Here is a 72,089-nt window from a genome sequence, read left to right on the forward strand (position 1 = left end):
TAAATGGAATTTGAAGAGTTAAGCATTGCCCATCTTTCCTAATAGTTAGAATAGTGCTTGAGATAATAGTAAAGATAAAATATGTCTACTGTACTCTCAGTTCTCACAATAGCCTCTTTTGAAAAACATCACAATGTTTTGGCTAAAGGCAAGGAGCTTCTATTTTATCTATTGATTCATAGAAACTTGAAATCATCTATCAGTCATAGCCCTATATACTGATTACACCTAACATTGAGACATTTTAATTTTTAAAAATTAAAAAAAAATCACATGGCACATTTAAATACTTATGAGAAGGGGGTCCATATGAAAACACACACAAACATACACACATACTCTAACAGATTCCTAGATTTACCTCTTAAATATTAAGGAAAAAAATTATGCTATTCGTACATTTTTAGCATTTTTTCTATTTATGTGTTGTATAAATTCATTTAGTCACAGAATCAGCATGGATGTGTGCACACACAAACATTAGTTATTCTATTACTTTATGTAACAAATATTTATAGGCCTTACTATGGAATTAAAAGAATGGATTTGCCAGGGGTGGGGGGCACAATGGGAAAATTATTTAAGCTCATTGAGCCTCATTTTTCTGGAATAAACAATATGTAGGGGATTGTGAAGCACTAAGATTCTGCTTAAACAAATTAACATGCCCATAGAATTTTAAAGAATAAACAAAGTGTTCACCACTGCCATTTTACCTCTTTGCTTCTCATAATTTCTTGAGGTGGAGACCTTTATTTTCACTTTATAATAGATAAAATAGGGATCCCTGGGTGGCGCAGCGGTTTGGCGCCTGCCTTTGGCCCAGGGTGCAATCCTGGAGACCCAGGATCGAATCCCACATCGGGCTCCCGGTGCATGGAGCCTGCTTCTCCCTCTGCCTGTGTCTCTGCCTCTCTCTCTCTCTCTCTCTCTCTCTCTGTGTGTGACTATCATAAATAAAAAAAAATAAAAAAAATAGATAAAATAAAGCTTGTATAGCAACAAGAAGATGAAATTAGAATTTAAACTTAGATCTTCATCCTTTTTTTATACTATACATCTACCAAACACTAAAATGTTTCCTTATCCTGTCATCTGGATCCTGACAGAAGGTCATGGAGGGTTAAAATAGAGATAGGTAAATGGAAGTATGCTTAAATGGTGCTTAATGAATTGACTATTTGAGGTATACAGTGTGGTTAAGGGAGACCACAGGAATGATGAAGCACCCAGAAGCTTGAAAGAGCAAGAAAGACAACCATTAGATCTGAAGGGACAAAGGAGGAAAGCAGTCACAGGGACTCAGCAAAAACCTTTAGCTATAAAGAGGACCATCCTACATCACTTGAGGCCCTCAATAAGAGAATGACCACCACCAATTGGTGTTTTCGTCCCATTAAAGAGTTCTTGCTTGTGGATCCCATTGACCAAACCCAATTGAGGCCAGAAAGCAAAGAAACTTGGCTTATTCTGTCTATTGAGGTCATGGACTAAGGGTGGAGAAGGACAGGAAGAGTTGACCTGAAAAGTCAAACAGAGACCATCTAGCCAATCACTTCTACAGATGGAGAAGCTACTTGGACACATCTGTATTGGAAAGAAATTTATAATACTGAAAGGAAGCCTTGAGGTGTAATTAAAAATGGAGTTGAGTCAGTGATAAACCATTTCCTAGGCAAAGGGTTTTCCCATATTGTTCAGAGACAGCTGGATGCCAAATAGAACACTTCTGAATGTGAGCAGGTGTGTGATCTTGGTGAGGATAAGGATATGAGTCAAGAAAAACAACTAAATAAAAGAAAATGATGAAGGAGGAGAGCTAAGGGATTGAAGCAGAGTTTGGAAGCATGATGTGGAAAAGACTGATGAGTGGTTACTGCCATCATGATAGAATGACTGCTGAAAGGAAGACCTAGTCAATAATCAATGCCAACAAGTTTTCTTTCATTGCTATTCACAGCTTTGTGGAAAAATAAGTCTGTATCTGTTAACCATAATGGGGCATCTGGCTTTTAAAACAGTAATGAATTCTGAGTGGATGAACTGAATGATAGAGGTGGGCAAAAATTCTATATTACTCACGTTGGCTTTTCTCTTTTACTCTAATACAGCCTAAATTCCACTTTCATGAGGATATGATGAGATCAAAGATCTTGTTTTAAAAAGCAGAGGGGCGCCTGGATGGTTCAGTTGGTTAAGTGTCTATCTTTGGCTCAGGTCATGATCCTGGGGTCCTGGAATAGGTGTTGGCCTCCCTGCTTCTCCTTTTCCCTCTGCCCCTCTTCACCCACTCATTCTCTCTCTATCTCAAATAAATAAATAAAAACTTTTTTTTTTAAAGCAGAAACAAACTCATAAATTCAGAGAACAGACTGTTGGTTGCCAGAGGGGAAGGGGATAGAAGGATAGGCAAAATGAGTGAAGAGGAGTGGGAAGTACAAGTTCCCAGTTATGGAAGGATTAAGTCACAGAGATGCAAGGTACAGCATAGGGAATATAGTCAGTAGTATTGTAACAGTCTTGTATGGTGACAGATGGTAGCTGCCCGTGTGGCAAGCATAACATAAGGTATATACTTGTCAAGTCACTGTGTTGTACACCTAAAACCAGTGTAGCATTATGTGTCAACTATTCTTCAATTAGAAAAAAAAAAAAAACAGTGAGGGCAAAATGTCATTTCCTTTCCTCCTAGCAAAAAATTCTTGTTAGTGAAAGACAGAGAAAAAGAAAGAAAGAGAAACTGAAAGAGATGGAGAGGATCCTTTAGCTAAACTCTGGGGATTATAAAGATGAGGACAAGCTTTGACTCAGTTGCACACCACCAGACTACAAGCTGAAAATCTGACAGCAGTTACATGATCAAACACTTAAGCACTTTCAGAACAGAATCAATTGAAACTAAGCCAGTATTTTAATTCAGGCTGGGGCTAGTTCTGAGTCCTTCGGCCTTTGTCTTTAAAAACTAACCACCTTCTTATACCTCTTTCTTACATCAAAAAAAAGTCTTCCTATATTCTTGCAAGTTGCTCTGTGTTAGTTCAAATGTTATTCAAAACATTTACCTGTTAAAATGACGGTAATTTTGTCAGCGATTGCAAATCCCTCAAATTAACTAACACACATCATACCTTCTCAGGAACACTGATGGGCATCCTCCCAGTAAGTGATCCTGGTGGCTTTACTTGTGGTTGCAATCCTCTTCTTCCTCCTCCTTCCCCTGTTTGTTTTCTTTTCTTGAGGTAAAACTCTCAGAAGGTAAAATTTCAAGAGTTTAGTTTGACCAAAGAACTTTACTTCTAGTGTCGATGTCTTCAGCCATCTTCTGAAAAGAGGAAAGTGTTTTGAATCATGGTGTACTGAGAAGAACTATGGATGGAAGAGTTAGAAAGGAAATGCTGAAAACAAACCCCATTTCCCACTTTGGTTAGTGGTTTGTTGAATGATCTTAGCCTCTGCAAGGCAGACTTTAGGATCCATAAGTAAGATTCAGCCTTTAGGCACATTTGCTTAATATAATAGTGTTTTAAAAGAATTTCAACTAACTCAGTTACTCTAAATCTTGGGCAGCTTCATATCAAACCTTCATTTCCAGCTTTTCTTGATAGGTTGGCTGAATTGGCAAAAGTGGGCCAGCATTCCTGATATGGAAACCCTGGAAGAGATTTAGGTTAATGCTGTACTTTCTAAATGAGGTGCATATACTCTCTGTTATTATAGTCCCAACTCTTCCATATTACTGGTTTTATTCTTCTCAGGTTCAATTATATTTACTGCCTGATACCTGATGGCAATTGATTTTATCAAGAGTGATTAATCTGTTACAATGTGTGGTGCGTGGTGTATCATAATCACATACTTATATTATGGACATACTCATACTTCTAGGGAATCCATATAGGGTTCAGCATAGAGAATCCACAGGAGAATTCTTTAAAATTTCATTAAGACCCAAGTAAACGGGGGGGGCGGGGCAAGATGGCGGAAGAGCAGGGTCCTCACATCACCTGTCCCCACCAAATTACCTAGATAACCTTCAAACCATCCTGAAAATTTACGAATTCGGCCTGAGATCTAAAGAGAGACCAGCTGGAACGCTACAGTGAGAAGAGTCCGCGCTTCTATCCAGGTAGGAAGACGGGGAAAAAGAAATAAAGGAACAAAAGGCCTCCGAGGGGGAGGGGCCCCGCGAGGAGCCGGGCTGAGGCCGGGGCGAGTGTCCCCAGGACAGGAGAGCCCCGTCCCGGAGGAGCAGGAGCTGCACCAACCTTCCCGGGCGGGCGGAAAGGGGCTCGCAGGGAGTTGGAGCAGGACCCAGGAGGGCGGGGATGCCCTCGGGCTCCCGGGGACACTAACAGACACCTGCGCCCCGGGAGAGTGCTCCGAGCTCCCTAAGGGCTGCAGCGCGCACGGCGGGACCGCCGGAGCAGCTCGGAGGGGCTCGGGCGGCGGCTCCGCGGAGGGGGCTGCGGGGCGGGAGCGCGAATCCACCAGCGCAGGCCCCGGAGCACAGGGCGCCGGGACACAGCCCAGGATCCGGCCTCCCCGGGACAGGCAGAGGCCGGGAGGGCCCGAGACAGCGAGGACGCTCCTGCCCCGAGCTGAGCAGATCAGCGGCCCCGCCCCGGAGCCTCCAGGCCCTGCAGACGGAGAACCGAGAGCCCCGAGCCCGTAGTTCCTGTGGAGGCTGAATCCAGGCTTCCAGAGTTGCCTTAACAACTGCAACTGTTCCTCCTGAGACCTCACGGGGTAAACAACCCCCGCTGAGCCCTGCAGCAGGCAGGGGCAGAGCAGCTCCCCCAAGTGCTAACACCTGAAAATCAGCACAGCAGGCCCCTCCCCCAGAAGACCAGCTGGACGGACCAGTGATACTCCCCCGTGTTCCAATACAACTTGTTTTTGGCCACTCTGCACTGAGCAAAATGACTAGAAGGAAAACCTCACCTCAAAAGAAAGAATCAGAAACAGCCCTCGCTCCCACAGAGTTACAAAATCTGGATTACACTTCAATGTCAGAAAGCCAATTCAGAAGCACTATTCTACAGCTACTGGTGGCTCTAGAAAAAAGCATTAAGGACTCACGAGACTTCATGACTGCAGAATTTAGATCCAATCAGGCAGAAATTAAAAATCAATTGAATGAGATGCAATCCAAACTAGAAGTCCTAACGACGAGGGTTAACGAGGTGGAAGAACGAGTGAGTGACATAGAAGACAAGTTAATGGCAAAGAGGGAAACTGAGGAAAAAAGAGACAATCAATTAAGGGACCATGAAGACAGATTAAGGCAAATAAATGACAATTTGAGGAAGAAAAACCTACGTTTAATTGGGGTTCCCGAGGGCGCCGAAAGGGACAGAGGGCCAGAATATGTATTTGAACAAATCCTAGCTGAAAACTTTCCCAATCTGGGAAGGGAAACAGGCATTCAGATCCAGGAAATAGAGAGATCGCCCCCTAAAATCAATAAAAACCGTTCAACACCTCGACATCTAATAGTGAAGCTTGCAAATTCCAAAGATAAAGAGAAGATCCTTAAAGCAGCAAGAGACAAGAAGTCCCTGACTTTCATGGGGAGGAATATTAGGGTAACAGCAGACCTCTCCACAGAGACGTGGCAGGCCAGAAAGGGCTGGCAGGATATATTCAGGGTCCTAAATGAGAAGAACATGCAACCAAGAATACTCTATCCAGCAAGGCTCTCATTCAAAATGGAAGGAGAGATAAAGAGCTTCCAAGACAGGCAGGAACTGAAAGAATATGTGACCTCCAAACCAGCTCTGCAAGAAATTTTAAGGGGGACTCTTAAAACTCCCCTTTAAGAAGAAGTTCAGTGGAACAATCCACAAAAACAAGGACTAAATAGATATCATGATGACACTAAACTCATATCTGTCAATAGTAACTCTGAACGTGAATGGGCTTAATGACCCCATCAAAAGGCGCAGAGTTTCAGACTGGATAAAAAAACAGGACCCATCTATTTGCTGTCTACAAGAGACTCATTTTAGACAGAAGGACACCTACAACCTGAAAATAAAAGGTTGGAGAACCATTTACCATTCAAATGGTTCTCAAAATATACCCTAAAAACTACAGAACACTTCTGAAAGAAATTGAGGAAGACACAAAGAGATGGAAAAATATTCCATGCTCATGGATTGGCAGAATTAATATTGTGAAAATGTCAATGTTACCCAGGGCAATTTACACGTATAATGCAATCCCTATCAAAATACCATGGACTTTCTTCAGAGACTTAGAACAAATTATTTTAAGATTTGTGTGGAATCAGAAAAGACCCCAAACAGCCAGGGGAATTTTAAAAAAAAGAAAACCATATCTGGGGGCATCACAATGCCAGATTTCAGGTTATACCTCAAAGCTGTGTTCATCAAGACAGTGTGGTACTGGCACAAAAACAGACATATAGATCAATGGAACAGAACAGAGAACCCAGAAGTGGACCCTGAACTTTAAGCTCAACTAATATACGATAAAGGAGGAAAGACGATCCACTGGAAGAAAGACACTCTCTTCAATAAATGGTGCTGGGAAAATTGGACATCCACATGCAGAAGAATGAAACTGGACCACTCTCTTGCACCATACACAAAGATAAACTCAAAATAGATGAAAGATCTAAATGTGAGACAAGATTCCATCAAAATCCCAGAGGAGAACTCAGGCAACACCCTTTTTGAATTTAGCCACAGTAACCGGAGAAGGACAAACAGTGTATGTTCTCATTCATTTGGGGAATATGAATAATAGTGAAAGGGAATATAAGGGAAGGGAGAAGAAATGTGTGAGAAATATCAGAAAGGGAGACAGAACATAAAGACTTCTAACTCTGGGAAATGAACTAGGGGTGGTGGAGGGGGAGGAGGGTGGGGGGTGGGGGTGAATGGGTGACGGGCACTGAGGGGTACACTTGACGGGATGAGCACTGGGTGTTATTCTGTATGTTGGTAAATTGAACACCAATAAAAATTAATTTATAAAAAAAAAAAAAAAAAAAAAAAGACCCAAGTAAACAAATTGTAGTGTTGCCCAACAATCTAAATGACCTACGCAGGAAAATGCAGACATAGTGACCTAAATTATTGTTGTTGTTTTTTAATTTTAATTTTTACTCACACTTGTTTGGTTCAATATAACACTGAAGTCATCTGAACATGGCGTTCCCTTTGAAATCAATGGATGATCCAAAGACAGATGAATTTATGGTGAAGCAGGTCAGTTTTTCCCTGTGTAAGCAGTATTACCAAATATTGCTTTCTGTTCCCAAATAATTGCTACCCAATTAAGCATCAGGCTGACAATAGCCATTTGGCTGTCATTTGCTTTCCAGAATCATCTGGCACTGTGTTTGTTCATTGTGTCTGGGTGTTCCTGTCACCCTGACATCAAGACCAGCCCTAAAGTTGCACAATGCAAATTGAGGAAGTAAAAGAACCTCTACTTAAATTAATCCATTCAGATTTCTCCTTAACAATTCTGGTTATTTGTCAGGATTTTCCATGGCCAGGATCTCTTTGCTTTGACTTTACCACTGGCCAGGATTGTATGACTGCCCTGTAAAAGAAATTTAGTTTTTCTATCAATATCTGCCTTATAGGCTGTCAAGAGTTTTTAATTTTTTTTTTATTCCATGGGCCCACGCCATTGGTTAAAGTCTATATAACTATCTCAGAATAATTTTTTTAAATGAGTAAAATAAAGTACACAGAGTTACAAAGGAAACAATTTTATTGAAATATAGTCATCAAGATATTAAAATGTGATATATATGCTTATTTATGAATTCATTGAATATAAGCATTTTAAATATATTATCATTGTCATCATAGTTTCACAGTCTGGGTGAACTTAAATGATATTCAAAGATATTTGCAACAACCTTCCTATAGTATAACAGAATCAAGGGTCCTCTTGATATGCACTTTGCTGCCTATGTTAATAGTTGAAGAATATGCTTAAATTTCAGTTAGACTCTAGTGAAAATAAAGTTGCAATTTTTTTCTATTCAGGTTCATAGAACCCTTGAATTCTTTTCACAGACCTTTGGAGGTCCACAGAACCTAGGTTAAGAATAGTCGAGTCTAGGCTAATGCTATAGGAATTAAACACCTCTGCTATACCAGTTCACTTTGTTGGTAATAGAAGATGGCTGGGGGATAATTTTGGAAAACAGCTCAATCTACCAAGCCATTCAAGGGATTAAACTTATATTAGGTATATTAAACTATATTACTAAACTATAATGCAGAGCATCATGTTATCTATTTAAGCAAAGACAAAGAACTACTTAAAACTTACCATTTCCCAGTTAGTTGATGGATCTTCCTTCCACTGAGCTAGCTAGTGTCTTAGTCTCAAAGAAATAGCCAGAAGCCTGCTTTTCTAAATAGGACTCCCTAATGGACTTAAGGAATAAGTGTAGACCTAGGGACAGAATGAACAAGGTTCCATCTGTCCAGCAATCAGTCCGCACGTATTCACAAATGGATGACACATTGTTGTGGTATTGATGTGCATCAGTGCTCTTTGCCTGATTTGGGAAACAAGTAATTCCAGAAAGGAACTGTAGTTGGTCATTCGCTCTAGCATTGGTTCCCTAACAGAGAGCCGCCATATGTGAGCTTTCTCATGCCTGATCTACTACTTGACAAATCATGACAGACATGGGATGAGGTGAAGAGACAGACAGAACCCTGGTAGGAGAGCAGTAATTTTTATTATGCTTATGCCCATACAAATAAATTGTACACTATTTAAGAGCCCATGGAAGAATTAGAAACTTACCCTTTATGGAAAAGAGGAAACCTAAATAGATGTTTTTGAATAAGATCCTCTTAAACAACATTTTTAGAACAGTTATTCACCATATCGCAGCATTCAATAAATGTTTATTTTTTTTTCAGTAATAACAACAACTTGTTAAAATGCTGTCCAACCAATCTGAAAGCTGAGCAGAGGAGGAAGGGGATGCTTGTCATTGCCTTCTCTCCTTTCCAGCCACCACAAATATTATGCTCTTGCTATTTTGTTTAACTTGGGCCTAATTCACTTCATAGAGTAACAGGGAGGGAGAGTTGGGTCCATTAAGAATAAACTTCAAAAACCCTCTGGCTTTGGGGCTTTCTTGTGTTATTCTACCCCAAACCCAGAGGATATGAAAGATGGGAAGATTAGCAAGGGTTTTGCCCTGGCTGTTCTTTTACTGAATGGCTTCAGAAATGCCAATTGAAATAATTATCAAGCCATTATGATGATTTGCATTAAAAATGGTAACTTAAGCAAGCAGTCCGGGTGCTTGGAAGAGGGCAGTTGGGGGGTAGCATATAATGTTATAAAAGGCCCATTGAAGCCATACTAGCTTTCTGGCTTTAGGAGGATTACTGCACAGTAGTTCACAAAAAGGTTATTCTTCAAGCTCTATTTATACTCACAGTACTTACAGTGCATGCTACCAGCGCACCCGTTCCTGGTATTGATTTGTGCCTGTGCCCAAATTATCATCTGGCACAGACAAGGCAACGGCTTCTGGAGATGATGATGCAATGCTTGGAACAGGGCAGAACAAAGAAAGGGTCTCTTATCAACACTTCCTTTTGCTGCTTAAGTGAAAATACCAGAGTATTGGTACCATTTCCCACTCCCTGCCCGCCCCCCCCCCCCCAACTGTCTCATTAAAGCCAATGGCTTACCCTTCAGAGTCTACTTAAAAGTACAAGTCAGGATATTATGGGGTCTAATTCTCATCAAACTCACCACTTTTCTCAGTGAGGGAAGTGGTTACCCTAATAAAAAATGTCATCTTCGTTTTGTAAATATCACAGACTCTAAAGGGTCTGGTGGGGGAGGGGGGACATAGAGTCTTATAACTGCCAACATGTAGACGGCAGTTCTGAAAGTTAGAGGGGGAGGGTGTACAGTCCATATTCAGGACCGTGTAGCCCCCGAAGCCATCTCACAGGTGATAGGGTTCAAAACTGGCTACGGTAAAATACTATACCTTGGAATATTGAGTATTTTAAGTTGAAGGAATCTGAGAGATGGCATGGGCAGAAACGACTTTCTGACCTTCCCTGAAGCAGGTCCTAAAACCCTCATGTAAGAAGTACCCTCCCTCTACCCAGAGAAAAGAGGCTTCCTTATCTCTGAAGAATAAGGGACACAGAGAGGAATCAGAATGAACAGGCCTTGCTAAGCTTCCCTGTTTACTACACTTAACTCACACTCTTTGCCCTGTACTATCTCTTCCAGCTTTCCACTCTTCTTCAAACCTACCGTAAAAGCATAGGTTTAATCATTTCCTCGTGTCTTCATTTCCTCATGAAGCCTCCCGTGTCATGTAAAACCTATATTAAATAAATTTGTGTGTTTTTGTCAGTTTAATTCTCAGACTGAGCCAGATATCCTACAAAGGTCAAGAACTTTCTCCTTCCCTACACAGGCCATGCTTTAAACATTTGCTGAAGGTGATCAAAGTTACACCATAGGGCAGTTTTACCAAATCATTACCACGGAGTTCTCAAGCTTCAGGTGCCCCAATTTGCCCAAGGAGGTGGATAACTATCCGGACTTGTGCACTCCATCCCCACATAATCTGATTCAACACATCTGTTCAGGACCCAGGAATCTGTACTTTTATTAAAGCATCAGAGTGCTTGTGGTACAGGTGGAAGAATGAATACCACCTTAAGAGTTAGCTGGAAGACAATAATTTTTTAATCTTTCATGACAAACCAACAGAAAAATGTACAAATTGTAAAAGTACAGCTTAGTGAATTCTCACAAAACAAACAAACTCATCTGCCATCTAGCAACCTTACAAAGAAGGAGAATGTTAAGAGCACCTCAGAAGTCCACTTCATGCTCCTTTCTAGCCACTGCCCCCACCAAGGGTATCCTGACTTCTAATACCATAGACTCCTTTGACCTGTTTCAGAAATTTACATAAGTGGAGCCATAAAAGACTTTTTAACATCTTCTTTTGTTCAACATCACATTTGTGAGGTTTATCCATAAGTTGAGTGTAGTTATAATTTATCACTTCTTGTCTTAAAAAAAAAAAAGATATTTTCTTAACATTTGCTTTTTGGTAGGCTGGTCTCATAGGTGCGAGCACTTCAGAGCTTTTTAAATTATTACTTTTAAATTTTTTGATATTGTTATTTTTTCTTCTAGTGAAGTCATTTAGTAGACCCCAGGTGCTGAACATTTATTGGACTCCCTTGATATATCTCAAGTTGAATTTCTAGGCATTTATTGTTTGCTTTATTAAGTCTTCTGCTGAAACAAATACTTAAAACATGAAGTAGGGTAGAATAGACTTAAGGAAATAGGTGAGCATGAAGGAAATGTCGGTGTCTAAATGGTTGTTTTTGTTGGGCCGAGGGGACTGGGGAGTCCGAGGGAAACCTCTAAAATGGCTGATGGAAGGCCAACATTCAGTACACCTACCCACCCCCTTCTCCTTTCAAGCAAAGTAATAATCCCGAAACTTAGCAGGTTTAGGAAACCTGTGACCCTTGTTGCCCTAGCCAACCGGAAAAAACAAGACTCGGAAGAAGACTGAAACCTGAAAACACCACCAAATAAGGAAACCTCACCCCATATGTCCTTACCAACCCTCCCGCCAAAAACTCCTTATAAACCTCCTATAACCTGCCCGGGCGCGCCTCCCCACCCTCCCTGCCCCCCGCGACTTCCCCACTGTCTCCCTCCCCTGTGGGCCCCGGAACCTCGCCAAGAGCGTGTCCCATTAAAAACCTGTTTCGCCCAACTTTTGCCTGGCTCTCTCTATTTCATTTCACTACCGATCGGATTAAACCTGACAGTTTTTTAAGTTCATACATGAGATTGCTCTATGGAAAGTGTCTCTTCATGGAGATTAAATTCTGAGTGGCTTTGGATAGCAGTTCTCAAAAGATAGGGACTGCTCCTGGGCCCTAGAGCACCGTGTGTGTGCTCTTCCATATGACCTAGACTTATGAGTTTCATTCCCTGAAAACAAGATGATCCAGGGATGATCTGCTATATAAGCCCCAGCTTACCATTTTATATGACAATTTCTCCTCTAATACAGAACGCTTTTCTAGCAAGTTAGGTGTATTTGATAATCATACCAATGCTTGAGGTGCCAGTTGTGCTGAGCAGCTTCTCCAAGTGCCCATAGGGCCTCTGAACTGTAGTACATGCTGTGGCACATCCTGATTCTGGGTGCAATGTTCTTTAGGTTGATTTTCCTATGAAATTTCTGAGCATGGACTGGGAGTTCCCATTAATCAAGTGCTTGGTTCTCCTCATCACTGTTCTTTGTTTGAAAGTATATTATAAACCAGATCCCCCTATCTAATATTTTATAATTAGTTTTGGTATTAAGGCCTTCCAGGGTAGTACACACAGGTTGAAAGAGAGGAAGATGAAAAGGTCTAATGATCAAAATCGTAATTCCAAGATCATACATACTAGAATACATGGTAAGTGGATCATTTTATATTATTATGAAATTTATGTTCAGTTAGAAATATGTTATATACCAGATAGACCTTAAGTTTCTTAGACATTTTTCAGCCCTTTTCTGGATGGTGATGTCTAATATCCATTCAGTAATTGCACCAAAACACTGAAGATGAGCCAGTGTGCCTTGTGAATACATGCACATGTTGGGTGCCAAGGACAGATCCCCTTGTCAGACTCAAATGATATTTTTCTTCAGTGGTTTGGGCTTTCATGACGATCCTCTGTCATAGTCCACATTCTCCCAGGAACAGTCTTGAGCCAAATGATTTATTTAATGAAGAGCTTCCAGGGGAAACCAGTAAGGGTTTAAGGGGAAAAGCACAGGGAAGGAGAAGAAGCCAAACAACTGCTTGATATTTCAGACACAGCCTAAGACTCCAGGGAACTCTGGAGAGTAAACAACATCTCAAGTACTTCTGTTTTCTGATCCAGTGAGGCAATCCCATTGCCCATGGGTAGTCACTTGATCAAGCAGCAAAAGCTGGGAGATAGATTTATAGAACTGGTCAAAGAAATGCAAGTGAATTTGAACAGGCTACCAAATTATCTACTACATAATTTTATCATGATCATAGTATCTCCATAATTTCACCAGGATACCAGAGAGTAGAAATTCATTTCAGAATTCATAGAAAACATGAATGAGTCCGCCATGTTGTAGTCAAATACATCAAAAGGAAAGCTAATATTACAGGGACTCTGCCATATACTGTAGCATGGCATGCCATGGCATTTCTTGGAATTAAATTACAATCAAAGGATCTGGATATTAGAAGAAGAACAAATCTATCAAAAAGAGGAAGGAAGAAAGATTTTAGCCAAATAGGGCAGATAAGAACTCTAGTGGTGAAGTTTCTCTTACTTCAGTGCTTTTGTTGGATCTTCAATTCTTGAAGAACTGAAAAACATATGACTGGGACTGAATGTACCCTGGTGCCATTCCTGTTTTCACCTCAGTTCTTCTCCATAACTCGTCAGTTGGTCTTACCTGGTGGTGCAGTTTGAGTTGCAAGTAGGAGCCTTGGATAAGCTACTTCTCCTTAACCTTGATATGTTCACCAATAGCAAGGAGATAATAGAACATAATTCCCAGGAATTATGTTATAATTAGATGAGTAAGAAAGTACATAGCAAAATATTTGTTTTATGATCAATATCAATAAGATATTGATTAGTAATATCTTTGACACATTAGTAAAAGTGTCAAAAACCTTAATTTATGTGGCCACTCCTCTAGTTACCATCCTAGATAATAAAGCACACCATCACTTAGTGATGGGAAATAATCCTTTTATTATGCTCATGGATTCTGTGGGTTAGGAGTTCAGACAGCACAGAAGGGATGGCTTTTCTCTGCTCTGTAGTATCAGAGACCTCAGCCAGGAACATGAGCTTGCTTGAAATGATTTAAGAACTGGGGTAGGAATCTTCTGGAGGCAACTTCACTCTCATCTATCTGGCAGTAGATGCCTCCTGTTACCTGAAATGTCAGTTAGAACAAATCACCTAATCTCTGCATGTGGTCTGGACTCCCTCAGAGCATGGGGAGTTCAGGGCAGTCAGACTTCCTACAGGGCAATGCAGGCCTCCAAAGGAGCATATCCAGGCTAAGTAGGCTTAAGGGGGCTCACCTTTGTGATGAAGCCTGTCAAGTCATATGTAGTCACATATAGCTCACTGTTACTAGTAAGCCACAGACTCACCTAGATTAAATGGAAGGGGACATACACCCTACCTCTCAAAAGAAGATATGTCAAATTATATAAAGCTATTATTTTTTAACCACCAGAGCCATGATAAACTAAAAGATATTCATAGATCTCTATCGTTGTTGCCTCTACGAAGAATGCTTATTGTATAATTTTAGGCTATACCTCAATGTTTTCTAACAATCCAAGGCCATCAAAGGAATTCAATGAATGGCATACAGACTCAGTATCCTGGCAGACAATTTGACTCCTATATAGTTCTTGGGATTCAAATATAAACTTGGCTACAGGGCACTTTATTCCTTAATAGTATCTTGCCTAACCTATAGAATTTTAGCTTTTTCCACTAATTTATGGCAGGAAAAGGTCTATACCACATGGAAGTGCTAAGTAAAAAATGTGCTTTAAAAATCCTATTTCCCTGGACATTTAAAAAAAGATTTTATTTATTCATTTATTTGAGAACAGGGGAAAGAGTAGAGAGAGAGAGAGACAAGCAGACTCTGCACTGAGCATGGAGGCCAACTCGGGTAGGATTTGATCCCAGGACCAGAGATCACAACCTGAGCTTACACCAAGAGTCCAACACTTAACTGACTGAGCCACCCAGGTGCCCTTCCCTGAACATTTTTATGAAAAAGAATAAAAACTACATTTTTAGCATTTTACACACTACATATCATGAAAATAATGGATGGAAAAAAATACTTTCTGATAACATTGCAATAGTTGCTCCTTGAAAAACCAATGCATGTCAAATAGATCTAAAAAGTTGTGAAACTAAATTAAACAAAGCTAAATTGGATTGTCCGTTGCAAGCCATTCACAATCTTTACTTTGGTAATGGCACTATGAAACTCTGAAGTGGCAGGTATAGTTGCCAGCTTGTTTCAAATTTACTTAAGAATATGCAGGGCTATTATCTACCAGAATACACTTTGTGAAGTAGGAGATGAGATAGTTGATATGGATCATAAAGGAGTTGACCAGACAAAGGAGAGAGAAGGGGAAGTAGCAAAGCTGTGTCATTAGCACCACCACAGCTAATGACAAGGCTACTAATTGTGTAGCAGGTTACCTGGTTGGTAAGGCTGACACAATGGGAAGCTTGCTGTGGTATTTTAAGTGCATTCGTGGTGTATGCTAGTGTATGCTTTCACACTTCTTACTGGCAAAGTCAATAGGACTTAAAAAATAAAGAGATGAAGTCCATTTTGCATCATTTAGCTCCCTGTTGGTTTTTACCCCTTGTGGTCTATTTTTATGTTTCCTGGGTTTCATCCTCTTTTCATTCCTTTTCTTTTCCATCATATTAATAAGAATGAGTAGCAAGGTAACTAAGATAGTACAACACTTAGGAACAGTTGGAAATTCAGCTACTAAACAATATTCATCATATTATAGATGACAAACAAGCACACTGGCTATTGAACACCAATCAAAACCAAATAAAACAGTGGATTCCTAGGAGAAAAACAAGTTCACATTCATAATTTGATAAGAATGCTTTACAATTAAACTGCAAAAACATAAAGGTTGAGAATAGTGCTCAGAAAAAAAAAATGGATGACTGTTCTGTTTTTTTTTTTTTTTTTTTTTCATTTCTATTTTACACAACTATGTCTTGGCCAATTTCTTGTGGGGTATGTATGTGTGTGTGTATAACTCACAGTGCAAATTAAAAGTAGAAAGCAAAATTATTTAATTAAATACTAGTCCAATCATAGCATTCCAGGACTTGGAAGAGATCTTGGTGTACAGCAAAAATGACCCAAGTCTTCACCCCTCCTTATAATCATGTTTTTATCATGGAACATTTTAGGCTCCTTCCAACTCAAATCTGGTGACTGCCATGTGACTTGATTTGACCACTGAGATGTTAACAAGTATGACATAAGCAGAGTCTGGAAAAACACTTGTTAAACTAGGATTACTTTCTCTCTCTCTCTCTCTCTCTCTTTTGCCTCTGTCATCACGCTGAGAACATGCCCAGGCTAGTCTGCTCAAGGATGAGAGACATGAGGGGCAGACCTGAGTAATCTCAGTCCTCTCAGCCAAAACCAGCCTAGACTAACCGACAGTCAGTGATTCCCAGGCCCAAGTGCCCCCAGACAAGATCAGCAGTGCTGCCTAACTGTCTTTCTGTGTGTTAATGCCACATACCACTGAGGCTTTGTGTGGTAACTTATTCCTCATTACTAATGTAATAGATAACTGATATATCAGAATATTTTTAAAAAATCTAACCACCTTATTTTACACAGACTTAGTAAATTAAGTAAATTTTCCTTGAAGATTGGAATCTACATTCCAGGTCTTTGTCTAAATACCTGTGCTGTTATCAACAAGTCACAAACTTTTCATGTTTTATTTTGTCGTCCTCTGCAAAACCAGGTACCTTCTTTATTTATCTTTGATTGGTCCTCTAAAGCATTGTTATGGTAAATTTTGAATAGCTAGAAAGCTTTGGTAAAAAGTTAGTTGTGAAAAGCCTGGGAATATTTGAGGGCAAAAAAATTATTGTTTGGTATATAACGTGTTCTTAGCAGCAAATAAATAAATGAACGACTGCTAGTCAAATTTTCCAGATCAATAGGTGACTTTAAGAGAGGCTGTTATTAGCATATAGATAGCTGAAGTTTTACCATATAAGAATAAAAGAAGAAAATAGACAGCCAAGCCACCTGGAAGATTATTTTATTGTAGAGAAATAGGGAAGAATATGGAAGGAACGGCAGCACATGTAAATATCACCTTCTTGAGAGAATTAACACTGATGGAAACACCTATAAAAGTGAGGGTTGGGTGGAATGCAAATTACAATAAACACTATTTTGTTATAATTTAAATAACAGATTTAAATAAAAGAATTCTTTTATAAGATGAAACAGTTACAATTTTAGCAGTACAGTTAAGGTGTCTGGCATGCACACTAAATTGTATCCTTCCACTGATACATTATGCCCAGTGACACCATATTGGTACAATCTTAATACTTAAAATATATAGATTTCATATATATATATATATATATATATATATATATATATTCCTATGAAACTTGCTTTTTAAACTTAAATTACAGCTTAGAGACATTTGCATCAGAATATATAAATCTACTTCATTCTTTTTAACTGTTGACCAGTATTTTGTAGTAAGAATCTACCATTCTTTCATTTGTTCATTACTAAGGAACATTTTATTAAACATCTGTTAGGTGCCACATATGGTTCTAGATGCTAGGAATACAAAAACAACTATTTCATCTCCAAGAGTTTATTTTGGGGGGGAATGGGAGACAGATAATAAGCAAATACTCAGTATAACTTCTGACAATGATAATTGTTAATGAAGCTATGAAAGCTGGGCCAGGAACCAACAGATACGTGAAAAGATGCAACATTACTAATCAACAGTGAATGTAATTCAAAACCACAATGAAGTATCACCTCACACTTGTTAGAATGACTGTTCTCTAAAATACAAGAAATAATAAGTGCTGGAAAGGATGTGGAGAAAAGAATCCGCACACATAGTTGGTAGGAATGTAAACTGCTATAGCCACTATAGAAAACAGTATGGAAGTTCCCCCCAAAAAGTAAAAATAGAAGTACAATATTATTTAGCAATTCTACTTCTGTGTATTTCTTGAAGAAAATGAAAACATGAATTGAAAAATATCTGTACTCCCATGCTCATTGCAGCTTTATTTTCAGTAGCCAAGATATAGAAACAACCTAAGTGTCCATTAACAGATGAATAAAGAAAATGCAATATATATGTATATTGTATATGCTATATATAGATACATATATATATATATGAATATTATCTAACCATAAAAAAGAATGAAATCTTGCCATTTGTGACAATGTGGTTGATGGACCTCAGGGGCATTACGCTAAGTAAAATAAGTTAGAGAAAAACAAATATCATGTGATCTCACTTATATGTGGAATCTTAAAAAACAACAGAAGCATGCTAATGGAAGCAGAGAACAGATGGGTAGTTGCCAGAGGTAGGGGGTGAAGGCATGCATGGGTAGAAAAAAAGCCAAAAGGTACAAGCTTCCAGCTATAAAAATCATGGGGATACAATGTACAGCATGGCAACTATAGTTAATAAAACTGTATTTACAAGTTACTGAGAGTCGATCTTAAAAGTTCTCGTCCAAGAAAAAAACTTTATGTATTGTGACAGAGGTTAACTAGACTTATTGTGGTCATCATTTTGCAACATTTACAAATATTGAGTCATGTTGTACACTTTAATACAATGTTGTATGTTGGTGATACTTCAAAAATAACAACAAAAGGGTGGGCCAGGGAATAGGAGTCTTACAGGGTTTGTGGGGATATTTGGAAAAGGGGCATAGGAGTGCCTCTATGAGGATGACATTTGAACAAGGATATGAATGATGTAGGTCCTTGGGTGGCTCAGTTGGTTGAATATCCAAATCTTAGTTTCAGCTCAGGTCACGATCTCAGGGTAAGTGGGATCAAGCCCCACATTAGGCTCCCTGTTCAGCATAGAGTCTGCTTGTCCCTCTCCCTCTGCTCCTCCCCCCTCCCCCTTCTCTCTTTCTCTCTAAATAAATAAATAAATAAATAAATAAATAAATAAATAAATCTTTTTTTAAAAAAAGGATTTGAATGATGTAATGGAGAGTGAGATGTAACCATCTCAGGGCAAGCATTGCTGACAGTGGGATGATCCTTCTGAGCTCCCCATGCACTAAGTGCTGTGTATTAGTTTCTGTTATCCTCACTATGTTCCCCCGGTGGAAGAGGTCCCACCCTTAGTCTCAGCATTGGGATCCTCTCTTTTCAAATGAGGAAACAGAAGCTTAGCCAGGTGGCCAGCTTGGCAAAGCATGTGAGTGGTTGAGCTGACATTGAAACCCAGCAGCCTCATCCCACTTCAGTGCTCTTAACCATCACTCTATACTGCCTGCAGCTCTAAGTGAGATCCAGCCTGGCTTGGTCCAGCCAGTGTGTCTGGACCACAGTTAGCAACAGGGACTCCCCCTAAGAAGGAAAATTCTTTTAATTTATAAAAATCACCTGAAACACTTACTTCCACTTGTACTTCACTCCCCTGTTCTTGACCTATAATGATTCCATGCTGACAGACTGGCCGCCCTCCTTGACAGAATTCAAAAGAGCTATTTTATTTTAAAGAAATTGACCTTTCCTCAGCATCCCAGGATCCCTGTCAGTGTATTAAATGTGGTGGGTAAGATTTAAACCACTGGGTGGTACGTTAGGTGGTAAGATGCTTATTGTTCTTCATCACCCAACTTCCTCTTCCCAGAAGAAGATCTATAAATGGATTGATTCTTGACTATATTTAAATCTTGTTGATAGGAAGATATTAGTAGAGCTTCAGTAGTCCTTGATCTCAAGCATTGCTGGTACATTTGCAAGTGGCCAATGCTGAAAATGCAAGCTTCCAAATCCCCAGATACTGTTAAGAAGCAGTGCCTCTCTCAGAAGATCCAACAAAGACTACAATACTTTTTATTATTCATTCCTCTGGGATGAGTCTGCACGAGGTTCAGGGGAGAAAAAAAAAGACATTTTGCTAGTGTGTGAGCCACTATCCAGGAGACAAGAACCATTCCATCACTAAGTCATTTAGGACCCGTGTTCAGAAGCAGGGCATCATAGGTTGGAATCATAACGTGCCAAATGACCTCACCAGGACCTCTGCAGGGAGTGGCATTCCTTCTTCTAATGTTAGTGCAGTTTCAAGCTTTTATAGGAAGAGAATTATTTTCCCTAAAAACATGATAAAAATCTCTTCTGATAGTCAGCATTTCCGTGACAAATTCCTTCCAGAATGCTCTGCCTTCCTCATTTTTTAGACCCCTACTGGTTTACTCTCTTAAATAATTTTGCTTCCACTCTCTTTAGGACAAGTATATTACAAAAATACCTCACTTCACTGTATTAAACAACGTTGCATCACATATTTTTGAAAGTCCTTTTTTGTATCAGTGAAAATGGTTCTCTAGGTTGGATTGCCAGAGAGAAATGGATGGGTCAACTGGTTTGCATATTATTTTAATAATGCCAAATTCCCTTCGATAAATACTTGACTGATTTGACTGACTTCTAGTCATTCTACCATTATATAATACTTATTTCCTCAGACAATGACTGAAAATATGCAAAAAAATATTGCTGAATATTAGTGCAGTTAAAAATTTTTCATAAGAATATTAACTATTTATAGTTCTCCTGTAAATTGCTTGTACATATTTTGCTGAGTTATTATTTAGAGTTTGATAGAACTCTTCCATGAAACCAGTTAGGCATTATACTTTTATTAGAAAATAATTGAATGTATTTTAATTTCTTATATCATTATTAATATACCAATATTTTCTATGTCTTCTGAAGACAACCTTATTTTTTATATTTTCCTAGAAAAATCTTTGATAATTGGACATTTATTTGGTATTATTCAACTAATAGGAATCCTGGGCGTAACACCTTAAATCAATAGGCTGTGCTAAAATTATAGCTTTAAGAATGTGCTGCTCTTTGTGAACAGGATCTGCTTAAACCCAACTGTTAAAATTTTTGGAGTCGGTCTCAATCTTTCTATGTTCCTAGATTTTTTTACTCTTACAAAAGAAACAAAGCAAAACAAAACACAAAACAAAGAACAATTTCCTGTTTCTAAATAAAAGGGGGGGGCTTTAAAAGACATTTGGACATCAAATAGCCTTTACAAAACATTTTGATGAGTTAAGTGTAAACGATTCTGAACCATATGGATTAAATTTCCCTAGGAATCACTTGGGTTTAAAAATTAAGAGAAAAACACTCAACAAAGCTAGGTTTGGTGTTTGCCAACTCTGAGGCATTTGGTAAATAGTTCAAGACAAATGACAAATCCCAAATTGGCCCTCCCTTAATCAGAGGATGTGTGCAAGCCCCTTTATAAGCTTTTCTCTACCTTATCTCCTCCTGTAGCAGAGGCAAGTGTCCCAGACTTCTCTAATTCTAGATGTTATGTCTAGAATTATGTCTGGTTCTGAAAGGTATTGTTTAACAACAATAAAGATTAATTAGATAAAATTTATAATAACAAGTCTTATTACTTTTTATAGAACAGTGTTCAGGGTCATCTTTTGCCACCAAACCCATCACTATATTTCTTAAGTATAATTAAATGCTCTGGGCTGAAATTTTACTAATGTCAGTGAAATACAAACTACATGCCATCTGATTTCTTGCAACAGTTCTAAAGTTGATTGAAAAGTTTTGAGAGTTTTTTTTGCCACCTAGATCTAAATTTCATTGACTTGAACGTATGTCCAGCTTCAGCCCTGGATCACTTATTTGGACACTTTTCATTATACTTTGTAGAGAAGTGAAAGGAGCATAAACAAAGCCTCTTCCATCTGCATAGACTCTTCCAGGCTCACGTGTTAGTATTAGAACTCAAGACATAAGATGTACACAAGACTTGGTATGTTCAGGATATTCTTGGAAAGTAATTTAGCATACAAGATGGGACTCTGTGAAATAAGGCGGGATTACACTTAATTAATTTTTATTTTAAGGGATGTAAGAGTGCGCCTATAACAGATCCAAAAGCAGATGTCTTCAGGTTAGTCAGTAGAGATCCCCAAGCAGAAATATTGGAGGGTGATTATTTGTATTAAAATAGTTTTTCTTCAGAAAGTAAACCAATTCACATGAGCATTTACTCCAAATATATTTTATAAATGATATATTTCATAAATATTTTAGAGAAACTGCTACTGGTTTTTATAGTATTTTTTCCTGCTTCAGATTCATCATGTCTAAAACAAAATCCCTTATATTTGCATCCAAATCAGTACCACTTCTTCCTTCTAAACCATTTTCGTCCTCCAAGGTTCATGGACAGTGGAAAGGACGCAGAATCAGAGCACTGGGTTTGTGTCCTGGCTTTGACCATTTTTGTTCTGCACCCTTGGACAAAGGATGACTTCTCTGATTCGCATTTTCTACTTCTGAAAAAAAAAAAAAAAACAGAAGCAATAAGTACAGCCTAAAAAGTGAAACACAGATGTTATCCTCATGCTTATGTTTATCCTCCAATTCTGATAATAACATTCCCATTCTCCAGTGGCCTAGACTTCAATCATTGTCTTTTTTTCTTTTTGAATTTGCATCCTTCCCCTTCTTCAGGCCATAGTAAGTTGCTATGGTTACCTCTTCTTAATTCATCCTGCATACCACTTCAATATATATATATATATATATGTATTATATGTATATATATATTATATATATTAAAGATTTTATTTATTTATTCATGAGAGACACAGAGAGAGAGGCACAGACACAGGCAGAAGCAGAAGCAGGCTCCATGCAGGGAGCCCGACATGGAACTTGATCCCAGGTCTCCAGGATCACACCCTGGGCCGAAGGTGGTGCTAAACCACTAAGCCACCCAGGCTGCCCGATCACCTCAAGAAATAGATATATCTTTCTGAAGCATAATCTTGGAGGAGGAAGACACCCACTTTTAAACCTTTCTTGATTGATTCCCTGTGATTTCAAATCCTATAGCCTGATAATCTTGATCAGAGATGGGATGAATAGATTTGTTTCTGGGATACCTAAAAATATTAAAGCTTCTAGATACTGAAATTTGAACAATATATTTACTAAGTTCATATTTATAAAATAAGAATAAGGTGTTCTTAAATGCCTTCCAAAGAATAAAGTAATAGAAATTTGGAGCAGTGGCAAATGTTTGAACTGCTTAAAAATCTTTATCAATTATCAGAACGTCATATGATATGTGTATTATTATTTTAAATTCTGGATATAAGTTACTGAGCATTGCTTCCACGGAGCTTACAGTGTAGAAAACTGAAAGACATTAATCCAACAAGCATGTGAGTAAATGCAAATTACAATTGAGATAGGTAACATCAGTATGTGAAAGATATTCACTGGGGAATTTGATGTAGTCAGGGAGATCAGACAAGTCTTAGAACAAGTAATGACTGAGGTAAGGAATATAACAATGGCAGAAACTAAACAATACACTGGGGTTGGGAATGAGAGGTGAGAGTAAAGCATCCCAGACAGAAGGAAAAGCAGGCACAAAGGCCCTGTGGTGATCAGAATGGGAAGTTGGAGGAACCATACAAAGTTAACTGTAGCTAGAGCACAGAGTGACATAAACTGTGTTTGAAAAAAAGGCTGGAGAAGTAATCTGGAGCTTATTTCAGTTAAGATTCAGTTCTAGGTAACAGAAGCTTAAAAAGAAGACACTTATAAAATGGACTTTAGTCAATTGCCAGAATTTCTGGAAGGCAGGTAGCCAAAACTGAATGCCACATAGTCAAGAGAGACTCAGTTATTCCCCAGGGGAAATTTCATAGAAGAAATCCCATGTCTTTCACCAATTGCTCAATATCCATCCAGCCAGCTGGATGGATAAAGCTGGTCCATCCCCTTGTGTAGCAGAAGAACTGCACAACCTTACAACATTGCTGTGTGTCTTCAAATACCACGAGGAAGGATGTGCTTGGCTGGAGCCAACTACAGATCCTATAAACCAATACATGAGGACACGGAGAATTGTTGGTTGGGAATTCTACCTACCTTAGGAAGGCAGGATTGACAAAAGGAAGAATAATTACAATGCAAAGAGAGATGTTCAAAAGGCTTAAGACATTAAAAAAATGACAGATGTCAGAGAGATGAGGTCTAGCTGGAGATATATATTTGTGAATCACTGATGTCATCATTATAATTAAAGCTGAGGAGGTGGATGATGATAGACGGTGAAGTCATAGATGGGAGATGGGAGAAAATCCGTCTGTAGACATTCAACAAGCACTGTCTTAGGTGCTGTGAGTAATTGGCTCATAGCCAAGCTTGAGATACCACTTCCAAGTAGGTAATTATGACCCAGTATAACAAAGCTACAATCAAGTCTTGTATAGAATACTGTCGAATAATGGAGGGCAATGGCTCAGGCATGGGGCACTCATGTAAGAAAGGAAACTCAAGAGAACCAAAATGTCTGTCCCTCCTTATTCATTTTTTCCCACTTCCATCTCAAGGTCAGCCATGGACTGTTGATTTGGCACTTCACTGTCCAAAATTATGCTTATTATTTGTTTGTTTGCTTGCTTCACATCTATTTGTTCCTTTTTCTGCACTCATCATCACTATCAGCTATCCAGGTCATTGTGCAAGTTGGAATCTGGAAGTCCCGCTTGGCATCCCTTTGTTACTCCTCACATCCAATCAATCAACAGGGATTTTATTTTTTTATTTTTTTTTTAAATATTTTTTTTTCTTTATTTATTTATGATAGTCACACAGGGAGAGAGAGAGGCAGAGACACAGGCAGAGGGAGAAGCAGGCTCCATGCACCAGGAGCCTGACGTGGGATTCGATCCCGGGTCTCCAGGATCACGCCCTGGGCCAAAGGCAGGCGCCAAACCACTGCGCCACCCAGGGATCCCTCAACAGGGATTTTAAATTCCATCACAGAAGTATTTCCTAAATTGAGCATCTCCCATAAGTAATCAAATCTCTCTTTCCTCTAATGCAAGGGTCCACCAACTTTTTTCTGTAAAGGGCCAAATAGTAAATATTTTCAGCTTTGTGAGGCATAGGTTCTTGCCATAAGTACTCAACTCTGTAGTTGTGTTGTGAAAGTAGGCACAACAACCTACTAAAAAAAGGGGGGGGGTATTTAATAAAGCTGTTTTTCAAGTTTGCTGACCCCTGCTGACTCTAAAAGAACACCAGAGTCATTGTCTTAAAAACAAATCAATTCACATGACTTGGTTGTTCCCCATTTCCTGCAAAAGAAAATCTACATGCCTTGCCTCTTGAGAAGAGCCTTATGATTTTTTCCTAAACTATTCTGCTTTCATCTCCTGCCTTCCCCTTACTGTATCCAGTTGTATCTATCATTTGTATGTTTCTGAGCCTTCATACATGCTGTTTCAGCCTTCCTCATGTTTTCTTGGCAAATCCTATTCCTTTTTCTACCTCAAATATGAGTGCTAGCTCTCTTGGTAGTGTTCCCTCTTATTCTCTTCCAGGATTCTATACTCTGCCCTACCATAGCTTTGTTATAATAGTTGTGGTTATATGTTTGGAAGCTGTTTCTCACACTTGACTGAGCTATTTACTCACAGCATTTAATGCAAAGCTTGTCAAATGTCTACCAAAGGAATAAATGATAAATACAAAACATTAAATGAAGGAATAAATATGAGAGAAGTCAGAAAGGGGAGAAAAGGTACTTATTTTAAAAATTGGGGTAGCATAAAATAAGTAGGAGAGAGAGATTTTATTCTCACAATCACTATATAAGATTAGCAATAGTAAGCAGTAAGCTATGTTTGTAAGCTCAGTTTCCAAGTTTATTTTTTTTTATTTTTTTTTAATTTATTTATGATAGTCACACAGAGAGAGAGAGAGAGGCAGAGACATAGGCAGAGGGAGAAGCAGGCTCCATGCACCGGGAGCCTGACGTGGGATTCGATCTCGGGTCTCCAGGATCGCGCCCTGGGCCAAAGGCAGGTGCCAAACCGCTGCGCCACCCAGGGATCCCAGTTTCCAAGTTTAAATAATGAAACAAACATGTAGAGAAATATGGAAATTTCTCTAATTTCAGGAATAGAGAATAGTGCTCAAATTTTGGAATCGTACAGTGCTTATTTTGCTCTGCCTACTTTGGTGCACAGCTATAATCCTGCCTAGGAGCTTCCTATTTTAAAAGAGTGCTATTGAGGTAACAAAGCCTGAAATCATAGAAAGAAATCTGGAGTGCTGGAAATTCTAGCACTATGGATAAGACAATTTGCAAAGAAGGGTCCATCTCAGACTTCCCTTGGAATCATCTCAAGCAGATAATTCTGAGTGAGCTGTGCTTAGTAGTGGTCTCTGAGAAGGATCATGTGAGGCTATCATTCATCCCTCCTCCTCTGGTAATAGCAAACCTTAACCTGCTCTAGGTGAGGGAGCACTGACAATGTAAGAGAATGCATGCTACAAGCCAGAACAATTTGATGTTCAATAGTGATGAGAAGACGTATTTGTGGGCCATCATACTCATCTCTGTAATCCTCGGGCACCTCCATGTCTCCTGGGTCTGACACCAGGTTAGGCCATCCCACAGTTGTCAGTACTGCCAAACTACTAGGAAAGAAGACAGAAAGAGAAATTGAGATTTAACAGTATATTATCAAATGGTAATGTATCTGCACAATTTAAATCAAATGCCTCTGGGCTTGAGCACCTAGGGCAAAGTTTCTTTCAAAGGATTTGTTTTAGGACTATCTTTTCTCTCATACGAAATTCAGTGAGTCATTGGACACTATGGATGGCCCATCCAGTATCCCCTCAGAGGGCTTGTGCTGTTCTTTTTTTTTTTTTTTTTTAAGATTTTATTTATTTATTCATGAGACACACACAGAGAGAAGACAGAGAGAGAAGCAGGCTCCCCGTGGGGAGCCTGATGCAGGACCAATTGCAGGACCCCAAGATCACACCCTGAGCCAAAGGCAAATGCTCAACCGCTGAGCCACCCAGGTGTCCTCTGTACCGTTCTTCTAGTGATTGTCCAAATCACCTGCTAAAGGCTCATAGTTTGCCTCTTTAGAGGATTGTCCTCAGCTGATCAGTAGCCACTTTGCAGGGGAGATTATATGCATGACTCCTCTGCCCCCTTACTTCAAGTGGGGCCAACTCCAAGTGTCAGTTGACACTCCAGAGCTCCCTGTGGGATGAAGCTGAAGCCGAGACTTCATGTTAGATTCTTTGCTCAGTTCCCTTCCCTCCCTTTCCCCTCAGGATGCTTCTTCTTCTTCTTTTATTTTTTTAAATATTTTATTTATTTGTTCATGACAGACACAGAGTGAGAGAGAGGCAGAGACACAGGCAGAGGGAGAAGCAGACTCCAGGCAGGGAGCCCGCCATGGGACTCGATCCCAGGTTTCCAGGATCAGGCCCTGGGCTGAAGGTGGCACTAAACCATTGGGCCACTGGGCTGCCCTGAGGATGCTTCTTTAATGAATCAGATGCACCTGAATTTCAGTCTTAGGCTCCTCCACGTCTAGAAGTCCAGACCTAGGAAAGTTGTGGGTAAAGTGGGGAATCCTATGAGAGAAAATGAAAGATCATAAGGAGAACCTAGTCAATAGAAAAATTTATGAGGAACTGCAGGTATCACATAAAGAAATGAAATCATTTATGTCTTTAAGCACATTTATCAATATTAAATGTTATTAAGTGCTAATTATTTGGACCTTAAAATAAAACATTGGATTTCTAAAATTACTATATCAAAATGCAGCACGCACACACACAGCTAAAGGAATCGTGATGATTTAGAATATTCTGGAACTCTCTCTCCTTCCCTTTTTTTCCTCTTATTTTAAAACTTTCAAGAGCAGAGCACTGGCTACTCCCAAAAGAGGCAGAATCTCCTTGACTCAATTTTATCCTCCTAGGAATTTTAAAGTACTCAAGCTATCTGGCTTCTTATTAATTATAAAATCTTGCAGTCATGAAATAATTCTTAAAGGACCCGGTTTATCTTTTTGCATGGAAAGAGTCCCTGTAAGTAAAAAGAAACCATTTCTGTCAAAACTTTGAGTCTACTCAGGACTAATGGAGTTTCTTTGTTTCTCTACAAAATCTTTCACCCTCAGACCAGCTGCTAAAGTTGAACGCCACAAATGACTCTTTCAAAGTGATTCTGAAAAGCGATTCTGATTCCATATGTTGGAATCCAAATTTCTCCCACTTTACACACAAGATCAGAGCTCCACATCTTAATAGCCATACAACTCCATAAAGAATTATCCTTGATTTCTCTGATAGATCATCACAACAGAAGGAACTAAGAAAGGCTCCATGAAAGCATTCCACCTGTATTGCTGGCAGATGACTTATAAATGTCACACAGACACGGGCCTACTACTGGCTCATAGAAGAAGCATTAAATAAACGGCCGAACATCTGCTGGTAAATACACAGCAAACAAAAAATGCAATCCAGTGCCAAACATGTGCACAGTGTGGGCCTCATCTCTGCTCATAAACCAAGCAATGTGTTCTGCTAATCATTAGCAGAGTTATTGATTTTAGATGTGTATCACACAGCTATAATTTTGTCAGAGAGTAGACCACATAAGTTGTTCTTTTTCTGGTTGTTTCATTTTGTCTTATTCCAAGAGTCCGTAAATTGACGACCGGGACAAAAATTATAATTGACATCATCTGTGGGAAATATTTCATAAAACAACAGGCCCAGATGTAGGATTAAAGCCATGTGGTAGTAAAATACCCCACTGAAAAAGGGCCAGGTTCCATGATTTCTTACGAAAACAGATGTGCTTGTACTCCCCTCTGCTTGTTTTTCAATGATTTTTTTTTTTTTTTTAGTCCAAATAATTCCTCCCCCCGAACTTTTTTTCCCCTCTCTCTTTGCGATTGCACTGGAGAGAGTTCATAAATGGATTACAGATGCAGGCTTGTACTTCAAGATCCTAACTGTCACACTCTCTGAAATAAAAGAAATGAAACATTTGGGGAAATCATATTGAACTATGGTAAAGGTAATGAAGATTATACAAACATGTCTGCTTGTCATTTATCTAGCATCCTTGGGCATGAACATGTGATCTCTTAGACAATGCAAACTGCCAACTAGGGAGTAAGATATATGTCCAAGATGCATCTAGAGAGGTGACTGGGAAGTTTCCACCTTTGGGGTTTAGATGAGCTGGTTGAAGGCCACACATATACTTTCTCTCTTCCTTGAAGTGAGAATTCTGGATAAAGAGAGGGTATAGAAAAATAAGAATCCATCATACCTGAGCCTCTACTGGTTTCAGGTTCCTTTAACTACGTTATTGCTCTATAGTTTCCCCTTTGGAAACGTCAGGAACCACAGGAGTGGGATCCTGTGGCACAAACATGGGCTATATTGTTTAAAGACTAATCTATAAGTGCTGTAAAGAGCTGCACAAACCAAGTTTCTGCCAAAGAACTCAATGTCATATGGAATCCATTATAGTATCACTGATTATAATTAATTAACTCAGCATTTATACTGCATCTCAGCCTTGACCTCTAGTAATGTGCCAAGATGGCGTAGTGTTAGGAGGCCATAACACAGTACAGAGGAAACTAAATTTTCATCATTACTGCTCAGATTTCAACAGAATATCTTCACTTTCTAGCTCTCCCTTTTCAGCCTTTCAAATACCAAAGCAAACAAAAAGTACATAAAGTTGTTTAGAGCCAAGAGAGACTGAGTCCAATTTTCCTGTATTATTTCTTTAGTCCATCTCCTTGGGGTTGAATGAAGACTAGAACTCAAAGTACTAGTTGGACTCCAGAAGACCAAAGCTAAATAATAACTCAGCATCATTTTTAGCATCTTCTCTTCTGTCACTTCCTCACACACCCAGCTCACTACCACAGTAGCATTTGGGTTCTAAGTTTTTTGGGTGAAATGCTGCTGGACACCTCTGAGTTTGTGCTGAAAGCAAATTTTTTAATTCCTTGATTTTTTTGTGAGACAATATGTATAATATTTAAAAGCTATTTATATGTCAGTCTAAGCATTTTAAAGTAGGCAATTCAGTGGCATTAATTAAATATATTCACAATGTTGTACAAGTCCATCACCACTATCTAAAATTTGCCACCATCTCGAACAGAAACTCTCTACCTATTAAAGCCATAACTCCCCGTTTCCCACTCTTTTCATCTTCTAGTAACCTGTAGTCTACTTTCTGTCTCTATGAATTTGCCTATTTTAGATGCTTCACGTAAATGATTTTTTTTCTGGTTTATTTCACTTAGCATAGCTCATCCAAGTTGCAGCATGGATCAAAGTTCAGTTCTTCTTATATCTGAATAATATTCTATTATAGTTATACACATATTTTTAATTCATTTAACTACTGATGAACACTTGAACCATTTTTTGGTTATCTTGAATAATGCTACAATAAACATTGACACACAGGTAACTGTTTCAGTTCCTGTTTTCTTTTTCTTTTTTAAGATTTTATATATTTATTTGACAGAGAGAGAGCACAAACAGGGGGGGCAGCAGGCAGAAGGAGAGGGAAAGCAGGCTCCCCACTGAGCAGGGAGCCCAATGCAAGGCTAGATCCCAGGATTCCCTGGGATCATAACGTAAGCTGACAGTAGATACTTAACCAACTGATCCACCCAGGTGCCCCATCAGTTCCTGTTTTCAATTCTTGTAGATAGATATACTTAGGAGTGAAATTATTAGGTGATATGTAATTCTATATTTAACTTTTGGAAGAAATGCCACACTGTTTCCACAGCAGCTGCGCCATTTTATGTTTCCACCATCAGTATATGAGGTTCCCAATTTCTCCACATCTTTGCCAATATTTGTTATTTCCCCCCAATTTTTATAGCCTTCCTACTATGTGTGAAGTAGTGTCTTATTGTAGTTTTTATTTGTGTTTCCCTAATGAGCAATGATGTCGAGCATACTTGTTGAGTATTTGTACATCTTCTTTGGAGACATATATATTCAAGCCCTTTGTTCATATTTTAATTGAGTTGCCTTTTTGTTGCGTTTTCAGAGTTATTCATTTATTATAGATATGAAACCCTTTTCAAGTGTATACTTTGCAAACATTTTCTCTCATTCTTTAGATTCTGTTTTCACTTTCTTAATGCAATTCTTTTTTTTTAATTTTTTTTTAAATCTTATTTATAATAGTCACAGAGAGAGAGAGAGAGGCAGAGACACAGGCAGAGAGAGAAGCAGGCTCCATGCACCGGGAGCCTGACGTGGGATTCGATCCCGGGTCTCCAGGATCGCGCCCTGGGCCAAAGGCAGGCGCCAAACCGCTGCGCCACCCAGGGATCCCTCACTTTCTTGATAATATCCTTTGATGTATAGAATTTTTAAATTTTTTTTAGAATTTTTTGATTTTGATGAAGTCTAATATATTTATTTTTCTTTTGGGGATCATCTGTAAGAATTCATTACCAAATTCAAGGTCATGAAGACTTACTGGTGTTCTCCTTAAGAGTTTTATTACTTTGGCTCTTATTTATAGGTTGCTGATCTTTTTTAAAAAAGATTTTATTTATTTATTCATGAGAGACACACAGAGAGAGGCAGAGACATAGGCAGAGGGAGAAGTAGGCTTCCCACAGAGAGCCTGATGTGGGACTCCATCCCAGGACTACAGGATCACGACGTGAGCCAAAAGCAGATGCTCAACCATTGAGCCACCCAGGTGCCCCTATAGGTTGTTGATCTATTTTAAGTTAGTTTTTTGTATGTAGTGTAAGGTTCCACGTTCTTTTTCTTTTTTCTTTTTGGAGGTGAATATCCAGGTATATACTGATAGTATATTTTGATTCAGTTCTCAGATCAGGCTCTGGAGATCAAATTTATGGTATCAAGGATTAAAGTTGTATGTCTCTAGAGAATTCTTTATTCACCAACTGGGCTGAATTGACAGACCAATATTTGATGCAAAATTGTTTAATTCAACACTTATTCTATTCAAGCATGCAGTTTTACTTATTTTCTCTCAAAAGATTACTGGAGAACTTTGTAATTATTAAACTACATCCGCAAAGTGTTTCTGTAGTCACAAATGGTTGATTATTGGGGAGTCAGAAAATGAGAAAAACATTTGTAAGGAAGAGAGAAAATAGCCTATTAGTGACTATACAGGGACATGGTCCTCTTTGGGGTCACTGCCTGGGACCTCTGTAGGAGAGCAGGAGATACTGGGAAAAAGTTCTAGCAGAGAAAGCCCTCCCATGTGTCAATAGGCTCCAGTTCTTATTTCATAAGAAGAGTATATAAAATTGGGCCTGACTTGGGCTGCTGAAAAATTGGCCTGTTCAGTAGGGAAGGACAGCTGAAGTGAACAGATAGCTGAGCACATAAACCACTGAGTCCCTACTAATGAGTGATTAGGAGGAAATTTATGGCCTTGAGTAGAGGATGGAGACAGGAATCTCACTTGGCCTGAGAGAAAGATGAAGAGAAAGGCCACATCTCAGTGAAACCATTCATACCACCTTTGTATCTCTCATGGAGCACTGAAGCATCGAATCAAGAAACTGAGGCAAGAACCACATAGATTAGAAAAATAATATTCAGGGATCATTCCAGTAATATGGGCTATGAAATCTTGAATGGCATAATTCACCCAAACCACATCTGATGTTGGAATTGGGCCTTCCCTGCAATTGGCTCAAAATCACAAGCGTTTGAGCCTGAACATGAAGGAAGGCAGGTCTGACACGAAAGGCACACAAAAGAGGGTTCAGCCCGGATAGAAAGAAAGCCAGAAACACTTTGATCCCAACAGCCATAGTGACTCCTTACCCCATGTCTCTATAGAAAGGGAAATCTGGTAAGAGCTTTTATTCATAAAGTAGCCTGACATTACATTTATAATTCTGTTTTCCTAGAGTTGGGGACTTCAGAAACATGTAACAAGAGGGTAAAAACAGGACCAAGAAAAATGTCACAGAAAGAAAATTTTCAGATTCTGTGGTCTCCCCTTCAACATCCATGGCAAACTATTATATCAGTCTTATAGCAAAAAATTTGAAGCAACAAAGAATAAAGGAATCAATCTCATGATGTGACTCCCTTAGACAAAGAAAACGAGAATACATCCTGAAATGTATTCTTCCAATCCACTCTGTATTGGAACTCAGGCAGTAGTTCTGGGAAAAATTCTGGGAAAATCTGGGAAAAATTAAAAGTGTTCTGGGAAAAATGAAAAGTGTTAGGAATTCAAAGAAGAGTTGATAGAGAGTTGTCAGAAAGATTTTCAGGACAAGAAGTGGCTAAACTAGAATCTTTGCATCAGACCTTAATGTTCCATTTACTTAGATTGGACCCTTCTAGAAGTTTCTTGGTCAGCTTCAAATTTTCACTTAGGGATTAGTAGATAGAGATATAGAAGAAAAAAGTTATCACTTCTGAAAGCTGAGAGTGTTATTTATGTTTGTCATAAGCTTTTAAATGTAAGTAAAAGTATATTTTTATTTGCAATGCTTTGGGAGCTACATTTTATGAGGCAATCAGACAAAATACATTCATATTTCATTTCACATCTACAGGAACAAATGATCTTAAATTCTTCTCATTTAAAAACCAAGTGGCAAATTAAAAAAAAAATGTGAAACAAGCAGCGTTCCTTTTATGTTTGCTCTTTCAAAATGTTATGGGAAGTGACCTCAGAGCAAACATTTTTATTTTCTCTTCACCAGTGGCAAAGATGATAAATATGGTTATAAGAATTCTCGAGCCCTGAGTCATAGCTTCTTTGTCCCAGGCTCTCCTTGTTCACACACCCAACAGAACTTCTTCATGAGATTTACTTTCTTTAAATGTTGTTTTCATCTTATTATGTCCCAACTCAAAACTCTTAATTACCTCCTTACTGGTCACTGGAGAATGGCATTGAATACATTTTCCAGTCCTAAAAGAGAACTTAAATTATACCTAATACAGTGTCTGTTCAGAAAAAAAAAAAAAGGAGAAATCAATGCCCTGAGAGATTAAGTGAAGTACTATAGGCCACACTGTTAGTTGCTGAAGGATCTGTGCCCCCAACTGGCTCTGGCTTCCATTCCCATGCTTTTTGTGGAATAGGATCACTGCACAGCCCAAAAATAGCTGCTTAATTTGAGGAGCTATCTCGTCTAAATTGCCCTTCTCACAACTCTTCAAATGCCCCCACAGGCTTGGGATATGTCCTTTTTGTTTTTTTCTCTCTATTTAAGATAGGCTACATTTTTTAAGGAATTATTCCTGAACAACAGCAGTCTCAGAAGCATTAGTATTAGTTATACTCACTTGTCATGTTTCTCTAACTGCTTTTATCTGTATTTAAAAGCTTGTGATAAGCATAACACTCTTAGCTTTCAGAAGTGGTAATTTTTTTCTTCTAGATCTCTTTATCCACTAAGCACTCTATCATTTTATATGAAAATTTACTATATACTTCTGTTTGCTGCATGGCACAAGTGGATGGATTATACGGTGGGTTTCTTGTGTTGTAGATACATTAAGAAGCCTCAAACTTCTATAAAATACAAAATTGTGATATAGACAATATCACTCTATTTTCTGGGATAAAATTAAGATGGTTAGATATCAGCTGTTGGAATTTTTAAATACAAAGTTGAGATGAGTATAAGTAAGGAGTACTTTCAAAGGAAAGGATCTGAGATCAAAAGGTTAAGAGACTCAGCCAAAATCAAATTTGTCAGATAGCATAGCTGAAATGGAAATCCAAGGCTCTTGGGTCTTTCTGTTTATTCTCCCCAACCTTTCAAACTTATTTTTTTATCATGTCTTCATTTTTTTAATTGAAATGTAGTTGACACACAATGTTACATGAGTTCCAAGTGTACGACATAGTAATTCGACAAGTCTATATGTTATGCTGTGCTCACACCACAAGTGTAGCTGCCATCTGTCACCGTATGACACTATTGCAATACCACTGACTATTTTCCCTATGTTGTACTTTTTATTTCCATGACTTATTCATTGTATAACTAGAAGCCTGTATCTCCCACTTCTCTTCATCCATTTTGCCCATCCCCGACCCCCTTCTCCTCTGGCAGCCATCAGTTTGTTCTCTGAATTTATAGATCTGTTTCTGCTTTTTGTTTGTTTATTCATTTGTTTTGTTTTTTAGATTCCACATATAAGTGAAATCATATGGTACCAAACTTATTCTTATAAGTTCTTCTTTCACAGAATTAGGATCAGAATATCCTTTTGAAACCCAGTGTTTATGTGGCAATGGTTCGCTCTCACTATGTGTTCTGTTGATACCTCTCCAATGTCCTCTATTTGAACTGAAGTTGTACACACAGATTCCAAATGAATGGGGATTTCACTAGTTTCATTGGTTTGGCCAGAGTTCTTAGCACCAGTCTTGCTCTTTAATCTGGCACTATGATTCAGTTCCTATAGTTACCTAAGATGAAAATCCCATTGTTACCTAAGATGAAAATCAGCTGGACACATAGTACATATTTTCAGCAGACCATTTATATGAACTAGAGCCAATGTACACATTAAAATCTCTTTACAAGTTGTCCATTGCCTTATTCAGCAAAGTGGCTTCATCTCTGGGAAAAGAAAAAGAGAATAGATTTTACGGAAGAATAAGAAATGTTGGTGACCAAATTAATTCTACAGAAAAGAGAGCTGGGGAAATGACAAGCCTGTAAAGTGGTTTTTAAAATGAGTCTTATCAAAGGAAAAGAACAATAACACATTCTTCAACAGGAAAATGGTAGAATTGATTGAGGAATTCATTGGAGAGAGTTTTTACAAAATCAAAAAATTCAGCTCTTTGATGGATTATATATACCTATAAAATGTATACATATATCTACACTTTTATTGGTTTACTGTAACTGTGTATTTGTTTCGTTAGCTATAAAAATTGGGGCTGTTTCAACAAGCCAATCTGAATATGGTTTCCTCAAGGTTTACCTGGGAATAGTTTACTAGCACTTCTCCTATGATCCATGTGGTCTTACTATGACTAAGTTATTCAATGATCACATGGGAACCAGCTGAACCTTGCAGAGAAAGGCCTAGACATATTAGACAGTGAAGATTTATTGGGAGGATACTAACTAATATGCTTTTCTCACTTCCTGTTTGCATGTGACCAACAACAACTTGACCTGCTAAACATTACCTTCAATTGTCCCAAAGAGAAGCAAAGGGGAAAAAAATCAGTCTCCTGGTAGATCTACCAGATTCCCAGCAGAAAACCTACATTTGAATAGAGTATTATGATGAAACTGACTTGGAGTTCTGGTTAGGACTAAGGAGACCAACAAGGGATGTGAAAGCACCAGGAACTGTGAGGAGATTGAAAGAGCCCTAGGCTTTTTATTCCACTTTACAGGAATAAGTAGGGCTACTGGTATAGGTGTGGTGACCATGGATAGAGGAAGTCACTGCTGCCTGGCAGGGAGCAAGCAAGGAAGATATTTACCCTACCATCTTTCTCTTATGAACTTCTAGTCTTCTGCAGATGTGTTCCATTGTTAAACCCAGGGGGAAGCCAGAGGGCATGGTAGCACAGGTGTGTAGTGGACAACTTTGTGGAGTAAAGACTGGCAGAGATAAATTTTCAGGAGTGGCAAATAGAGAATGAACAGCATACCTGGTTTTTAGATTCTACAACTTCTAAAAATATAGTTCAGACTTCAGCTTCTGGGAAAATGGAATAGACATACATTTTCCTATTTCTCCTGCAAGTACAATTTTAAAGCCTAGACATATTGCACACACATACACACAGAGAGACTCCAGCAGGTTGAAGGAAGAGAGTAAACTAGGGAATTCAGGACACAAGAAATTCCAAATTTTCTTAGTCCAGCTCTTCACTAATAGTATTTACTTAACAATAATCAAAGAAGCAAGCCAAAATCATATAACATATTGGGTAACTGGCTAATTGGTAAGTCTGAATTTATTGGGACATAAATTTAAAATGATTTTTTTTTTCTCCAGGGTAACAATTAGCGTCTCGAACACACCCCATACCACTCTGGTCAAGATAAATAATTGAAACCCCAGGCTAATTGAATTTAAAACCTTGGTCTCATGTTTTATTTATATCCGTTCTACCCTTCCAGGATGGTAGAGCTTGTAGAGAATGAGTGAAAAGATATTGTGGTATATGTTTCTACTCCAAACCAACACTTTGGAGCAAAGGAGAGAGTAGTCTAACTTTTCATTCTTCCCCCTCTCTCATCTTGGAACAATCCCTCTGGTGAGGGAAGGAAATAGAAGACAATATATATCTAGAGAGTGGTAGCCATGCCTTACTTTCCACTTCTGCAGGTGACCAATGCCACTATCTAGCTCTTGAGATCGTAGAGTATCTCTTGGCTGTATTGGTAACTTCTTTGGTAATCTTATGGTTTATGCCTTTCCCCTCACCTTTTATGTTCCATGTAGAACATAAAAAGAGGATTATAGAAATCCTCTTCTATGCCATCTGAACCAAGGGGTCTGGTGTGTGAGTTGGTTGAGGGGGTTCTCTTCTCAGGCACCACACACATGCTTATTTCTCATCCCTCTGCTTATGGCTAACTACACAAGCCTTCAGCTTTTTAGAGGTCTAAAAATGAACACAGGCACACATCTCTGTGTTCATGTATTCCTGAAGACTGCCAGGGCATTCATGCCAGCTTTCCCTAAATTTTGTCACTATAACTCATTCTCATGGCAATACCAAAATATAGCAGTATAGGAAATCAATCTGAAGAGAGGGAGGCCAGTTCATACAGATGTGCTTTATTTCTAGAGTGATTCTTTTGAAGCTCTTTTTTAATTGGTTTGGTGGAATATGGAAAGAAAATGCTATTCTTGCATAAACACTGACCTCTTTGCGATTCAAACACCTTCATCTCCCTTCTTCAGTAGGTGGATTGCAAAGGAAGAAGAAGGAAATAGGAGAGGAAAGAATAAAGAGAAAAGGTACTGAGATAAAATTTGGGATAGTACGGCAGATCCAGCTGCCTCTTACTAAGATCTAAGGAACATGTCCAGTGCTAATTATTGGTGGATCTTTTTAGAAAATAAAGTATTTAATAGCTTTCTTATTGTAGCTTTGGGACTAGTTACCAATTCATTCTACCATTCTCTCAATGGAGAGAAAGTTCCATTCGACTTCCTTGCATTACAGATACATTCAAATTTTAGAAGCAGAAAACATGATTGTATACTCTTGTTCCATTATTCCTCCCTCCAATTTATTACCTCTTCCCAATCCAAGAAAGCCTCTACTCTAGTGCTCTGTAATCTCACCCTGTGTTCTGAATTGTCTTTGTGCATTGATTTTGGAGCTGAGCTGTCATATATTGCATGAAGAACATAGTTTTTGTGCCACTTGTGAATGAGGACAGATAACTTCATAAGGACCTTAATTTAAAAAGTATGCTATTTTTGAGTGAATGGATAACAATCAACTGGGTCTTAAATAAAGGTCTTACCAAAAAAAAAAAAAAAGTAAGAGAAGAATCTGTAAATTGATATCTTTCTTTCTTTGGTTTTAATTTTTCTTCTCTTTTTTTTCTGCCATTTTCTCTTCAGATTTTTCTTCTGTCATATTTTCTATCTCTTCTCCTTCTAGGACTCTAATTATATCTCATCATAACTGGAAGAGAAATGAGAGAAAGAATCATTCATTATAATTCATAAGTCTTTTATGTTCTTTTTCTGTATTTTCTATTTTATGCTTTCTTGAATATTTTAATTTTAGTTCCTTCTAAATCCTTGTCAGTTATGTCAGATATGTCAAACTATAAGATGTAGCAAAGCTTGAAATGTATATATTAGTAAGAAAATTCAGTTTCAAGAAGCTCAAAGACAAAAACAACAAACAACTCAACAAGCAACTCACCAAATTGTTTGTCTGGAAAGATGGAGAAAATTGATAAACCTCTAAAAAGACTGATTATGAGAGAGAGTGACAGAGGTAACAGAAATTGTAATATCAGAACTAAAAAGAGGGAGAAAACTGAAAAGAGGTCTTTCAGGCAATAAAACATAATTATAAGTATATAAATAATTTTATGCCAATAAAATTGATAAGATGAAGTAGGCAAAATCTTTGAAGGATGCAATTTACTAAAACTCACACAATAAAAAAGGAAAAACAATCATGCATATGCCTATTACTATTTAAGAAGTAGAGTTTGCTATCCAAAACCTCATAAAAAGAAACTTCAGGCCTAGATGGATTCACTGATAAACTTTTCCAAATATTGAGGGAAGAAATAATATCACTTGTATCATATCAATACAAATGCTATCAGAAAAGAAAAAGAGAAAAATACTTCCCAATTCATTTTAAGAAGCTGGCATAATCTTGATACTAAAAACTGGAAAGACATTACAAGAAAAAAAGTTACAGATCAATCTTTCATAAACATGGCTAGAGTGGACTATCATAGACATGAATACTAGCACATCAAATCCGATCATAGAAAGGTATGACATAGAGTTTAGTATCTACTTATCAAACTATAGCTTAACATTCAAAAATCAAGCTATTTTATTGCCATATTAAGAGAAAAAAAAGTGAAATCATCTTATGATTTTTAATGGATGAAGCAAAAAGCACTTTAAAACTCAACTACTCATTCATAAATTTAAATAGCTTCTTAAAACCTAGGAATAGAAGAGAATTTCCTTAATGTGATAAAAGATATTCACAGAAAATCCTCAGTAAACATGAGTGAAATATTTAAAGCATTCTCTGTAAGGGGACAAAGATGACTACTGTAACCATGATTTTCTATTTTGTACTGCTTGGAGTATCCAATGAAATAAGGTAGGTAGATGGATAGATAGTAGATAGATTAGATTGATAGATAGATAGATAGATAGATAGATAGATAGATAGATAGATAGATAGAAAGAGGGGATCCCTGGGTGGCTCAGTGGTTTAGTGCCTGCCTTTGGCCCAGGGCATAATCCTGGCATCCCAGGATTGAGTCCCACATCAGGCTCTACCTGCACTCTGCCTCTCTCTCTGCATGTCTCTAATGAATAAATACATAAAATCTTAAAAAAAAAAGAGGAAGGAAGAGAGAGAGAAAGAAAAAGAGGGAAATACAAAATATTCTTATATTCTTATTTATAAAATAAATATCTGTGCATATACAAAATATGAAATTATTTGTTATAAATTATTAGATTAACAAATTTAGCAAGATCACTGGATACAAGACCAGTATGCAAAAAATAATTGTGTTCATATACCAAAAACGAAAAATAGAAAATGAATTTTTAAAAGACACCATTTACAACAACACCAAAAATGCTAAATTTCTAGGAGTAAATCTAATGAAATTTGAACATGAAATCTGCACTAAAATCTATAAAATGTTATTGAGAGAAATTGAAGAACCTCTAAATGAAGGAATGTACAGATAAGTCCTGTGCCTCAGTATTATAAAAATGTAAGTTCTCTTCAAATTATCTAGAAATTCAGTACAATCCAAATAAAAATCTGGATTTTTTTTTTTTTTTTTTTGGAAATAAAAAGCCGACTGTAGCCGCACCTAGGTGGTTCGGTGGTTGAGTGTCTGCTTTGGGTCAGGTGCTGGATCATATGGGGAAAAAGTAAATTTTGACTTCTACCTCACATCCTACACACAAATCAATTCTAGATTGATTATAACAGTAAATTACAAAAGGCAAATAGTAACACTGCTAGAAGAAAACAGGAGAACCTACCCATGATTTTGGTAAAGGCAAATTTTTCTTCAATGGGACAATAAAGCAGTTACTATAAAAGAAATCATTGATGAACTTTAGTCTATTGAGAAGAAAGATCTGTTTATCAAAATGGAATTGAAAGACTCAAAAAGCAAACTACAAATAGGTAGATGATATTTCATATATTTTATAAAAGGTCTAAATCCAGAATATATTAAATACTCCTATAAATCTGTAAGAAAAAAGCAGACAATATATTGCACAAAATGAGCAAACCCCCTTGAATATATACTTGACAAAATAGATTTTCTAAATGGTCAAGAGGAGCCTGGGTGGCTTAGTCAATTAAGAATTTGACTCTTGGTTTCAACTCAGTGGTGATCTCAGGGTTGTGAAATGGAGCTCTCCTATGGGCTCAGGCTTAGCTGGAGTCAGCTTGCTCGTCTTCTTCCCCCTCTGTTATCCCCCTCTGCCCCTCCTCCTCTGCCCCTCCCGCAATCTCTCAAATAAATAGAAATAAAATATTTTTAAGTGGTCCATAATCATATGAAAATATATTCAGTATTGTTAGTCATAAGACAATGATGATTAAATCTATCATGTACCCATTGGCATGGCAAAATGAAAAAAAGAAAATGGAGGAACTGAATTTTGATGTGCTGCACATGGGTATAAAATGCACACCCAGCCTAGAAAACCATTTTGCAATGCAGAATTAAATATGAACATGTGTATATCCTATGACCTGGTAATTTTACTTCTAGCCGTATACCAAAAAAGGTGTGTGTGTGTATATAATCACTAAAATATAGATATTATAATGTTCATATCTATATTATTAATAATAGCTTGAAAATGGAAACAATCAAGTGTTAAATACCACAGTGGCATATTTCTATAATAAAATATACAGAAATGAAATAAATGAATAAATCTCAAAACATAATGTTGAGTTACAGAAACTAAATGCAAAAGAACTTGTACTTCTGCTTCCATTTATAAAGATTAGAAAAAAAAAACCCATCTCTGTTGTTAAATGAGGGTAGTTGTTATCTTTGGGAAGAAAAATGACTACAGTGACTGGAAGGGAGAACGAGGTGGGTTCAGGTGGTTCTGGTTTCTTGAGCCGCATGATGGTTATACAAGGGTGTCCGTAACATTTCATAATCTGTGCATTGGAGCCACAGGTAGGGGTCAGATTGTCTGAAGTTTGCATAAGGATTTTGGTTTTAACCTTGAGAGCAACAGGGAACAAATAAAGACATTGTAGAAGATAGTGCAGTATAATCTGATTTGCATTTCAGATCAATTCTTTTTTTTTTTTTCAGATAAATTCTTCTAGTCCTACAAATGGCATGGGGCTGAGAGCAGATGGGTTAAACTGGTGTGTTGGTGGTAGAAATGGAGAGAAATTGAAAGATTTGGAATCTATCTGGAAGGCAGTCTTGCTGATATATTAGATATAGGGGTAAGGTTGATGGAGGTGCAAAAGATAAGTCCCAGATTGCTGACTCCTAGAAATAGGAGTCTGGGGATTTCATTCACAGAGAGAGGGAACATTGAAATTTGACCTACCTTTGAGGAGACAATCATGAATTTCCTTGGGAATGTACTCATTTTGAGATGCCTGTCAGACATAAAAGCAGAAATGCCCAGAGGTCAGTTGTGTTTAAACATTTGGATCTCAGATAAATTTGACAAATAATAATAAAATCTAACATAATTTGGTGCTTTTTATTTGCCAAGCACTGTTCTGTGTGCTTTACATATCTGAACTCATTTATTCTGCACCAGAACCCCATGCCATTGATATTATTCTTATCCTCATTTTCCAGATGAAGAGACAGAGGTATGGAGAAGTTACCTAACCTGCACATAATATCTTATGGTATTCAAACATATGTGGTCTGGCTTGAGCGGCTATGCCCTGAATCACTAATTTAATTAATTTTTCAATCACTCAAAAATACAGAAAATGCAGTCTTGCATTATAGCAGATCTTGACCCCATGTGACATACATTTTTTCCTTAAATTCAATACACTGTCCCTTAAAGTATTCCATTCTCTGTACCCCCAAGTGTACACATCTCCTCTCAATTCTGCTATTAAAGAAAATGCGCTCCTCCATGGGGTAGTTTTTTTTTTTCCTTTTCTTATTCCATAACTCTTAGTTTGTCCATCACTCTGGTCCTGTCTGCATTTCATCAAAACAGAGTCCATCAATATCGATTGGCTTCTTTGCTAGCCCCTCTTCCTGTTTTTTGTTTGTTTTTGCAATGCTATGGATTTGCTCCATATTGAACACTTCTAATCTGCAATTTCAATAGGATATGAAGATGTTAACAAGCCTCCTGAGCTATCTTAAATCATCTTAAATGCTTCCAAGTTTCATGATGAAGAATTAGAAATTGTACTCCAGGGATCCCTGGGTGGCGCAGCGGTTTGGCGCCTGCCTTTGGCCCAGGGCGCGATCCTGGAGACCCGGGATCGAATCCCACGTCAGGCTCCTGGTGCATGGAGCCTGCTTCTCCCTCTGCCTGTGTCTCTGCCCCCCCCCCTCTGTATGACTATCGTAAATAAATAACAAAAAATAAAAAAAAAATTTAAAAAAGAAATTGTACTCCAGTGCCATCATTCTGCATGACTCCAGCCTCTGGACATTAAATCTAAAACTTTTGTAATAACAGGGGAAAAAAAACATGCAGGAGTTAATATTTATATTCTTACTAGATGAGGAAAGATTCATTTCTAAAAATCATACCTAAGTGCAGCAAGTTATTTTCTTAGGATTCCCGGTTTACATTCCATTTTAGAACAGTGCTCATTATCCTTTCCCTTCATTCTCATTTCCACTTGGAGCCACAGCAAGATGAAAGGAAAAAAAATGCATCAGGTCATGAAAGTGGCAAATCCCTCATAATTGTTAGAGTAAATATCCATATGATTTCACAAAACTTTGATTCCACATGATATCTAAGATGAAGATTGCTTCCTTTCTTAGTTTTTAACACTTTTTGTGAAGCAGGAAGCCAGAATTCACCAAATTTCTCATTTGATAAAAGAGACTTAATATATTTATATTATCAAGGGACCCAAACAAAGACTCCAATTAGCAAAAAAGGTAGAGGTAGAAACCAGAGCTTTAAGAGTTTTCAATGGTCATTGCATTCTCAGTTCAGAATTTAGATAGGCACCTCCTGAACTAGCCTGGGAGAGAAAATTTGATCAAAGGCTTCCCAATTTGTTGCTGTATTAATTTGGGCTCCAAAGGAGCAGATCTTCAGACTAACATCTGAGCATAAATTATTGAATCTTAGGTCCAGAGACACATGAATAGGAGCATAGGGAAGTGATACGAGAAAGAAGGCAGTGAATCAAAGTATGTGTTACAAAGCTACCTATCAGGGCAGTAACTAGAGCTTAACCTGCAGAGAAGCTCTCTTCTTTCACCAAGAGGTAAGGGAAATAGGGTGTTTACTCACTAACTTTTAGTCACTGATTCATGACCACATGGATTCTTGACAACAAGAACGGATGTTAATTCCCTGGCACTTCTGGTCTGCTGCTCTCACAGGCAGAACAGCCTTTACAGTTCCGGAAGGGAAAAACGATTATACACACAGAGACTCAGATGCTGGCAGCTGGAAATTAGCTAAAGTACATGAAAGATCTAAGAGATTCAAGCTAGTCACTGACAACAATAGCGTCTCTAGAGTTACCCAGAGTTCTATAAATTTAAGCCCTGTTTGGAAAATTGAAGACATATCCCAAATCCCAAATCCAAGTATGGTTATAAACTATTTGACCTTTCCCCAAACTCTTAGAAACCCCTAGAACTAAAATTCTTGCTTAGGCACTACCTTGCAAATACAAATACATTTTGAAAAATAATCTAAAATACTCCCTGAGGATTCATGTGGCCTAATGACTGTTTGAGAGCTGTCTACCTTCACAAAGCATAGCCTTGAAATCTACTGTGGGTGGCTTTGATTTACTCTTTCAATAAATTGACTGGGTGCCTGTTAAATGTCAGCCACTGGAAAATGCTGGGGTACAACAATTAGTAAGACAAATCAACAGGGCACAAGTATGAACACCTTATAGAAGGGAAGCACAGGGGATGATATAAAATGAACAACTGTTGTTTTTTTTTAATTTTTAAAATGTAGAGTTGAGGTACTAACTTTATAGGACTATAAAGGAATTTTAGGAATTCCTTTATAGGAATATAGGACTTTAATTATGTAATCTTGATAATTAGCTTTCTTTTCTCTGCTGTCTTTTTGTCTCCATTTAGTTAGTCCTCTCCCTCACTGGGGGATTTTCCACTTTAAAGAATGTTAATCTGGAGATCTTCGAGTGCCCATTCACAGGCCACATGTGCAGGTGGGTCTTCATTTGAGGAAAAAGACCCCATGTCAGTCGTATTTGCATGTAACTTTAATAAAAATACATAGCCTGAGCACAATTAGCAATGGTAATTACTGGAACTTTTAACTGAAAAATTGTAAGTCTAAAAAATAAAACTATTGAAGTAATTGTTTTTACCATGCTGAAATTGTAAAAATCATCAAGGGGTTTTCTATGGTCTTCAAAAGTCTAAGCTTCAGAGTCCTACTCACAAAGTCTTTGGCAAGGTAATCTCAAAGGACCTTGAGGATGCATCTCTCATCATTTCCTAAATAAATCATTGTTCTTATCTAGCCAGTTCACCATGGCTCTTAAACATTCATGTTTCATCTATCCCCACAATATGCCACCTGTGTTAAGTCAAATAAATGCCCTTTTATCTTCAGTGTTCAGCTTTTGACCTCTCTCAAACAGACCTGTCTTTCCCTCCAGTAAATGTTTCTAAAATCATTATTATATTCTATATTTGTTATAGTAAGTGTGCATGCATTATTACACACGCCATTTATTCATGTCCTACACACACACACAGCGCAGCAGCAGTTAAATCCTGTATTTCTTAATAATCCTATTGCGATTAGCACCCAATCTATGACAGACATTCAAGATAATTATTGTTGTGGTTATTATTATTATTACCTGACTAACTGGAATGGAAAGAACTACAGTAGATTTCAAGGTTTTGATTCAGGTGATTGGCAGAAGGAGCACTCTTTCAAATTTGGGTTGCTGTTTAAGAAATGAGAATCTTCAGGATGCCTGGGTGGTTCAGTGGTTTAAGCAGCTGTTGGTTCTGTCTCAGGTTGTGATCTTAGGGTCATGAGATTGGGCTCTGTGTCTGGCTTGGTGCTCAGCATGGAGTCTGCTTTGTATTCTCTCCCTCTTGTTTGTGCGTGTTCTCTCTCTCTCTCTCAAATAAATAAATAAATCTTTAAAAAAAGAAAGAAGGAAAGAAATGAGAATCTTTTGCCATCTGAAGACACAACATTTTGCTCATCCCGTTATCCAAATTTAAATTTATTCTGTTCAGATGCTACCTCATATTAAGACTTCCTCAATTGTTTTCTGCAATATTCACTGTGGCTCTAGATCTCTCAGAAACCCAGAATCTATAAAATTATTCAAAACAAGGTTTTTGAAGAAAAAAAATAGTCCCCTCACTTTACAAAAACAAATAAATTGTCCTCATTTGCAACTAACCTCTGATTGGTATCTCTGGATCATGTTGAGATCTTGGAGATAATTTCTTCAAAGGTAGCAGCTGCCCTTCAGTTTCTTAGGAATTTCTGTTTCCCTAAGATTTGTTACTTAATTTTGGATTAGATCCCACAGGCACTGTTTCAGTTATCAAAAGATAGGCCTCCATTAGGAGAAAAAAGAAAGGCTACGATTTAACTAACGTATCTTGCACAGATGATAGCTGAAGCAGACCCTCCTTCTGAATTCAAAATGAAGACCACTAGTCATTCATTTCAACTTGACTTGAGGCTTTTCAAATTTCTATTTTAATTTAAAACACATTTCTGAGCGTTACTGATATTCCGTTCATGTTTTGAATTCTATAAACGGTTTTGAAACCTTTAAACTGCTGTGAAGCATTGCTTCTTCTGTGGTGCACATCTGAAACGCTGGCAGGGGTCAGAGGAATGATTGCGTGGGTTCTTTTCTGCAGGATTTCAGGGCAGATTTCTCTCTTAAATATCTGAAAAGTTAGGAGATTTTTTTTAACCTGAATCAAATAAGTGACCATGACTGTGAAAATGATAGTCAAAGTATGAGTATAATATCCTAGTGAGGAAAATATAATAATACAGTCTTACTTTTAGAGTCTTTCTAGAAATCACATCACAAAGGATTTTATTATATGTTTTATATTATGAATGATGATGGAATTTTAAATAGGAGTTTTAAAGGCCTGGGCAATATTTCACATGAATATGCCACTGACTTGCAAACTCAGGTTTGAAATAGAGTTAACAATCCTCACTCAGGTTACTTATTACTTCTAAAATTAATAAAATAATATGTGTGTGTGGGTCTGTGTGTTTTTATGATACCAATATCCTTCAATTACTCAGGATAATTCAAGTTACATTTTATTTCCATTATCTTCCTTGGCCTCCATTCCAATCAGCCTCATGATCTCAAAATTCTAGTCTATATAAAAAACATAGTTTTCTCTAGTTTATTCCCTCTGCCACTGCAATAATTTAGGCATTCACTTATCTCCTAAAAATTAAAATATTTGTTAATGTGATTAGATTAGAAAAGTAATCCATATGCCTTCTTTAATATTTGGGGGAAAATACAGAAAAGAGGAAAAAAAAAAAAACACCCTATTTTTCCTCCAAAACTAAGAAACAAAAAAGCATAGGCACTGTGTCTTTAAGTTTCTATTTAAATTCCAGTTAGTTAACATACAGTGTAATATTAGTTTCAAGTGTGCAGTATAGTGATTCAATAATTCCATATAACATTGCAAGTGTATTCTTTAATCCCCATCACCTATTTAACCCCTCCCCCACACTCTCGCCTCTTGTAACAATCAGTTTGTTCTCTATCGTTAAGAGTCCGTTTCTTAAGACCCGGAATAGCCAGGGGAATATTGATAAAGAAAGCCAAAGCTGGGGGCATTACAATGCGGGATTTCAAGTTGTACTACAAAGCTGTGGTCATCAAGACAGTGTGGTACTGGCACAAAAACAGACACATAGATCAACGGAACAGAATAGAGAAGCCAGAAGTGGACCCTCAACTCTATGGTCAACTAATATTAGACAAAACAGGAAAGAATATCCACTGGAAGAAAGACAGTCTCTTCAATAAATGGTGCTGGGAAAATCGGACATCCGCATGCAGAAGAATGAAACTAGACCATTCTCTTACACCATACAAAAAGATAAGCTCAAAATGGATGAAAGATCTAAAATGTGAAGGCAGTCCCAGTGGCCCACCTGTTCAGCACCACCTTTGGCCCAGGGCCTGATCCTGGAGCCCTGGGATCGAGTCCCATGTCGGCCTCCATGCATGGTGCCTGCTTCTCCCTCTGCCTCTCTCTCTCTCTGTCTCTCTCTCTCTCTCTCTCTCTCTGTGTGTGTGTGTGTGTCGTGAGTAAATAAATAAAATCTTTTAAAAAATAAAAATAAAAAAAAATAAATGTGAGACAAGAATCCATCAAAATTCTAGAGGAGAACACAGGCAACACCCTTTTTGAACTTGGCCACAGCAACTTCTTGCAAGATACATCTATGAAGGCAAGAGAAAGAAACAGTCAACAAAACTAAAAGACAACCTACAGAATGGGACAAGATATTTGCAAATGACGTATCAGATAAAGGCCTAGTATCCATGATCTATAAAGAACTTATTGAACTCAACAGCAAAGAAACAAACAATCCAATCATGAAATGGGCAAAAGGCATGAACAGAAATCTCACAGAGGAAGACATAGACATGGCCAACAAGCACATAAGAAAATGCTCCTCATCACTTGCCATCAGGGAAATACAAATCAAAACCACAATGAGATACCACCTCACACCAGTGAGAATGGGGAAAATTAATAAGGCAGGAAACCACAAATGTTGGAGAGGATGCGGAGAAAAGGGAACCCTCTTGCACTGTTGGTGGGAATGTGAACTGGTGCAGCCATTCTGGAAAACTGTGTGGAGGTACCTCAAAGAGTTAAAAATAGACCTGCCCTACGACCCAGCAATTGCACTGCTGGGGATTTACCCCAAAGATACAGATGCAATGAAACGCCGGGACACCTGCACCCCAATGTTTATAGCAGCAATGTCCACAATAGCCAAACTGTGGAAGGAGCCTCGGTGTCCATCGAAAGATGAATGGATAAAGAAGATGTGGTTTATGTATACAATGGAATATTCCTCAGCCACTAGAAATGACAGGTACCCACCATTTGCTTCAATGTGGATGGAACTGGAGAGTATTATGCTGAGTGAAGGAAGTCAGTCGGAGAAGGACAAACATTATATGGTCTCATTCATTCAGGGAATATAGAAACTAGTGAAAGGGACTATAGGGGAAAGGAGAGAAAATGAGTGGGAAAAATCAGAGAGGTTGACAGAACATGAGAGACTCCTAACTCTGGGAAAGGAACAAGAGGTGGTGAAAGGGGAGGTGGGCGGGGGGTGGGGCTGACTGGGTGATGGGCACTGAGGAGGGCACTGACGGGATGAGGACTGGGTGTTATGCTATATGTTGTCAAATTGAACACCAATAAATATACAAAAAAAAAGAGTCCTGTTTCTTGGTTTGCCTCTCTCTATCTTGTTTTTTTGTTTGCTCAGTTTTTTTGTTTCTTAAATTCCACAGATGAGTGAAATCATGTAGTATTTGTCTTTCTCTAGCTTATATTTTCTAAGCATTATGTTCTCTAAGATCCATCCACATCTTTGCAATGGTAAGATTTCATTCTTTTTTATGGCTGAATAATATTCCTGTGTGTGTGTGTGTGTGTGTGTTTGTGTGTACCACATCTTTATTAATTTCTCCATCAGTGGACACCTGGGCTATTTTTATAATTTGGCTATTGTAGATAATGCTGCTATAAACATTGAGGTGCATGTATCCCTTTGAATTAGTATTTCTTTATTCTTTGGGTAAATACCTAGCAGTGCAATTGCTGGGTCATAGGGTAGTTCTATTTGTAACTCTTTGAGGACCCTCCATACTGTTTTCCAGAGTGACTGTACCAGTTTGCTTTCCCACCAACAGTGTAAGGGGGTTTCCCAGGGGCAGCCTGGTGGCTCAGTGGTTTAGTGCCGCCTTCAGCCCAGGGTGTGATCCTGGAAACCCGGGATTGAGTCCCACATCAGGCTCACTGCGTGGAGCCTCTTTCTCCCTCTGCCTGTGTCTCTGTCTCTGTCTCTGTCTCTGTCTCTCTCTCTCCCTCTGTGTCTCTCTGTGTCTCTCATGAATAAATAAATAAAATCTTAAAAAAGAAATGAGGGTTCCCCTTTCTCTGCATCCTCGCCAACACCTGTTGTTTCCTGTGTTGTTGATTTTAGCTATTCTGATAGGTGTGAAGTGATATCTCACTGAAGTTTTGATTTCCCTGATGATCAGTGATGTTGAGCATCTTTTCATGTGCCTATTGGCCATATGGATGTCTTCTTTGGAAAAAAAATGTCTATTCACGTCTTCTGCACATTTTTAAATTGTGTTTTATTCTCTTCCAGTCCTGATTATGCATATATATATGTATATATATATACATATATATATTATTTATTTATTTATTCATGAGAGACACAGAGAAAAAGACCATTTCTAATTACTGCTACTGCCCATGTTGCTAAAATGAACAGTATTATACGGACAAATTTTTCCACATCTTTATGACTTATATATAGATTCTTTGAAGTAGGATAATTTGCTAAGAGTATGAATTATTTTATTTTATTCTCCTACTTTAAACTTCTTATTTTGGGTTGCCTAAGTGGCACAGTCAGTTACACTTGTGACTCTTGGTTTCAGCTCAGGTCCTGATTTCAGGGTGCTGAGATGAAGCCCTGTATAGGGTTCAGTACAGAGCATCCTTAGAGTGTCTCTCTCCCTCTTCTTTGGCCCCTCTACCTCAAAATCAATCAATCAATTAAAAAAAAACAACTCTTTTTTTTTGTTTTTTTTCAAAGAATATATTCAGACATCTAGAATTTATTAAACTGTATAATTTGACAGTTTTTTTAAAGAGTCATTTTCCCCATTATTTATTGCATAATACATTAACTTGTGACTTTTCTTTGTGACATTTTATGTATTATACGTGTATATATTGCAAGTCTTTTCTATGGGTGTGCCTTTGACTTTGTTGATCTGCCTGTCTACTATTACACAAATACAATTCTTCCTTGACTTACAATGGGATTTTGTCCCAATAAACCCATTGTCAATTGAAAATATCGTAAGTCAAAAAAGTATTTAATACACTTAACCTATTGAACATCATAGGTTAGTCTCTTCAGACCTACATGTGCTGAGAACACTTACATTAGTCTACAGTTATGTATAATCATCAAACACAAAGCCTAGTTTGTAATATAGTGTTGAATATCTCATGTAATATATTGAATACTGTACTAACAGTGAAAAACAGAATGGTTGTGTGGGAACAAAATGGTTGTATGGGTACAGAATGGTTGTAAGTGTAACAGTTGTGTACCCTGTGATCACGGGGCTGACTGGGAGCTGCAGTTCTCATTTTGCCCACCAAAGCGAGAGTATCCTACTGGCCCAGGAAAAAAACTCAAAATGCAAAGGACAGTTTCTATTTAATGTGTATCACTTTTGCACCACCATAAAATCCAAAGAATTTAAGTTGAATTATTGTTAAGTTGGACTGTCTATACATTTTCTTGATATTTACTAAGAATATATATTTTACTATTTGCTGGGGAAAGTCCTCATTAATATTCTTTATATTTTCTTACATAGTCTCATTTATTTGCGCTTCTAGATTATTTTGGATTCATTCTGCTAAGTTCATGTGTAAGAAGAAAAACTCATATTAGGAATTGAGTTTTTTGGGAAATGGACTTCACTTTTTAAAAATTTAAAATAAGTTCCATGCCCAGTGTGGAGCCCAGTGCAGGGCTTAAACTCATGACCCTGAGATCAAGACCTGAGCTGAGATTAAGAGTCAGACACTTAACCAACTGAGCTACCCAGGCACTCCTAGACTTTATTATTTTTTTTATTTAAATTCAAGTTAGTTAACATATAGTGTAGTATTGGTTTAAGGAGTAGAATTAGTGATTCATCACTTACATATAACACCCAGTGCTCATCGCAACAAGTGCCCTCCTTACTGCCTGTTGCCCATCTAGCCCACCACCCCCACCTCCCTCCCCCAACCTTGAGTTTATTCTCTATATTTAAGATTCTCTTATGGATTGCCTCCCTCTCTGTTTTTATCTTTTTATTTTTCCTTCTCTTCCTCTATGTTTATCTATTTTGTTTCTTAAATTCCACATATGAGTGAAATCATATGGTATTTGTCTTTTCTCTGACTTACTTCACTTAGCATAAAACACTCCAGGTCCATCCACATTGTTGCAAATGGCAAGGTTTCATTCTTTTTGATCTCCGAGTAACATTCCATTATATTTACATACACTACATCTCTTTATCCACTCATTAGTCAATGAATATTTGTTCTCTTTCCATAATTTGGCTATTGTGGGTAGTGCTGCTATAAACATTGGGGTCTATTTGCCCCTTTGGATCAACATTTTTGTATCCTTTGGATGAATACCTAGTAGTCCAGTTGCTGGGTCATAGAGTAGTTCTATTTTTAACTTTTTGGGGAACCTCCATACTATTTTCCTGAGTGGCTGCACCAGTTTGTATTCCCACCAACAGTGTAAAAGGGTTCCCCTTTTTCTGAATCTTTACCAACGTCTGTTGTTTCTGAAGTTGCTAATTTTAGCCTTTCTGACAGGTGTGAGGTGAAATCTCATTGTGGTTTTGATTTGTAATACAATTTCCCTGATGATGAGTGACGTTGAGCATCTTTTACATGTCATTTGGCCATCTGGATGTCTCCTTTATATTTTAGAGCATTTTAAATTCACAACAAAATTGAGCAGAAAAACAGAGTTCCCATGTACTTCCTGAACTCACACATTCACAGCCCCCTCCTTTATCAATGTCCTTTACCAGAATGATACATTTGTTATAGTCAATAAACCTGCATTCACACATCATTATCACTCCAACTCCATAGGTTAACTTAGGGTCCACTCCTGGTGTTGTACACGCTATGGGTTTTGAAAAACATATAATGACATGTGTCCATCATTATAGTTTTATACAGACTATTTTCACTGCTCTAAAAATCCTCAGTGTTCCACCTATTCATCCCTCCATCCTAACTCCTGGAAACCAGCATCATTTTACTCTCTCCATAGTTTACCTTTTCCACAGTACCATATAGTTGGAATCATACAGTTTTAAGCCTTTTCAGATTGGCTTCTTTTACTTAGTAATACACATTTACATTTCCTCCATGTCCTTTCATGTCTTAATAGCTCATTTCTTCTTAGTGCTGAGTAACATTCTCTTGTTTGGATGTATTAGAATTTATTTATGCATTCACCTAGTGAAAGATATCTTGGTTGCTTTCTGGCAATTATAAATTGAGTTTTGGCAATTATAAAGCTGCTATAAACATTGATGTGCAGGTTTTTGTGTTTACGTAAGTTTTCAAATCATTTGAGTAAATACCTAGGAGCATGATTGCTTGATTGTGTGGGCAGACTATGGTAAGCTTGTAAAAACTGCTAAATTGTTTTCGGAAGTAGGGCAGTATCATTTTGCATTCCCAGCAGAAATGAATAGGAGTTCCTGAAACTCCACATCCTTGCCAGCATTTGGCATTATTACAGTTTGGGGATTTTAGTTAGTCTAATAGATATATAATATATCATTGCTGTTTTAATTTGTAATGCCCTAATGACATAGGACATTGAAGATCTTTTCATATATTATTTACTTTCTGTATGTATTTTTAAGTGAGTTTTTCATTCAGACCTTTTGTCCATTTTTAAACTGAGTTGTCTGTTTTCTTATTGTTGAGTTTTAAGAGTTCTTTGTATATTTTGATAGAAGTCTTTTCTGGGATATGTGTTTTGCAACTATTGCCTCCCAGTCTGTAGCTTCTCTCTTCATTCTCATAATGGTATCTTTCACAAAGCAGAAGGTTTTCCCCTTTTTTCACTTTTAATGATGTTCAACTTACCAATATTTCCTTTCATAATCAGGCTTTTGGTGTTGTATCTAAAAACTCATCACCAAACCCAAGTTTAGACAGATTTTCTCCCATGTTATCTTCTAGAGGTGTTATGGTTTTGCACTTTACACTTAGGTCTAAGATCCATTTTTTCTAAAGGTATAAAGTCTGTGTCTAGATTCATACTTTATGAATGTGGATGCCCAGTTATTCCAGTACCATTTGTTGGAAAGACTTTCCTTTTTTCATTGAGTCACCCTTGATCCTTTGTCAAAGGGCAGGTAACTATATCTGTGGGGTCTATTTCTGAGGTTCCTATTCTGTTCCATTTACCATTTTTGTATTCTTTGGCCAATGCCATGCTGTATTGATTACTATATCTTAACAGTAAGTCATAAAGTTAGGTAGCAGCTGTCATTTTATATTGATCTTTGACATTATTTCTTTTGCTATTCAGACTCCCCATAGATTGGGTGATGCCCATCTGCTTTACTGAGCAGATTCATATGCTAATCTCACCTAGAAACACCCTCACAGACATATCCAGAAATAATTTTTAATCTGGGATCCTTGTGGCTAGTCAAGTTGGTACATAAAATTAACCATCATAGAAATTAAACAACTAGTTTCTCGTTAGTAGGTATGATGTTAGCTGTGGGTTTTATGCAGTTGCTTTTATCAAGATGCAGATGTTCTTCCCTATTCCTTGTCTGTTGAGAGTTTTTGTCATGAATGTATGCTGGATTCTTCCAAATACTTTTTCTTTTTCTTTTTTCTTTTTCTTTTTTTAAGATTTTATTTATTTATTCAAGAGAGAGACAGAGAGAGGCAGAGACACAGGCAGAAGAATCAGGCCACATGCAGGGAGCCAGATGTGGGACTCAATCCCGGGTCTCCAGGACCACTCCCTGGGCCGAAGGCAGGTGCCAAACCGCTGAGCCATCCAGGGATCCCCCTTTTGCTTTTTAAAGAGAGAGACAGAAGGCAAGCCTGGGGCGGGAGTGGGTGGGGGGGCGGTTAGGGAGGAGGTAGAGTGGGAGTGACGAGAGAATCTTAAGTAACCCAATGTGGGGCTCTATCTCATGGCCTTGAGATCATGACATGAGCTGTAATCAAGAGTCAGATGCTTGGGCAGCCCTGGTGTTTTTGTTTGTTTGTTTTGTTTGTTTGTTTTGTTTTGTTTTTGTTTTGTTTTTTAATACTGCATGTTTTTGATATCTGGCAGGGTGTGTCCTCCATTATTCTTTTTTTTTTAAGATTTCATTTATTTATTCATGAGAATGCACAGGGAGGAGAGAGAGAGAGGTAGAGACAGGCAGAGGGAGAAGCAGGCTTCATGCAGGGAGCCTGATGTGGGACTCGATCTCGGGTCTCCAGGATCAGCCCTGGGCTGCAGGCGGCGCTAAACCGCTGAGCCACCGGGGCTGTCCCCCCCCTTTTTTTTTTTTTTTAAGATTTTATGTATTTATTCATGAGAGACACACACACAGAGAGGCAGAGACGCAGGCAGAGGGAGAAGCAGGCTCCATGCAGGGAGCCCAATGTGGGACTCAATTCCGGGTCTCCGGGATCACGCCCTGAGCCAAAGGCAGACACTCAAGGGCTGAGCCACCCGGGCTTCCCTTTCTTTTTCTTTTTTAAAGATCTTAGAGAGTCAGTGGGGGCAGGGCCAGAGATGGAGGGACACAGACCATCTCAAGAAGACTTCCTGCTGAGTGCAGAGCCTGATCCCAGGATCCCAAGATCACGACATGAGCATTTCTGTGGGTGAGATGCCACAGAGAAACTGTCTGTGTTTCTCAGCCTCATTATTTATAGAGACATAGGAAGGCTGGTAGACTTTGGTGGGTTCTATGACCAGCACTGGAAATCTGAGTCCATTCAGTCCATAACTTTCCCTGAGCTGAAGGTAGATGCTCAACCTCTGAGCCACCCAGGCGTTCCTTATTTGATTTTCTAATGTTGAATCAGTGTTGTATCACCAGAATAAATCCCCGTTAGTCATGGCAAATAATTATTTTTTATATATTGTTGGATTCAATTTGTCAAGATTTGCCAAGAATCTTTGCGTCTGTGTTCATGATAGATACTGGTGTTTTGCTTTCTTATGATGTCTTACTCTGGTTTGGCCTTACTGAATGAGTTAGGAAGTATACTGTCTTTGCTTTTATTTTCTGGAAATGATTGTAGAATTTTTGCTGTAATTTCTTAAATATATGGCAGAATTCACCAATAAATTCATCTAAAATTGTGCTTTCTATTTTAGAAAGTTATTAATTGCTTATTCAAAAATTTTAATAGATATGAAACTAGTCAGATTATTTCCCTATTGTTTTGGCAGATGGTGTTTTTCAAGGAATTGGTTCATTTTATCTAGGTTATCAAATTTGTGAGCATTCATACTATTCCTTTATTAACTTTTTTATATTCATGGGGTCAGTTGTCATGGCCTCTCTTTCATTTCTCATATTAGTAATCTCTGTCTTCTTAATTTTTCTCATTGTTAGCCTGGACAGAGGTTTATCAATTACTGACCTTTGACAAGAACAAGTCTTTGATTTTGTTAATCTTCTCTATTGTTTTCCTGGTTTCAATGTAATTGAATGCTACTCTAACCTTTCTTTTCTGATTTCTTCTGTTTGCTTTATTTTACATTGCTCTTCCTTCTTCTTCTTCTTCTTTTTTTTAGTTTTCTAAATTGAAAACTTAGATTATTGATTTTAGATCTTTCTTCTTTTCTAATATATTCACTCAATACTATAAATTTTCCTCTTAGCACTGCTTTTACTGTTTCCCCAAAATTTTAGTAGATTGTATACTCATTTTATTTAATTCAAAATATTTCTTGAGACAACTTCTTTGACCCATGTGTTATTTAGAAGTATATTATTTAATCTTCAAGTATTTTATGATTTTCCAGCTATTTTATGTTATTTATTCCACTGTGGTCTGAGAATATATTTTATTTGATTTCTATCCTTTTAAATTTGTTAAGGTGTATTTTATAGCCCAGAATGTGGTATATCTGTTAAAAGGTTCCATGTGAGCTTGAGAAGATTTTGATATATATTACGCTGTAGGTGGATAAAGTATTCTATTCTATAAATGTCCATTAGATATATATGAGCACATATATAATAAAAGTCAATGGATGCTATAATATGCCAATAAATAGTATATTTAGAATTTGTTACAATAGACAGTAACAGACAGTGAAGGATACTTTAAAGAAACTTAAGGCAGAAGGAAGATTTATGGATCTTACAGCCTATTTGAAGAAAGTATTAAGAAGCCAGGCAATTATATTTCCATGTGAAAAGTACTTTGTTATGGATCTTATGAAAACACAAAGAAAGGTATACTTTACAAGCTTAATGACATTCAAAATAAGACCTAATTTACTAGCAATAAGTAACCAGAAAAGGAGGGTAGGAAAAATATTTCCATCTAAAAGAAGAGCACCGGAAAAATTCTGAAGCGATAGTGAACATATTAAAGTTAAGAAGCTGAAAGGAGATCCTGGTATGGAGAGGACAGTAGACAGAAGCAAGATTGGAGACAAGATTTGGAACTGAGTTATTCTAGATGTATGGGAAGATATTTATGGGTTTCTTTTTTTTTTAAGATTTTATTTATTTATTCATGAGAGACACAGGGAGAGAGAGAAGCAGAGGGAGAAGCAGGCTCCATGCAAGGAGCCCGATGTGGAACTCGATCACGGGACTCCAGGATCACACCCTGGGCCAAAGGTGGGTGCTAAACCACTGAGCCACCCAGGGATCCCCTATTTATGGGTTTTAATGAGGAGTGACATGCTAGGAATTTGACTTCAAGAAAGTTATACTGAATGTTGATGAAAGAGTGGATTGGAGGATAGACTGGAGTGAAAGAAACTAACTAAGCAGTTACTTTAGTAGTCCCAGTGAGTTATGGTGGTGATCTGGACAAGAATAATGGGAGCAGTACACATGGACCTCTTAGTTGATATCTTACTTCTTTAAAAAATTTCTCTATGGCTTTTGTGGTAGTTTATCTTTTCCACAGGTGGCTATAGCTGTATGTCCCATGCTTCATGTTCTTCTGGTTCTTCTGCAGTGTGGCCTTGTTTCTCTCTCATCAACAGGCAGAGTCTCTTTCCCTCCAGTTGAATCTGGATTGGCCCTAGTGACTTGCTTGACCAACAGAATATGACAAAGTAATTTCTTGGTCTTCAAGGTCAGGTCATAAGAAGCTTTGTGCCTTCTTTCTGGGTCTTTTGGAATGCTTGCTCTTGATACATTCTGTCTCAGAGCCCACATCTTGCTGACAGAATCCCAAAACACATGGAGAGGTGATTGGCACCCCTAGTGATATGTTAGTGATATGTTAGTCTCTGCTGAAATCTTGACTGACCATCAATAACAACTGCCAGACATCTTCAATACCAGTCCAGTTGAACCTTCAGATGAATTCATTTCATGCTGACCACTGACTACATGGTTATGAGATTCTATGAAAGAATTGTCCAACTGAAGCCAGTTCACCCTCCAAAATCTGAAGCATAATATCAATTATTATTTTGAGCCACTAAATCTTGAGATGCTTTGTTCTATGGCAACAAGAAAAAAAATATCTTCAACATTTGCTATAATCAGGTCCTACCCTTCCTATCCAAATGTACTTTCTATACCTTCTCCTCAATCTGTTGCTGGTCAAGTATAATGACTTCATTTGGTCAAATGATTCTTCACCTTAAAGTTTTAATAGCAAATTACCAAAGTTGTTAAATCTCCCAAGAAAACTTGTTTGTTTGGTTTTACCCACTAGAGAGTAGAAAGAGAAATTCACTTCTGAAAAAAACAGTATTGAAAGGAGTGAATTTATTATTTATGTGGTCCTGCTGTATATCTTCTGTTCTCAGAATAAGGTATTTGATTATTTTATCTTAAATTACTTTTAATGCTCATTATAAGGCAGGAGTAAGCCAAATTAGAGACATAAAGATAAGTACAGTAACTCAAACTAGGAATGAACTAAATTACAATAAAAACAACATCTTTGAAGCTTAATATTCCACAAGTTTAGGCCAATTTCTTTATTTACTTGATTTTCCATTTAACATTCCAATTTGAGAGAAATGCTGAACTGTATCCAATATGGATTACATATACTTCATCTAATTATAACTTAGTATCTAACATTATTGTCAAAATTTAATGCTAGGGGATTTTTTTGTGGTTAAATTAAAAACACAAATTGTGAAGTTCTGAGGAAAAGAGGAGGTTATAAAATGAAAGCCAAAATTTGCACAACCAATTGTGTATCCATGCACACAGCAATTACCCCACAGATGTTTATTCCTATGCATTTTTCACTGTCTAGGCAAAGCTTTAGACTTTCTTAACTTCTAAGAAACTGGAATTAGTTGATAATATAAGATTAAATTCTGAAAAAAAAATGGCTTTATTCATGAATATTTAGTACCCTAGAGACTAGGAGGATAAAATAATTACTAAGATATCATCTGTATGCTTGAAAAACATCTGGTCTAGGGTGGGAGACAGACATATTAAGCAATAATGTGCTATGGCAAAGCTAAGTACTAAGCCAAGCTCAAAGGTTAAGGGGCACACAAAGAAGAAAATAACCTGCTCTACATTGGGAATAAATAGTAATGGGTGGAGCATGAGCTACATTTAATAAAGTGTAGAAACCGGGGGGGGGGGGGCATTCCAGGAAAGGGAACTACTCAGGCAAAGGCAAGGAGTTATGAATGTGTCAGAAATGAGTCTACGAAAGAAGGTTTGAGGTTGATCATAGGACACCGTTCAACACACGAAAGACTGAGTTTTACCCTGTACTTAACTGTAGTTAACTAGGATTCAAAGGAACATTCCCTTAGCATAAAAGTGGCATAATCTAGTTGTTGTTTTGAGATCATGATTCAAGCATTATTAAGGAGGCACAGACCAGTACCAGAAGTATATGTGAGTGACCAGGACGCTGAAATCATTTCCAACTCGAATCACTCTCAATTCCCTAGATGACTATTTCATAACATCCTTTTTCTCCTCTCATTTCTAATACTGATAAGAACTCCTAGATGATAATTTTGCTTGTTACTGAACAGAGAAAATAGGAGCATTCCAAATAGAAGTTCTATAATATCTATCCTTCACCTACATTTGCTTCCATACCTTCTGCCTTCTCTTCCATTTTTTGGGAAAGACTATCCATACTCCTAACAAAGGCTAGTCTTTTACTTGTGCACTACATTTCACCTTCTCTGCCTTTCTCAAATACTTTTCTCTTTTTTAAGTATAATCAAATTATCCTGTCTAAAACTAGATATTTTCCATCAACACAAAATGCTCATTTCTCCCATTTTAAGATACAAATATCCTTTGAGTTCACGTGTTCGTTTTTCTACTTTCCCTAACCACAAAGAGCCTCAAAGAATTGTCTCTACTCAGTCTTCAATTTCTCTCCTCTCTTTCATGAATCCATTCAACCAGGTTTCCTACTTCTGCTGAAATGGAATTCTCTTTGCTCTGTCATATCCTACCTTCAATCTATCTTCATTTTACTTTTCAGCATCATGTCAGTTGATCATTCATTGATACTTGAGTCATTTTGTTAACTTGTACTTGAAGACTCCAGTCTCTCCTAAGCGTACCAATCACTCATTGGCAAATCCTTCTCAGTCTTATTGATGCATTTTCTTCATCTACCTGGCCTTTGAAATTTGGAAACCTGTGATTCAGTCCTGGAACATTTCTGTTTCCTATTTACATTCCGTTGGTGTTATCATTTAGTCTCATGGCAATAAATCCACCTATATACTGATGACACCCAAATTCCTATCTCCCTAGGACAACAGAATCACAAATCCAACAACCTACTCAATAGCTCTACTGAGAAATCTGAGAAATCTCAAACTTCAGAAGTATAAAATTAAGACTCTTGATCTTCCCCTCTAAAACCTCTTTAGTCACAGTCTTCTCTCATCTCATTTATTAGCAATTCCATCTAGTTTCTCAGGCACCAAACTAAAAAACTATTAATAATCTAAACCCACTGACATTCATATGCCATAATACAATCCATCTGCAAATATTATTGACTTTAACCTTTAAAATATACACATCTTCTGATCACTAACACCACTTTCACTGCTAACTGTGGTTGGTGTATACCCACAACCAGTTAGTCCAATCCACTCCCATCTCTGGCCAAAATTATTGCAATTTTCTAACCAGGCTCCTTGCATTGGATGTCAGCCATTCAAAGCTATTCTCAAAAAAGCAACCAGAGTTTTATAGTTAAAATGTAGTCAGATCAGGGGCAGCCCCGGTGGCACAGCGGTTTAGCGCCGCCTGCAGCCCGGGGTATGACCCTGGGGACCCGGGATCGAGTCCCACGTCAGGCTCCCTGCATGGAGCCTGCTTCTCCCTCTGCCTTTGTCTCTGCTCTCTTCGCTCTCTCTGAATAAATAAATAAATAAGTCTTTAAAAATATATATATATTTAAAAAAATGTAGTCAGATCTTGTTTCATCTCTGCTCAAAAATCTCCAGGCTTCTTATCTCATTCCAGGTAGACACCAAAGTTGTTAGAATAGCCAGCAATGCTCTACATGCTGAGATTTCCATCCAACCCTTTGCCCCTTAGACCTAATATTCTAATATGTTCTTCCTTTAAAATTTGTTTTGCCTCTATCAGCTCTTTACCTGTTCCTTAAACTTTCCAGATATGCTCTTGCCTCAGGACATTTGCACTTGATGTTTCTTTTACCTGGAACTCTGTTTCTACAGATATCCACAAAGTTCCTATACCTTCTTTAGGACTTTAATCAAAGACCACCTTATCAAGGATACCTTCTTTGGGTAATCCTCTTTAAAATTGTGACTCCTGGGCAGCCCGGGTGGCTCAGCGGTTTGGCGCCACCTTTGGCCCAGGGCCTGATCCTGGAGACCTGGAATCAAGTCCCAAGTCAGGCTCCCTGCATGGAGCCTGCTTCTCCCTCTGCTTCTGTCTCTGCCTCTCTCTCTCTCTCTCTCTCTCTCTCTCTCTCTCTCAATCTGTGTCTCTCATGAATAAATAAATAAAATCTTAAAAAAAAATTGTGACTCTTACCTGCTGATCCTTTTTGAACCCTTTACCTGGTTTAATTATGTTGATAACAGCTATAGCCACCCAATATTCTACTATATTACTTATTTTATATCACTTGTTTACCCACCTATCCTCATAAATGCAATGTAAGCTCCAGGAAGGCAGCAATTTTTATCTGTCTGATTATTGCTTTGTTCCCTTTCCTTTATTGGTTTTTATACAAATAAATATAATTCAATAAATATCTGTTTAATGAATTAAAAATGTGCAACTTCAGAAGAATAATAAATAAACACATGACAGCTTGAGAAAAATATAACATATATGTTGTGGAGAAGAGATTAATCTCACTAGCTTTGAAGAGATCTTATAAATTACTAAGGCAAAGACCATATATCAATAGGAAAATGCACATGTGTAGCCTGAAAACAGAAAAAAAAAGTAATTAAAATCATGAGCAATTAAAACATACAGAATAAAACAATTACATGCAATATTTATACTGGCAAAGATTAAAAGAAATGCAAATCTGTGGTAGATGAAGAATTGAGCAATCTTTGTAATTGTAAAGAGAAAATATAAATTAATTAAAATAGGGGAAACTAAAAATATGCATAAAGATCTAAAGAAAGTATATTCGATGTAGAAAACTACTTCCTGGAATTTCTTTATTTTTCCTTCATTCACTCATATGCAAATATATGAGCAGAATGGAGAGCAAAAACAAAAAGTTACCTATTCCAGTCAAATCTAACATATGAGTGGTCACTTAATCACTTGTTATAGAAAATAATATAAATTACACAAGGAACACTATTAGAAAAGAGATACATTTATACATGGTGCTGTAAGAGTCAATAATAAGGGATTTGATCTACTTTAGAAATCAGGGAAGACTTTCAAGAAGAAATTATTTTTAACCTCAAATCATCTGTTAAATATCCTTAGAAGTCCAAGCAAGAGATGGAGTTGACTAGATCTACATTTTGGACTACCTACTAAGTGTCAGGCATCATGCCAAGCACTAGGGCAAAATGATTAATAAAGCACTTACACCTTCAGCTCTCATGGTTTCACATCTAATGAGGGATGATTGTGGTTTGGGTAGGAAATGGCTGTTGAGATGATGAGAAGAGTGTAGATTTGAGATATAATGACACACTAGGTCAGTTTTATAATTTTAAATTACCCCTAGGTGAATGGCATGCCATTTACTGGGATAGGAAGACAGGTGTTAGTAGAGGGAGAGTAGCAAATACACACATCAATTTTGTACTGTTTCTGAGATACCAATACCAGTTGACAAATAACCATTTAAGAGCCTTAAGCTAAAAAATGAAGACGAGTTTGGTTGTATGAATCTGGGAGATGCTTACAGAGAGATAGTGTTTGAAACTGTACAATCAGAAAACCTAAGTCAAAGATTAAAACAGAAATGTTAAGGAAAAATTAGAGAAGTGGAGAAAGAGAAGAGAACATGAGAGATAGGAAAAAGAGTGGAGAAGAAAAGGAGACAAAAGAAAAATTCAAGAGGAAGGGAATTAATAAGGCTTCAGATAAATTAAAATACTTGGAGACTGGCCAGCAGACATAGTAAAGGCAGGGGAGAAAAAAGATTGGTCAAAAAAGAGATAGGGCAATGAGATCCAAAGTTTGGCTGCCAGAACTGACCTTCAGTAGAGAAATGAAAGAATGTGGGAGAGCAGATTCTTTACTTAAGAGAATCAAAGGCAGCCAGGCCAAGTGTGTGGGGAGTGGGGGTGGGGGGGTGCATAAGTTTCTCTTTGGCAGTGGAAATCACTTTAAGGATATTACATTCGGATGGCTACTATATTCTCTATGAACTGTTCAGGTTCAGTCATCTGCAGAGAGTCTGGAGGGAAGTGGGGAAAGATTTGGTGGTCCAGGGAGGCTGAAGACTTAAAATAATCAATGTGTGGAGCGGAGAAGTATTGCCAAATAGAAGAGTTTGAGAGCTTATGTGATGTAATGAATATTCTATGAAATCAATTTTTCTGTCATGATTTTCACTAGCAGATTTCCATCTGAAACCAAGAAGGAGCAGAAATGAAATAATAAGTGATGCTGGATTTCTGGCACTTGAATGTGATGAAGAATACAGAGTACCAAATGAGTGATTCAATTTGTTGACGAGAATTATATTGAATTATGAACTATGTATACAAAGAATTATATAATCAACTTTGCTCGTACGTAAAAATTAAAATTCTGTGAAAATAATCATCAATAAAGAATTGATTACACACATTTAGTTAGATACAGTGCACAAAAGATTATTATACAACAATTTAAAATGATGATGATCTCTTTGTTTATTGACATGAAAAGATATCCAAGATAAATGGTTAGGTAGGAAATGCAGGCTACCAAAGTACATTTAGAGAATTAATTTCATTTTTATTTTAAAACATTCTTTGATATCAAGTGTTGGCTAGGAAGTAGAGCAACTGGAACTCTCATGTATTGCCAGGGAAAGTGTAAATTATTATAGTTATTTTGGAAACTCATTGACTGCTTATTAAAAATTTTAATATATATACACCCCTAGAAACCATCCAGTAATTCTTCTTTTGGGTATATACCAAATGGAAACATGTCTTTCTGCCTGTGTTTCTGCCTATCTCTCTGTGTATCTCATGAATAAATGAATAGAACCTTTACAAAAATTAGCCAACATAAAAGAATACATAATGTGTGATTCCATCTATATAAAAATTCAGAAATAGGAAAAACTTCATAATGGTGTTAGGAATTGGGGAACTTATTCTTGGTAGAGAGAGCTAGTTATGGGATAACTCCTGGAGTTCCAACAATGTTCTGTCTCTAGATTACTGATTATGTGTTCACTTTCTGTATCATGCTATGCTTTAGCATTTACATAAGTATAATCCTCATACAGAGAGAAAAATCTGGGAAGAAGTATGTCTACATGTTAATCATTATAATATCTGTATGATAAGTGTATTGGTGATTTCTATATTTTCTTTATATATTTTGCAGATTTTTATATTGCAAGTATGTTACTTTTATATGCAGAAAACAATGAAGCTCTTTGCTCTAAAAAAATGTACTAAATGTGGTTTGAAGAATAACCACTCTAAAAGTATGTAGTACATTTTTCATATTCAGAAAAAAACACTTTACCTCTCAAATACTTCCAGGATACTGAAAAAGAAAATTAATATCACTTTTATTATTTCAGTCTGTTGTCAACATGTGACCTTAATAATTTAATTTCTAACACATTTAAAGTTTAGTCTAATACTAAAACAAATTGTTTTCCTATTTCTGGCATTAATTTTTAAATAGGGTAGGGCCATCTATTAAAACTGAACTAATCTCTTTAAATTCCTTACTATGAACTCATTTTTTAAAACACCTACTTATATTTCACCTCTAATGGAATGGGAGAGGATACTGCAGAAAATGCTCAATTATTGTTAATCCCCTTCTTTCCCATGCAAGTCATATCAATCTTGTTAAGTTTTTTTTCCCCTCCATAGAGGAAGGGTCTACTTAACAAAATGCATGTGGTTAAGTTTGTTGCTCTAATAAAATTCAAGAGGATGGAATTAAATTAGTATAGGGTAATTACTTATAATTAGATATTCTTAATGGAAACTGAATAAGTCCCAAGTTATTCTAAAAACTTGCTTGCTTAAATATGCTGCTCTGTTGGCAACTCCCCCATCCCCTCCCCATATGGAAAGATGAAAACTGCTTTCCAATTTTCAAGGCAGAATTCCATTCGCCCTAGAAAATACTCCAAGGCACACTTAGAGAAAGTTTCTAAACAGTTATTGTTCATTAAACTAACGAACAGTTAGCCAAAAGCTTGAAATTTAGATTACACAAAGATAACTATCCCTTGGACTTGCCAAAAAAAGGTGGAAAACAGGAGTCAACACTACAATAAAGGTGATTTAAAAAGGGCAAGGAGGTTAGAGGCAAAAGTAGAGGACATACAATCTCTGAGGATCAAGTGTGATTATCTGTTGTCTACTCAGACACCTGGTTGTGAGACTCTCTTGAAAACTCATCAGGTGTCTGTCCATATATGCTGCTGGGCAGAAAAACTAGCTCTGGGTAATGGCCAGCTCCATGAGGGTACCTTGTGAGCGGCAGAGCTCTACAAGCAATGTGGTATTCAGCAGGCCATGCCAAGGGGACCACATCTGTTTTGAATTGGGGATATCTTCACACCAAAGGAGTGGAAGAGATAGCCAAAGACACAAGCAGCCAGCACTCCTATAAAATCACCAGGACTTCGATTTTTATCTTTTTCTCATCAAAACAGCAGAGAGGTTAACTTCTCCAATTGACAGATGTGTAAAAGCCTAGTGCAAAAAGAAGCCTGACATGCTTTATGAAACTCCATGGCAGAAGAATGTTTTCATCCCCACCATGTGAAAAATTTAGGTTTAAATGACTTCCACATGGAGAATTTTGGTTACTCCATGTGAGACCCTGGCTTTTGTCTTCTACATGCTTTTGCTCTCCAAATTAGATTTGTTCATTTGCTTAAACTTTCCTGTGTGTGTGTTTGAATTATAAATAATGGGCTCCTCTTGGTCCCAATACAATGAAACTTTTGATCAGTAACTCAAACTCAGGAAAAAGTAAGTTTCATCAGACTAGAACATCAAGGGATGTGATTTCACCTGACAGGTTCTGAGACTGCACTTATTTAAATATCTTGTAAGTTTTTGCCTGACATTATGGAGCAGGGACATGAGAGAGACAAAAAAAAAAAAGATACTACATAATACTACCATGACTTAGTAATGCTTGTTCTTTAGGATACGTGAACTTTCTTTTTGGTTTAATACATAGATTGAGTTTGTGATACCTTTACTATTCCTTAAGGAAAAAGTCAAACTGACAATCAGATCCTAATATGTCTTTAAATTATGCATAAATAAATAATAAATCAATGAGCAAGGTGAAGAAGATATGAAAACACTATTCTAACATTAATTGAATACCAGGCATATGTACTGATTTTAGCTCCAAAATAGATACCAACTTTCTCCTTTTTCAGAGGATGTCACTGGCCAGAGATTTTAAATAATTTTTCCAAGGTTATACAGATAATAAGTGATGGAGGGAGGATCAAATTATGATATCATTTCAAAGTCCACTGTCTTGTGTTCTGTCATCTCTCTCTCTCTCTCTCTCTTTTTAAGATTTTATTTATTTATTCATGAGAGACACACAGAGAGAAGCAGCGACATAGGCAGAGGAAGAAGCAGGCTCCCTGCAGGGAGCCTAATGCCAGACTCATTGCCCAGACCCTGGGATCATGCCCTGAGCTGAAGGTAGATGCTCACCTGTTGAACCGCTGAGCCACCCAGGTATGGCTTATAAGAGTAGGCCAAAGAAGACCCTGTAGCTCCACCCAGTTCTTATGGCCTGCTTACTACTCTGATATTGCCATGTTGGAAAAGACACAGGTAGGAGTCCTGATTATTAGTCTATCTGAGCACTGAGCCAGCAGCCAGAGTCAGCAGTCAGTCATATGACTGAGACATATTAAATGTTCAATCCAGTTGAGCTTTCAGATGACTGCAACCCTAGGGGACAGTTAACTTCAACCACATGAGAGATCCTATGAAAGAATAGCCTAGGCAAGCCTTTTCTAAATTCATGAACCATAAAATCATTAGCAAAGTAAAGCAATTGCTCTATTTACACTACTGAATTTGGGGATAATTATTTCACAGCATCAATAATTAAAACAAAAAATTCAGAAAAGGCAATGAAGCATCAGTAGGAGATATCAGGGGGGTAGTTCCTTTGGGTCTTTATTCATCTTCACTGGTTCATAAGCAGAATTCAAGTATGGATATTAGAGTCAGACAAACCTGGGTGTATCCCAACATGGGCACTTACTAATTTTAGTGTGGCTTAAGGTATTTAAATTTTCTCAGACTCATCTCTGTTATGAAGGTAATAATAGTGTATTAGAGAATTAGTTTGGTTCTGTATTTCAGAGAAACAGAACAAATATATATAAATGTATATTTATATTCATATATACACATATATAACTAATATATAACTGTAGTTATATATTATTTTATTATAAGGAAGAGATTTATTATAAGAAATTGGCTTATTCAGTTATAGAGACTGAGAAGTCCTAACATTTGCAGTTGGCAAGCTGGAGACACAAGAAAGCCAAAGGTATGGTTTTAGTTCCAGCCCAAGTCTGAAGGTCTGAGAACAAGAGAGCCAACGGTATGAGTTCCAATCTGAAAGCTGACAGGCTCCATACTCATGAGCTGTTGTTTCATTTTGTGTCTGAAGGCGGAAAAAGACTAATACCAATGTTCCAGCTCAAGGAATCAGGCAGGAGAAATTTCATCTTATGGTGTGACCCTTTTTGTTCTCTTTGGACTTCCAACTGATTGAGTGAGGGCACTCACACTAGGGGAAGCAGTCTGCAGATCCAAATTTTCATCTCATCCAAAAATACCCACATAGACACACCCAGAGTAATGTTTGACAAAAGCCTCAACTCCTCCAGCCAAGTAAAATTGACAAATGAAATTAACCATCACAAGTCCATCCTTTACTAGGCACCCATGTACATCTCTTTAAACGATACTTGATCTCCAAATATAGATAATAACAAGGTCATAATTTCACTTAATGTGATAAAACTATCCTGCATACAACTAAAAGTACCCTAACTCCTTCTCCAGAAAAGAAGATAAAGTTCTTGAGTGATGTTTACACTTCCTGATACCCCATGACTTAAATACTGATTTAAAATGAACGGTAATTGGATACTATGATATAAAGTCAGTATGTCTTATGTAAGGATAAGGAAAAAGAAGGAAGAAAACTAAGATATATAAAAATACACTTATATTCATATTCACACAAACATTCATAACAAAATAAGTGGGAAATACTCATGACAATCGCAGTCCTCATTTCAGTAATTAGTTACTTGGTAACTGTTTTTTTATGACCACCTTCTTCTACTACCCCCTCTGTATTCTCTTTGTCTTCTGAAAACATCTCAGTTGATTCTTTATCTAGTCAGGGACCTGCACTTTCATTTCAGAAAGTTCTGGGGTAATTCGTCGTCCTACTCAAATTGAGTGTCACACTTTTCCACTGACTTTAATCAGAGTGCATGTTAATTCTAATAGACATATTAAGAGATTTCTTGTATCTCAGACATAATCCTTATATTTGTTATGGAGAGGTAGTCCAATCTCCCCTTAGTAATCAGAATCAATTAGCAGCCAGCGCAGTAATTCCCTTCTGTGCATGTTGGTTCTGAAGCATGAGACACCCAAAATATCTCAGAGGTAGTCTTAACTTTGAGTTTGATGGAATTACTCTTGTGTCTCCTGGTGGAAGCATTCCTTCTTTTGGATCTAAGACCTATAGGCTAGCAGACCATAAGGTCATGGCCATGGGAAGCAAAACTCTAACTGGTGGGTCACTAGCAAATAATAGTGACTACTGCCACTCATCTCCATTTCTGATTCCCTGACCTATGAATCCTGGCTATTGAAATACCACCTCATAATGGATCCTGATGCAGATCATACATAACATTCTGAAGAGCCTTGCTGTAGTCCAGCTGAGTGGCACTGTACCTGAGTCTTCAAAGGGCCATTTCACCATTTTATTAAGCCACTTGCTTTAGAATGATGGAGACATGGGAATGCCTGTAAATTCTATGAGCATGGGCCCATTGCCACACTTTATTTGCTATGTATTTCCTTCATTAGAAGCAATGCTAAAGGAAAAATTAATAAAGGAGGAGGAGGAGGAGGAGGAGGAGAAGAAGAAGAAGAAGAAGAAGAAGAAGAAGAAGAAGAAGAAGAAGAAAAAGAGGAGGAGGAGGAGGAGGAGGCAATGTTGTGTGGAATACCATAATGGTGGATAAGGCATTCTGTAAATCTACATATGGCAGAACTACTACTTGCAGGGAAGGCAAATTTGTATCCAGAGTATATTCTAGTAAGAGCAAAATGCTATCCTTTCCATGGTGGATGTCATCCAGTGTAATCAACCTGCCACCAGGTTGCTGGCTGAGTACCTCTGGAAAGAATGCCATAGTGTCATATCCCAAACTGAGTATTGGTCTTTGTTGCTGGCAAATTGAGCACTCAGCAATGGCTCTAGCCAGGTTGGCTTTGGTGACTGGAAGTTCATATTGCTAATTCCATGCGTCATCTCCATCTCTGCCACCATCACTTTTATGTTCATGAACTTTTTGGGCAGTAACAGGAGTATCTGGGGAAAGAAGCCAACTGGTATTCACACAGTAATTTTATTCATTTGATTATTAAAATACTCCTCTGTTGAGGTCACCTCTTGATGAGCACTCACATGCAAAAATATCTTCACTTTTTCCCATTCTGAGAGAACTATCTACATCTTTCCTGAATTTCCTCATCACCAATTTTCCAATCATGTTCCTTCCAGGTCTCTGACCATGCCAAACCATTGGCCATAACCCATGAATTTGTATATAATCACACATGTGACCATTTCTCCTTTCAAGAAAAGTGAAGAATAAGGCTCACTGCTATGGTTCTGTCCACTGGGAAGATCTTTCTTCACATCTGTCCACCAGAGATGTCCCAGGAATTGTAGTGTACAGATGTCCACTCTCCATTATTGCCCGCATATCAAACATAAATCTGTAAACCAGGCTCAAGTCTTCTCTTCCTCTGTCATGATCTTAGAGAATTTCCCATGAAGCCATAAGTGCAGTCTGGGAGAGGGAAGTTAATATAACAACAGTGGGGACTAGGGCATTTGGGCCACTTCTTCATAAAACTTATGTGTACATTAAGGGCTTGCTGTGGCACCACTTCCTATATACCACCTCCATTTGATGACATGGTGCTGCTGTACTGTTAAGTCAAATAATGCTCAGTTCATTATAAACAGCGCAGGTTACATGGAAACTTGGTGACCCATGGTCAAGCATTGAGTCTCTATTAAGGCCTGTAGCAGGCTAAGAGCTATTCTCAAATGGAGAATAGTTACCTGCAGAAAATGGTAGTGCTTTTCTCCAACAACCTAAAGGCCTTTACTTGTAGGGGCCTGCCAGAGACTCCATCCCTATTCCACTGACACATCAAATGCCATTGGAACTGCTAGATGATATGGCCCAAGTGTCAGAACAGTTTGCCTGGTAGCCTGGACCTATTATAGAGCATTCTCTTATTCTGGAACCCACTTTAAATTAGCAGCTTTTTGGGTCATTCAGTAAATAAGTTGGAGTAAGATACCCAAATGTGGAATGAGTGTCCTCCAAAAACCAAAGCATCCCACTAGCCATTGTGCCTCTTTCTTGGTTGTAGGAGGGGCCAGATGCAGCAACTATTCTTTCCCTTAGAAGGCATATCTCGACATGCTCCACAACACTGGACCCCTAGAAATTTCACTGATGTAGAAGCCCTCTGAATTTTTGTCATATTTATTTCTATCCTTTGATATGCAGATGTATTACCAATAAATCTGGAACAGATGCTACTCACTGCTCCCTAGGTCTTATAATATCAACAATATAATGGATCAGAGTGTTTTCTTGTGGAAGGAAAAGGCAATCAATAGTCTTTTGAGCTAAATTATGACCTAGATCTTGAGATACACTTCTGAGATAGAAAAATGATGCAATATTTCTGGCCTTAGCAGCTGAAAGCAAACCGCTTCTGATGCCCCATATAGTCAGGGATGGAGATAAAAGGCATTTCCCAGATCAGTATCTGCATAGCAGGTACTAGAGGATGTGTTAGTTTGCTCAAACAATGTGACCACATCTGGAGAAGCTGAAATTAGATTTACCACCTGGTTAAGCTTGTGACAACTTATTGTCATTCTCCAAGATCCAACTGTATCCTGCAAAGACCAAATAGGCAAGTTGGAAAGGGATATGGTAAAACTCACTACCCCTGCATATTTCAGTCCTTGGTGGTAGCAATATTCTCTGCAGTCCCTCCAAGAATGCAGTATTGCTTTTGTTTTGCTATTTTCCTAGGTAGAGGTAGTTCTAATAGTTTTCACTTGGCCTTTCCCGTAATAGCCCTCACTCTACAGGTCAGGGAACCATGTAGTGATTCTGGCAGCTGCTAAGTACAGCTATTCCAATTGTACATTCCAGAACTGGGGAAATAACCACAGGACATGTTCCCACTAGGCCCATCCCATTGTGAAACAAACTTCAGCTAAAACTCTATTGATCATCTGGCCTCCAGAACCCCTACTGACTGGTGGGCCACAGTATTATTTTGG

The sequence above is a fragment of the Nyctereutes procyonoides genome, unplaced genomic scaffold, assembly GCF_905146905.1.
Source record: "Nyctereutes procyonoides isolate TBG_1078 unplaced genomic scaffold, NYPRO_anot_genome, whole genome shotgun sequence".
Taxonomy (NCBI): Eukaryota; Metazoa; Chordata; class Mammalia; order Carnivora; family Canidae; genus Nyctereutes; species Nyctereutes procyonoides.